This window comes from Liolophura sinensis, chromosome 3 (genome assembly GCF_032854445.1).
Source record: "Liolophura sinensis isolate JHLJ2023 chromosome 3, CUHK_Ljap_v2, whole genome shotgun sequence".
In the NCBI taxonomy this organism is placed as follows: domain Eukaryota; kingdom Metazoa; phylum Mollusca; class Polyplacophora; order Chitonida; family Chitonidae; genus Liolophura; species Liolophura sinensis.
In genome coordinates, this window is record NC_088297.1 from 17,241,024 (window position 1) to 17,291,713 (window position 50,690).

At 39.7% G+C, this 50,690-nt stretch overlaps 3 protein-coding genes across 3 annotated transcripts; 2 read left to right on the forward strand and 1 right to left on the reverse strand.

Moving 5' to 3' along the window:
- The first annotated feature begins 417 nt into the window (after positions 1–417).
- Positions 418–20,672, forward strand: LOC135463725 (insulin receptor substrate 1-like). The gene is made up of 12 exons (XM_064741137.1): positions 418–581; positions 7,930–8,145; positions 9,395–9,701; positions 10,775–10,914; positions 11,574–11,716; positions 12,044–12,160; positions 12,690–12,812; positions 13,478–13,606; positions 14,601–14,728; positions 15,283–15,435; positions 16,454–16,783; positions 16,984–20,672. The coding sequence occupies exons 2-12, from the start codon at positions 8,038–8,040 to the stop codon at positions 19,827–19,829; spliced, it is 4,524 nt and encodes a 1,507-aa protein (XP_064597207.1). The 5' UTR covers positions 418–581; positions 7,930–8,037; the 3' UTR covers positions 19,830–20,672.
- A 6,538-nt stretch (positions 20,673–27,210) lies between these two features.
- On the reverse strand, positions 27,211–41,975 carry LOC135463679 (2-aminomuconic semialdehyde dehydrogenase-like). Its single transcript, XM_064741059.1, has 10 exons — positions 41,570–41,975; positions 40,163–40,363; positions 37,500–37,711; positions 36,437–36,603; positions 35,528–35,598; positions 34,169–34,273; positions 32,602–32,773; positions 31,937–32,050; positions 31,477–31,572; positions 27,211–30,783 (listed from the first exon to the last, which is right to left on the reverse strand). Exons 1-10 carry the CDS (start codon positions 41,761–41,763, stop codon positions 30,637–30,639), a joined length of 1,479 nt encoding a protein of 492 aa, XP_064597129.1. The 5' UTR covers positions 41,764–41,975; the 3' UTR covers positions 27,211–30,636.
- A 274-nt stretch (positions 41,976–42,249) lies between these two features.
- On the forward strand, positions 42,250–49,859 carry LOC135464067 (ATPase inhibitor mai-2, mitochondrial-like). Its single transcript, XM_064741550.1, has 6 exons — positions 42,250–42,334; positions 44,021–44,066; positions 45,127–45,152; positions 47,014–47,077; positions 48,838–48,918; positions 49,593–49,859. The coding sequence occupies exons 1-6, from the start codon at positions 42,297–42,299 to the stop codon at positions 49,656–49,658; spliced, it is 321 nt and encodes a 106-aa protein (XP_064597620.1). The 5' UTR covers positions 42,250–42,296; the 3' UTR covers positions 49,659–49,859.
- Positions 49,860–50,690: the final 831 nt, after the last annotated feature.

The following is a 50,690-nucleotide window of genomic DNA, read 5'->3' on the forward strand; positions in this document are numbered from 1 at the left end:
TATTTAAATTTATATATTTTTGTAAGCACCGCCTCACTTGGTCGCCATGTCAAACACGTCAGTGAACATCGATGCCACATAAAATCACACCAGCGTGGACCAACCCTTGACACTTGACCTATGACCTGCTGAGCACGGCCGAACCCACCAGGCACGGGCCAAAGTTTCCCGAATCTCATGCTTTACGAATTTAACATGGGCGACTGTGTTCTCTGGCTTGTTGGGAACGAGTAACTTCTGGTTAGCTTTGTAGCTCTGATGTCAACCTAGCTTGTTAAAAAAAAGAGTTCAAAACACAACTCCAGACGAATGCACGCGGATGACCTTTGGCGAATTAGACCTCCGCGCATGCGCCTTAGTTGTTTACTACTTCGCAGACACGTCACGTGACTTGTCAGTAATGGCGACCCAGTGATATACATGGTCGCCGTGAGTTCAGATGCCCTTGATTCTCCAAGGGATTAAGACTGTACGCCTTAAGATGAGGTGAACAAGAAGCAGCCCTGGTAGAAACAGAAACAATTTTGTCCTATTTTCGAGCTAATGGATGGGCCGATATAATCACATAGCTGACTGAGAAGGTAATGTATTACGGAGGAAGATAGCCGGGTGCTTGTTGTGATTGTTAATTTTATTTCCACGTTTACGCCTTTTACAGAAATATGTTTGAGGTCTTGTCCAAATATTTACCACATATTTACGCCCCAGTCCCCCTCCTCCTAATTGGCTAATAACAGTTGTGGTTTAAACCTACACCAAGGGAAAACTGATGCATTATTAGTAGGGTCTGTGTAAATTTTTAAATATAGCAGACGTAAAAAAAAAATTTCGACTTGCAGTTGCACAGTTGCAAAACAACATGCAGGCCTGAAACATTTACACTGCTTTGAGTTTGACAGCTGAGGACACAAATAGATCTATGGGGAATAGCAAGGCTCGAATGTCACTGTGAGGGTGTGGTTTAGCTTTAAATTTGCTCAAATACTCTCCCAGAATTACGAATAAGCAAGACGGGCAGCTTATCTTGTTACCTTGTACAGGTGTTGTAGTTGCTGTTCAGTAGTCCGAATTTTCTGACTAGAACTTACACCGGAGATTGTCGTAAGCCTAATGGTATGCCCCAGTTCTTGTCAGAGGTAGCTTTATGTACATGTAGAATGTTTAAGAATTCCAAACACTGTTACTAACACAAAATTACCCACCTTATCTTCTTCTTTCTGCATGCGGAGATATTCAGTTTATAATACATTAAACGAAAACTGAATGTGGACATGTAAATTGATGCTCTCGGAAAACATCAAAATTAGGCCCATGTCATATCATAGGTTTACATTTACATTTACTAGAAACTACATTTTTATAAACATACATACATGTATGTTTTGATGCCTACATACCTACATGTATGTTTTGAATGTTCAGTACTAGCTGTACAGTAAAACCAACATCTGCAGGTACATCAAAGTTTACATGTAGAATCATTGAATGTTTATTTCGGCCATGAAGAATTGACGGTGGCCATAGGCAGGGCCTGTGTTGTTTTGATGACCATCGTGATGAGTTATTCCCCAAAACAGGTCATGGTCGAGTAATAATGGTGCTTGTATTTCAATCTATCGGTCACACAAGGTGCGCGTTCGACCCCTGTGTGGATGTGTGGATACCCCATTCTCTCTGTTCATCTCTGCTCAATTTGACAACAATAAGCTGTTGATGATGTTTGTGCGCAGGGGATCAGCCAGAAATGCGAAAGAGAGTGTCCAAACAACCTTTTTAAAGGCCGTTCTGTTATAGCAGGGTATCCAGATTTGATTTTCTCCCAACTTTCCGATGGTAAAAGTGCTGAAAACAGGGTGTCCAAATAGCACCAGTTTTCTGTTTCACCCTTCCACCTGGACGGGTGGACCGCTGACCCTCTGCTTGTGCAGTCATTTGTGCACTTGTTTACCATTAATGTGGCGTTTTTCTGAAAATCATACATGGGAAATTTTGTCATTGACTTGCCAAGGTTCAGAGATTTACATCAGGCACTCTGGTGGTATGTGGGAAGGTCTTCCAGCAACCTGCAGATGGTCGTGGGATTCCCCTGGGGTCCTCCTAGTTTCTTCCCACCACAATGCTGGCTGCCTTCGTATAAGTGAAATATTCTTGAGTACGACGTAAAACACCAGTCAGATAAATAAATAAATCACTCTGTTGTGCTCCACATCTTAGTACAGTGTAAATGAAAAATTCTTTCAAGAGAGTGGCCTGAAGCAACAATCATGCAGTTCGAAAGTAAATATTTAAGAAACTTGGATAGTCAGTGTTTTCATAAGACCAATTTAGTGGTCTGTCTTGCATACTGCATGTACGTGCCTTTCATATTAGACTGATGCAGTCTTATGCAATGTACATGTAGGCTATATACAAATATGACATGCAGATAAGTGTGTTATGGGTGAAGGTGTTTGTTTCATTGTCAGTTTTGTCACATAACGACATGACATTGCCTACTTTTTAACATGCCCTTATGGCTGCATGTATAGATGCTATTGATAATGGCTTAAATTAAGACCTTGCCGTCACACATTTCACAAATATAGATTACTTCACCTGACAATAACCATGTTCAGGCCCATTCAAATCATTGACCCGTGACAAACAATGCCGTTCTAACACCAGTGCAGGGTCAAATGCATGTGATACTTTATACAAATAACGTATGGCCCAAAAGTAGAGGAGAATGAGTTCAATAGATGTGTTTACTTTGATTAATTTGATAATGAAAGTACGTTATTCCATATTGTTCATCTAATCTCATTTGGTGGTAATTTGCATCGATTGATATTCAGTACGTGTATTTTGTCATGCATTTTCTCACTCTCACTCCAAATCTTGACGCCCACATTTATCCGTATTCTCGTCCAACCGCTTCACAGTACAAGTCCAGATCAATTTGTGTACCCAATACTTATATCTTACAATTTGTTGATAAACGGAAATTGAACACTATTTCATACTTCATGTGTAGTTTGTGTATGGAGATTCACAGTGTATGTCTTCAGTGTCATCACTGATCAGACATGTTTGTCATGCTTGTTTCCGGCGCTACAGTAATAATGACAGATCATGCAGAATATACACTATACATGCACATGTACTGTAAGCGTGTGTACATAGCTCCACAGGAACATGCATGTACATGTACATGTATGCTGATGATCCAATCCAATACATGCAAGACTAGGGACGTAAATACGTATAGTTCTGTTCAACTTCAAAATACAGTGCACATTAGACATGACTGGTAGTAAACTGTAATATCTTTACTAGAGGATAAATGTGACTGGAACTCGCAGCAAAAAAGCTTTAACTGAAATATTCTTGAGTACAACGTAAAACACCAGTCAGATAAATAAATAAATCACTCTGTTGTGCTCCACATCTTAGTACAGTGTAAATGAAAAATTAACTGGTAAGGTTGACCAGAGGCAGAATTTTGTTCATGTCTATGGCTACACGTGCAATGTAGTTTCAATAAAATTCATGTTGTTACTCAGCTGTGGCATGTAGTATTTTGATCATCAATTGATCTATCAAGAATTACAGGAAGTCTGGCATATGTGATGTAAGTACATTATGGTAAATGACCCAGAGTGCATTTTTAGAGGTAAGTAAATTTCATATCACTTGTGGCACTGAGTCTTTAATACATGTTCTAGTGGGCCAACCTCATACCATGCAAACAACCTTTAAAACACTTGTCTAAGATCAATAAAGCTCTCAGGAGCCAAAACGTTCATTATAAACTTACATGTTGCTTTGGACAAAATTTTGGGTCATTTACTGTATATTTAGTCCATTTGGCGTGGAAGTTTTTTGGAAACTGTTTTGACAAACAGGTGCCCGTGGAAAATCTGTCAGCACTTCTTTAAATTCTCATCAAAACAGACAAAATAAGTGAAAAACAGTTTTAAACTCTAGCACCACGGTATTGTTTGATTTGCTGACACTCCATGATATGTTGTTGATGTGTGCAACCATTTGTGACCACTGTCTTTAGTTCCTGGTGCCAGGTACCAGTTGAGATAGCACCAGTACTAAGCTTTTACTAGTTTAATGACCATCTCGACCATCTTTAGTCCATGTTAAATAGTGAATACATATCATTATGAACGAATGAACACTTTTACTTTGTTTTGGACAACGAATAGGCTTTAAACAGCCAACAGAGTTTTATGCATTGCCAGTGAAAGTTAAAGTAAAAAAATCAAGGTATGTAGAGTGACAAAATTAAAAAAGAAACATTACACAAAGGGAGAAGTTGTTTCAAATTTTTGTGGGAATTCACATCTGTGAGGGAGCACAGGTTTGAGTGTAAACAGTGGTGAATTATAATGCAGAATATGATGTACCGGTACAGGTTTTTGATGGTGATCAGTTACTGGCAACAAACTTTTGTTTTCCTTTTTGGATGACAACGCGTGGTAAACTATTTTTGTAAATGGTTTACCAACTACCAAAAAGTGCTAACCTGTACATAGGTAACCATAACCGAACCTTATTTTAAGCCCTGAAAAAGGAAGGGTTTTTTCTTCTTTGGTTTAGACCAGCATGTGTATATATGCATCACCTGGAATCAGTAAAACAGAAGACAGAAGAAGAAGCAGAAGAAGGTGAAATCAGTGCATGTATAAGAGTGCAAGAAGCGCTCATTAATTTACAGTAGGCTCACAAAGCTTTCCCCTGAAGTTTACCCACATCTGTAACACATGCTCAGAGGCTCATCGACCCCATCATATGGATGGCCTAGATGGCCAAGTGGTTAGCGTGCTAAGCGGAGCACAATAGACGAGGAGCATCACACCAATGCTGGAGCCCTCTTGAGGGTTCTGCCAGCAACATGCGCAAGTTTGTGGATTCCCCTGGTTTCAGATTTCCTCCCACCACAATGCTGGCTGCCGTCGTATAAGTTGAATATTCATGAGTACAACGTACATGGTAAGACACCAGTCAGATAAGTAAATAAATAAATAATTATTACACGCACATCAGGGCAAAAAACCAGGACATTTTGATACCCTTTAGAGGCACCCCGATTAGGGTATATCTTAAAAAAAAAAAAGGCTCAAAAGCTGGAAAATTTTGCATAAATATTACTTAAATGCTATTAAATATTACTTATACTCATATTTATTTATAATAAATACCGATGCGGTAATTTGGTACTGGTTTCGTAGTATTTGAAAATAGTTTAACCCAATTTATTCTGCTGACTGGGTGTCCAAATTAAGAAGCTGTATTTGATCCTACACATGTATATGTTGCTGACACAGCGTACAAGTAGCCTCCAGTCAGTCAGTAGTAATGTGGCCAAGGGGTTAGCGAGCCAGCGCAACACAATCACCCAGGAGCCTCTCACCAATGCTGTCACTTTGAGTTCAAGTCAAGCTCATGCTGGCTTCCTCCCTGGCCAGACGAGGAAAGGTTTGCCAGCAACCTGCAGATGTTCGTGGGTTTCCCACGGGCTCTGCTAAGTTTCCTCTCACTATAATGCTGGCTGCCATTGTGTTAGTGAACTGTTCTTGAGTACAGGGTGAAACACCAATCGAATAAATAAACAGTGGTAATGAGTCAGGCAAGCTGCACAGCACTGAACAAGTACCAGACATAAGACTGCAGGCAGTTGTCACCCAACAGTGGAAGTACTGAAATGTGTGGTATAGCAGGGGTAAGACTGGCAACATAGGCGTTAAAACACCCCTCAGTGAAATAAATAATAGAAATGGTTGTACTCATGTACATGCAGTTAGAGGTGAAAAGGTTTGGAATGGAACTTGTAATAGATTTCTTGGCACAAGCCTGCAAATATTAAAGCAGTATGAGCAGGACATTGTCAGGCATCAAATCATCCTTTGTGTAGTACGCATCACTTTACATGTAATTATCATACGTGTAGGAAATCTTGATTCAAAACACTGGTTGGATGTTGTGAGTTTTAAAATTTGTGTGTCATGCATCACAAAGTTATTTGCAGGCCTGCTGTCAGCCACCGTATATATATATATATATAAAAAACAGAAAAAGTCTGAATAGGAGAATCTTGGGACTATATATCTAGGAGAATAACTTGCTAGCTAAAGCTAGTGAAGGGTACGATGAATGAAAACGCTGGTGACTAATATAACCTCATACTTGTATTTAAACCATGAACGCGTTTCATCTCTTTTGAGACTTTTCAATATGGTACAGTTAATAGTCACAAGGAACGTATATATATATATATATATATATATATATATATACATACACATGCGTACAGTTATGTAGTTTTACAACTCTTAGTTGTTGCCTGGTGAATGTAGACCTAGAAAAAAGCTTACAGGGATTGAGATGTGTATACAGACAGAGCTTAATTAAACAAGACAAATAGTAATACCCTCACAATGAAATCTAGCTTAAGCTCGGGTGTTGATTTGTTGTGGATGGACCCTGGTTTTGTTGCACAGAGCATCTCCAGTTTCTTCTCTGTAATATTTTTGACATCTGTTACAAACTAGGATGGAAATCAATTCTTGGAGTTACAATTCATACCAGCATGTATGATAAAGGGCCTTTCAGCATTTGGGAACTGAAATTTGGGCTCCGCTATTATATGATTACAACATTTACATCCTGGCATTTGCTGATAGAAAAAGACTCAGTAGGGTTCAAACTGAATTTGGCCTTGGTTAATAGTTGTTTAAGATCTTAGCTTGTCTGTTTGCTTTTAGAAATTTTGTTCCCTCAAATGTAGTATGAAGTCATTTATTGGACTGTTAGAGAAGTTGGTTTGTTTGAATGGCAGCGAGGTCTACAAGATAGGGTGACGTTACATTCGTGTACATTAGATATCTGTTTTCAGCTTATTTTTATTTCTAAGAATTATCCAAATATACATTTTACTTGTCTAAAGACATATACATTGTCATTGTGGGAGTTACATGTACATGTATTTATTTATTTGACTGGTGTTTTACGTACTCAAGAATATTTCACTTATACGACAGCGGCAGCATTATAGGAGGAGGAAACCGGGCAGAGTCTGGGGGAAACCCACGACCATCCGCCAGAGTTAAATGTAGATATAAAGATTATAGGATGAGAGTCAGGTGGCTAAGAGTGTTTGTAAATGTATATATTTGTACTTGTATACATGTGTGTATATGTACAGATGTGCCCCAGTTCATCGGTAATCCAGACTTACGACATACATTTGACACCTGTGCCATGGTGTAATGCTTTGGTGTGTATGGCTAAGCTCTAGATTAACCATTGCATTCAAGGTGTGATGAAAACACAAACAATATAATGTGGGGATTGGGGTGCTGTTAATCATGCTGTTGAGGTTAGTGTTATGTATTAAGCTGCATGAGACTCTGGTTGAACTCGCTATTCTATGAGACACGATACACACACTCCCTTGCTCATATACACCAGGAGTATAATATGAATATAGGCTGGATCAGTGCAGATTTGCAAAAGCTACTGTATGCCATATCCTATAAAAACTTGATGTCAGCTTGTGCTGAGGTGCCTTGGTGAGGTTTGGATCCACTTTAAAAGACGTTGAGACTTTGACTGCTGGATCCACCAACAGACAGATTTTATAAGTTAGAACATTTTTTTTTTTTAAGAAATCTGAAAAGTAACAATGTAGAGTGAAGATGTGCATCACTTTACATTCCAGGAATTAGATCTTCAAGCCTCTACCATGTGACAACTTTACTTCTTGTTGAATGGGGTGCAGTGGTTGTATATGTGTATAACATGTATTGCTTATAATTAGGAGACAATTATACAGAATTTATTTTTTATTGTTTATTTTTTTCTTGTCATTTTGGCATGAACATATTTACTCCAGAGCTGAAGTTTTAATATCATGAATTCCACTTTCACTTTCAATAGATCTTGGCGTACTTGTTGTGACACGAAGACGATGATGTCACACCTCTGTCACACTGACAGCAGCGGTGTGAGAGAGTTTCGCTATAAAGAGTGATATCCATCGTCACAATGTCCCACGGGTCAAGCCACACGGGAGGGTTTGGCCATGCGCACCACCCTGGTAGCCAGAATATCCCAGCTGATGTCACCAAGATGGGCTACCTCAAAAAGTTAAAGGTAAGGCCAGCCTTAAAATAATGTTTGTTGGGCACATCCCAATCCTGTCAGAAACAAAGGCAAATTAGCAGTAGCAGCAAAATCCTCACTTGCCAAAAGTAGCTGGTTTATCCCAGTCACTCCAGTTCTTCCACAAAACTGAGGATGGTTGTGGGTTTCCCTTGGTCTCTTCTGGGTTTCCTCCCACCATAATGCTGGCCACATTGTATAATTGAAATATGCTTGAGTACAGTGTAACCACAAATGAAATAAATAAATAGACAAACAATCAATCAGTTAAATCAGATAGTCGTGGGTTTTCCCCAGGTTCTGCATGTATTCCTCCTGCCATAATGCTGGGCACAATTGTACGAGTGATTCTTGAGTACGGCGTAAAACACCAATGAAAGAGACGGGCCTCCGTGGCTCAGTTGGTTAGCGCTCTAGCGCAGCGTGATGACCCAGGAGTCTCTCACCAATGCGGTCGCTATGAGTTCAAGTCCAGCTCATGCTGGCCTTCTGTCCGGCCGTATGTGGGAAGGTCTGCCAGCAACCTGCAGATGGTCGTGGGTTTCCCCCGGGCTCTGCCCGGTTTCCACCCACCGTAATGCTGGCCGCCGTCGTATAAGTGAAATATTCTTGAGTATGGCGTAAAACACCAATGAAAGAAATAGATCAATAAGCAACAATCAATCAGTTAATGGTATGGTCGTGGGTTTCCCTCAGTCTCGTTTCTTCCCACCATAATGCTGGCCGCCATCGTGTATGTGAAATATTCTTGAGTACGGCGTAAAACACCAATCAAATACATGTGAATAAATAAACAATCATGAATCAGTTCAATACATACTATATACACACACACCTAATGAATCCTCCTAGTCATTTGAAAGATTGTTACGTATGACCTTAAACCCAAAGCACCAATCAGTGAATCAGTTGTGGGCAGGCTTAAACTTACTGGCTCAGTTAGTTAGCACGCTAGCGCAGCGTAATGACCCAGGAGTCTCTCAGCAATGTGATCGCTGTGGGTTCAAGTCCAGCTCATGCCGGCTTCCTCTCCGTCCGTATGTGGGAAGGTCTGCCAGCAACCTGCAGATGGTTGTGGGTTTCCCCCAGGCTCTGCACGATTTCCACCCAGCATAATGCTGACCACCGTCATATAAGTGAAATACTCTTGAGTACGGCGTAAAACACCAGTCAAATAAAATAAATAAAGTTACAGTGAAGTATATTTTTTTTTGTTTTGTTTTTTTTATCTATTTTACAGACCATGAAGAAAAAGTTTTTCATAGTTCGATCGGGTTCAAGATTCCATCCTCCGCGACTCGAGTACTTCGACAGCGAGAAGAAGTTCCTGGCAGGTTTGCAAGCGAAGCGAAGTATCGACTTGTCACAGTGTTTCAGCGTGAACAAGCGCACTGACAGCAAACACAAGTTCGGCATTATCATCTACACGAAGGATGACTCATTCACTGTGTTGGCGGAAAATGCAGATGAACGGGATGACTGGTTTAATGAAGTTCTGGAGGCTTTTCGAGAAGGCATTTGTGATATGGAAGTTATCAAGCATTACGGTAAGCATAAAATTTCTTTGAGATTGAGGAAGAGACTTGTGGCCAAGTTGATAAAGTGCTTATTCTTCAGTAACTAGGACATGCCAGGAAATTTTACATTTCTCTGCTCTCCCTGCTTATAAGGACTTCAAGAGGCTGACCTTGCGGTTTGTGCAGCCTCAGGTTGTCAGTAACTTGCCTTACATGTATGTTGATAGTTTGATGTGGGCACCCCAGTTTCATCCACCCATAAAACACAGGTGTATTTTATGGCCATTGTATGTTAAAGTGAAAAATATTTCAGTATGGCATGGAACAGGAGTCAAATAAATAAATAAATAAATAAAAATAACTGTGATAGGAATTAGTGGGTGGAGTGGTGAAGATGTTTGTGGTTGAGAGTAAGTTCCTGCTTGGATGAGGAATTTTTGGATTTTCCTGTGCCAAGTGTTAATGTATTCTTGGAGACATATGTACCGGTATTGAAGTTTGATGTACATATATATTTAATAAATAAAAGTGAAATATTTGTGAAGTAAAAGACTTCTACAAATCAAAGTAGGTATTACATATACTACTTGAAACGTTGCATAAATATGTTTTCGTTTATTTTTTTTAGATTTTTGTGAAAAGATTTAAAGACATTCAAACATTTGTAATCTAAGGGGGACCTCATGGACTATCAGAGTTTAGAAACTCTTAAGTAACAGGAACTTTTTCCAACTCTGATCACGACACTAAATATTGAAATACCTCTTTTTACCCGTGAGTAGAAGATTACTGAAATAATGCTCCCAAAAACTCCTTCTATCTGGTGAACATCAAGGAAAAAAGGTGGTGTGACGTCAGTGTTCCTAGATACCGTCAGTATCTCTCATAAAGCCCAACATGGTATTCAAATATTTGAATGCCTCACAACACTTCAAAAGAAACCTGAAAAAATTAAATGAATGGTCACGAATGGTTTTCTGTTGCCTGTGTGATGAACCTTACCTCATATTTTAGCTTTCTTTTACTTTAAGTACATTATTCATCAATCAATCAATCAAATAATAGTGTTTCTTCAATCAATCATCAATTCTGTGTTTTTTCAGACTGTGTGTGGTCAGTGAATGTCCAGAACAAAGGTCTGGGCAACTCGAGGAACCTCAGTGGTCACTACCGACTGTGTTTGTCGGACGAGGCGGTCAGCATGGTCAAACTAAATTCTGTAGTACCCGAAGTTGTCTTTCAGGTGAGCTCTCAGTAGTACAGTAAACATTCGTAACTGAAAAAATTAATTCAGTTAAATATCACTTAAGACAAGTAAACCATCTGATTGAAATGATTTATACTTTGTATAACTCTTAAAGAGTGGATGTTACACAGTGTTGATTACCATAAATATTGCTGCTGTGAGACGTGGAAATGATTACACACGAGGTGGAAAATATTCTATTTTGACAATCTGAAGATTTTGCGTATTTGAACATTTTTATGTTGAATGTTTCCACCTGTAGGCTTTCACAGATTAGTGTATTGTGTGACAATGTGTCATTGATGCATATCATAGGGGTTGTCAAGTTGATTAATCTTGTATTTTGATGTCATCCCACTGAGCTGAGATTATGATGTCATTAAACAAGATGTTTTAAATATCGATTTGTACAAATTGATAACTATTTGTGAAATAAAACCTTATCAATGAGGAAAATCAGAAGACTTTTCAGTTACTATTTGCACTTATTTATTACATGAGTGATAAATTATATTATAACTCCCTGTTGAAGTGTCTATCTGTGACCCCCAAATTCTGTGTGTTGGTCTTCATTTGCTCCAGGATGACACCATCATGACCAGAATAAAAGGAAAAATCACATACCAGTAACGCTTCTGGGTACTCTCTGATTTCAGTTACGTCTCATCCGGCGCTGCGGCCATTCTAATGGGGTGTTTTTCATGGAGGTTGGGCGATCATCCATCACCGGGGAGGGAGAGTTGTGGATGGCAGTAGAGGACACAGCCATGGCCCAGTCTATGCACGACGCCATTTTAACGTAAGAAATTATCTCCCTTTGGCTGCCTCATAAACGACATATCTGGGTTCAGTCCCAGGTGAGTTCATACCTATAAATCCGTTAGCACTTCAGTTTATTTTAAAATGTTGAATAAGGAACGGAATCCCAAGCTTGTATGGTACGATGTTTTGTAGTGTGAATTTTAAATGGAAAAAGTTTGACACTTCGCATATATATACACATTATATCATCTGTCTCTACATTACATCCTCATGCATCAGGTAACGCCTTCATTTTACATCATCGTTTCTGTGTCCGTCATTTCATGCTATAATGTGTCTGTCCGTTATACCATCTGTCTTCCAGCGCGATGAAATCCTCCAGCACAGTCTCAACTTTCTCTGAGCGATCCGGCAGTCGGCCAATAAGTGTTCCCCAACAGTCTCAAGATTCTTCTCGCCCCCGGGCGCCTAGCATGGCTAGGTAAGTGAATCTATTTATTTATTTATTTATATATTTATTTATATATTTATTTAATTGGTGTTTCACGCCTTACTGAAGAATATTTCACTTATACGACGGTGGTCAGCATTATGGCGGGTGGAAACCGGGCAGAGCCCGGGGGAAACCCACGACCATCCACAGGTTGCTGTCAGACCTTCCCACTTACGGTTGGAGAGGTAAGTGAATCTAGGCTGCTACATTACATATATTACCCAATTCTCAACCTTGTTGTATGGTGATACATTAGCTTATACGTGTATGTATATTTTCAGTAGTAGTATTGAGTAATGGTTGTGTGGGGCTTTGTTTGGAATAATTGCCGAATGTCTTTGTAAGGTTGTGTATGTCAGAACTGCGTTGTTCTGCCCAGTCCAATTTGTGCTTTAGAATTTTGCTAAAAGAAATGTGTGTATAATAAAGATCAAATTCGTAGATTTGTATCGCCTTTGTGAATCATTGGGAGAGAAATGCAAAGTTAGTACTAAGTGTTTTGTTGTTGTATATGCAGTCCTCGCCGGCCTCCCGTGGTCCCAGACAAGCCTCGGCCTATGAGTTTGTATACAAAGTCACCGTCCGTGTCAACATCCAGGTCACCCACCTTTAACAATCACTTTGGAAACATGCCTCTCAGGTGAACACAACAAACAAAACAATGAGCACTATTATACCTGCCGATTACAGAAAAGTTTAAAAGCAATTCAGAAAACAATATAGGGGACCTGTTTGTTTTAAATTTTTTTTCTTGAAATATTTTTATCATAAATGAATACGACTAATACAGTATTAATTATAAAGTCCCATTGAGCTGTCTCGGTAGAGAAGATGTTTAAAAATTTATTAACTTACCTATATGATGTAAAACAGTTATAATTTTGTTGTCTTTTGTCTCGGGTGCAAACAACAGCTTGATAGCTAATTTCAGTTATGTTTTTTGTTGTGAAGTACCACTGTAAATAAAGATTGATTATGATTCTGTGTTAAGTGATGGGCCTGATTAGGGTATATAATACATGTAATTTAATAGTTGTAAATCTATTTAGAAGATTTTGTAAAGAGAAGGTCATTCGGCTGCTTTGAATTATTTCTCAGGTTGCTGTTTAATACTCCATAAATATTGATCTTTTGTGTTCTTTTGTAATTTATTTGATTGTTGTTTAATATAATAAAAGACTTAGCATAGACAGGAAACCCACAGCAACAGTAACAACAGTGTAATAATTGATTAATGCCATAGTCAAAATTTTTTTTCTTCCAATGTTTTTTTAACAATGTATTGAATTTGGTGTCAAATTTCAGCCCTGAAGATTACACTGATGACGGTAGAATGAGGTCAAACAGCATGGAGTCCCGTGGGTCACGAAGCGGAGCAAGTAGCGCACAGTCTTTTGATGTTAGTGACGGAAGTCCCGTGGATCCTCATATACAGTAAGTCCTATTAGTAGTGCAAAGTTTGGTGATGTCAGTGACGGATGTCCTGTAGATCCCCATGCACAGTAAGTCCTACATGTACAAGCAGTGCAAAGGTTGGTGGTGTTAGTGACAGAAGTCCCATAGATCCCCATATAACCACCCTATATAAATAACATGGGAGCTTGGATCTTGACTGCATGAAACCATTCACTGCAGTTTACTGTAGGAATGGGCACCAGCCTTGCAACAATGTATTCTTTCTGTCTTTGTGCTCTGGGCAGACAATCAGAGCTGCTTTATCCCTTGGCTAGTCTTCAGTAATTGACCAATTGTAAATGATGCCTGGCAGCCTATGGTTCAAATCCAATACATTCCTTTCCATTTTTTTTGTGTGTGTGTGTTTTTGTATTGTTTTTTTTTTGTGCGTTTGTTTTCCCCATTATCATGAACTTTCTAGACATCAGGCTACCAGAAGTTGTTGGATAATATCTTTAATTTACAGTGGTTTTATATAGCTTACCCTAATGTACCCCCATGTTCCCTAATTCTTCAACCTTTTCAAACGCCTCTTTGATCAATGTTTTGAAACATTCTTAGATAACTATGGGGTGTAGAGAAATAATTTGCACAGTTTTATGAAGCTTACATCTTAAGTGGCACAAACAAATCATTTTTAGCATCATTGTGTACATATATTCCACTGGCAAAGTACTGTAGTAGCTGAAAAGATTGAAGATTTACAGTAGATGTCTCGTGGTGCTCATGCTCCATAGTAAATTAGTTCAAACTGCTGAAACGATAATCTTCATAGTCAACACATCAAGCTTTCTAGATACTTATAATTTGTACACCAGAACTGTTACTTTACTATTTGTTATACATCTAAAATTCATTTTTCACTGAAACATGGAAATGGTTTTTTTTTTTTTTGTCCTCACCAATAATTCAGCATTGAAGAAAACTGTTTTTTACTTCATTAACTCTTGTTTTTGTGTTTTCCCCTCATCAGCTTGCACATCAGTGGACGGGCGTTAACACCAGAGGCAACTCACCAGCCAATCACGGAGTACATACCGATGAGACCTGGGAACTCCACAAGCGCCTGTTCCTCAGCAGGCTCCTCACGCGAGAGACTGGGTGAGTTCTCTCCCTTGAAATGAGGGCAGTGCATGGATTAACGGTGTAATAAGGTGTTATGTGTAGGTTGTCTTTAAATTGTTCTGACTGCTTACAGTGGTCTAATGGATAAAGCATCGCCTTGAAGTCGGGAGACATGATCAAACCTGAACCAGGTCTTACCAAAGACTTTAAAGATAGCCTCACTTGGCGCTCAGCACTGAGAGGTGTCAGTTTGACTGGGTGGGGTGTCATGTCTGGTGTCTGGCATGGTACTCCAGTGGCGGCAGCACAGTGCCCAACCACAAGGACTATGTACGCATGCCTAATGATGACTCCTGATGATATGACTGAAAAATTGTTAAGTACTACATAAAACCACAAGCATATATACATAGATACAGTAAAACTTTTTTATTACAATTTTAAAAATGATAAGTTTAGCACATCAGTAATCTCCTATTTGTACTAAAATATATTAAGCCATCATCCATATTTGCTACATTTTAAGAATCTGAACATTTAACAAGTTTGTAAACACCCTTCTTCATAAATTGATGGTATTACTTTTCCAGATTCTGCAGGGTCTTCAGTTCCTGACTCAGGGACAGCACCAGAGTCCTACATGGAAATGTCCCCTCAAGACACACCTGTGAACCCCTCAACGACCTCCGGGTCAATATCCCAGCAGAAAGATACTTATATAGATATGTCTCCTTTAGCCAGTGGTAAGTTTTGACGTAGCAGCTAAGCCGATGTTTATTCTATCACAGCAGTGTTGTACTGATGTGGCAAGTACTGATTCAGAAACATGCCTTTTGTACTGGGTGCCCATTGTTATCCCCCATGGCTTAATGGTATTGGAGGGGCCTCCGTGGCTCAGTTGGTTAGTGCGCTAGCGCAGCGCAATGTCCCAAGAGTCTCTCACCAATGTGGTCGCTGTGAGTTCAAGTCCAGCTCTTGCTGGCTTCCTCTCCGGACGTACTTGGGAAGGTCTGCCAGCAACCTGCGAATGGTCGTGGGTTTCCCCCTGGCTCTGCCCGGTTTCCTCCCACCATAATGCTGACCGCCATCATATAAGTGAAATATTCTTGAGTATGGCGTAAAACACCAATCAAATAAATAAATTAATGGTATTGGTGGGCTCTGCCAGAAGACTGGAAGGCCTAATGGCCACTAATGTCATACATAAACTTAGAATACACTTCTCATTGGCTTACATAACACTATATATTGGTTAGATAGGTCTGGCGGGCTTCTTTCGAGTTGTAATCATATGTTCATGTATATTCGAACAGTGATCAGATAAATAACCCTGATGTATGTGTACTACTGTCTGTCGAACAATTAAAACAATTTTGCAACAGGTGTTTCCTTGCAAATAACGTCTCCTAGCGTTGTCAGATTTTAGTTATATAATATGCCGAATTTGTGCATAAAATATGCATATTTGACACTTTCTATGATCGAGCGTTGGTTTCCATGCAGTAACTATTTCATTTGTTGTCCCCTGCTCTCCCTTGTGCAGTAAGCCTTCTAGTCGCCTAGTGTTTGTGAGTACATGAAGGCTGCTGTCTGTCATACAGGTGAAAAGTTCTCAGCAATAAAATAAAAATAGATAAATGAGATATTGCCTTCCTCTAGCATAAATTGTGCATATTTAGCGTGGAATATAGTTACTCTGAAGTTGATAGTTTGACCCTAACATTGCCACAACTTGTACATTTCTTGTTCTCTGTCAATCAGATCCTGCAATACCAACTATACCAGTGGGAGACGACTCTTACGCCTTCATGGGTGGCTCTCAGAAAGGCACCAAGTCTGGGCCGAGCAGTGTGAAGTCTGGACCAGGCAGCTACAAGTCTGGCCCAGGCAGCCACAAATCTGGGCCGAGCAGCTACAAATCTGGGCCCAGTAGCTACAAGTCTGGGCCCAGTAGCTATAAGTCTGGGCCAGGCAGCCATAAATCGGGTCCGAGCAGCGTGAAATCGTTGTCTTCGATCGACGGCCGAGATGATGGATATATCGACATGGAACCAGGATCTGAGAACATGTCTCCCAATGTGGATCTTCGGAGTAAGTATTTATTTACTCAAGCGACACGTTTTGCTTGATTCTAATGGATTCATTCACCTTATAGAACGAATTAGGAGGGTTTTTGTTTTATGCGTTGCCATTAAAAGTATCATTTTAAAGCCTCTATGTGATTCTGAAAGTGCATTTTTACAGTACTCATGTTAACTTAAGGTCTGACTCATCACCATTGTGTTTTACAGGTCCGGGCTATTTTAGCATGACGTTGACGGGTCAGAGCCCCAAACTGGACACCATGGGGGAGATGAGGCCAGACAAGGTTTACAGCTACCTGTCTGATGACTCATTCAACGGGGACACGCCTCCTATCCGCACCTACTCCGTGGGCAGCAAAACAACGATGACCAAGCCCACTCTAACGTACCAGGCTTACCAGGAGACAAAAGCTCAGCAGGGCAAACTGGCAAATAGCAAGAGTTCCAGTGCCCCACACTTGATCCCCCAAAAAGGGCGCCCTCTTCAGAACGATGCACCTTCACCTGTGATCCCGTATGTGAACAGCCCGTGTAGCCCCATGAGCAAGTTGTACAAATCAGACGATTCTGACTCCTTTATGGAGCTTGATTTCTGTCGACCACGAACGGCTAGCGATAGCTACAGTTACAGGCGCCGGACAGGGAGTTTCGGCCAGACGCAAACACACAGCTCAAACCACGCCCACCCCAACTTTAGAGAGCGGTCCTCTAGCCATGGGCAAAGCTCCAAACACATCATGTTGAAGCGCATCTCGTCAGAGTCTGTGCGGACGACATCCCAGGAACTTCTGCGCAAAGCATCAATGGACTCGCTGCATCGTAGCTCAAGGGAGTCATTACGTAGTTCCCAGGAGTCTTTAAGGAAGGCCGTCCTGGAGAACCGGTCACGCAGCAGTCTCCAGACGGACTACATGGAAATGTCTCCGGACAGTTCGGCCTCTGTGTCTCATAGAAAACCGGGCTACCTGTCTTCCAAGAAACAATCCAAACTGGAGGAGGGGAAAAAGGAGTACTTCAATATGACGCTTGGCAGTCCGACTCAGTCGCTGATGCACTCAGTGCAGTCCACCACGCCCACATCCCCAGTCACTGTCAAGCTCACAGCGCCCGACACATACATGGAAATGGAACCTGGTCAGGTGACGAATCCTAAAGCCAGCAAGAATGAGCAGAATCAGAAAGCTGTTGACATGCTCTCGGCATCGGCCCAACCCAATCCAGCAGCAAACCCTTACGTAAATGTCTCGTACGAGAAAGATAATCATGGCAGCGATGGTGGTTATTCTTCAAAGCAGAAGCCTCATGTTCAAGCGCACGGGAAGCAGGCAGCCTTTGCGCACGTGCGACAGACCAGTAGCCCGGCGTCTCTTGGAACGCATCTGGGAAAAGGGCCCGGAGGAAATGCCGCCAATAAAAGTCTGTCTCCTGACGCAGCACTGTATGGCCACCAACACCCTTTGTCAAGGTCATCACATAAAGCCAAAGGACCCATTCCAAGGTCACCTCTGGCTGGAGACGAACCTGATTCGTATTTGGCCTTTGCGCCTGGCCAAATCCCAGACGAGAAGAAAAAACAGGAGCCCAAGAAACATACAACTCACTTTGGGCAGAAGCGCAATTCCAAACTTCAGCCCAAGTCTCCGGAAATTCTGCGAGAAGAGTCGGATTCTTCTTACATGTCTTTTTCTTCCGATGGATCACTGTCGGACAGCAAGAACAGCGACATCTGGCTTCCAAGAAACAAACATCGTATTAAGAGTAGTCATGGAAAGTCAGAAACTGTCCGAGAAGAATCTGACGGCTACATTTCGTTTTCGCCCGTCAATGTTCAAGGTGACGAAGAACCCAAAACACAGGCCATGAATTACAAGAAGTATCATCCCAAGTTTGATTACAGAAAAGATGCACAAAAGGCAAAGAAGTCGAGTGTTCCGAAGAATCAGGATTATATGTCATTTGCTCCCAGCATCGTTGTTGAATGCGAGCCCGTGAAGGAGGTCATTCAAAACAGTAGTGTCCCTGATCAGTCGAACTTTAAATCCGACGTGATTAGCTCGAACATTGCAGCCACCGGAACCATCCAGGCGCAGGCGTCTGGAACTGATGACGAGAAGGCTTATATGGAATTCTCCCCCGTAGGTGCTTCTAGTGATAAGGAAACCTCCAATAAAGCCAAGAAGAAACATTCTAGTGAGCATTCACAGCGCAGAACTAGGAAAGTCTCGAGCGGATCGCGCGTCCGAGGAGGTCAGAGTGAGGCTGTGGGTCAGGATGGTTCAGGGGAAGGAGGAATTAAACCTTTGTCGACTCAGAATGCTGAATATGCCAACATGACTTTTCCAGAGAATAGTAAGTCTTCAGGAAAGAACGCACCGGTGATGCGGCCTACTTTTGACCCAAGTAAAGTTCCCAAGTCAGACGGTGCAGCAAAATCGCCAAGGTATAACGGTCAGAAAAACGGCAAAGATTCAACAGGACGTGCATCTCAAGGGTCAATGTCTGTGTCTCCACGAGACAGGCTGCGCAAACCCAGCGGTGACAGCAACAAAGGGGGACTGCTGGAGGGGGGACCTGTCTCTCCAGGACTGAGTATAGCCTCACAGGGCAAGCTGCCGAAAAGGGGCAGCACCCCGAACATCCCTTCCTTTACGGACAAGTCAGGGGTGCCTGTCACTCAGACGGTAAGCAACATGCTTCCTGGGGACCGTCATAGTTATTCAGAGCCATCAACCTCTGACCTTTGCCCGACGGGTTCCCTGACGCCAGGCTCAGCCGCTAGCTCAAGGCAGTCCTCCAGAACTAGTCTGAACAGTATTGTGAGTAAAGAGACTCTGAATTATGCCTCCTTGGACTTGGGCTCTAGTGATAACATGACTGCGGTCGGGGAAGGGGGAATAACCTTTCTCAGTGCCTCCTCATCGGTGGCAACGCAAAGCCCCGCCGGCGGGAAAATCCGGCATGTTTCCGGGCTACAGGAGTCTCAAGACCCACCCCCGTTTTACGCTGAAATTGACTTCAAGAAAAGCGAAGAGTTGAAGAATGTAAAGCGGTGAAGTTGATTCTAGTAGGATGTTTATAAATGTTTCTAATAAACAGACTTCTTATTTATGTTTTGTGTGTATTTATGTACACAGGTGTAAACGTACTGTCTGTGTGTTTCTGTACTACAGTAGTATCTGTAGTAATACTGCGAAATAAGGATTGTGTATCTTTATAGTTGAAAGTTGAACCCTTCCAAGGCTGTTGATTATCACTGTTGTTGTTGTTGATATATATATCTCTGTATATTTAGAGACATGTTGAATCAGAAGATGTTGTGTAAAGTTGTTGAGTCACAGGTTATGTGGACGGGTAGTTCTGTCGAGCAGAACATGAAATTAAAAAGGTGAAAATGGTCTGTTGAAAATTCATCTTACCTTGAAGAAAATACAGCCCAGTCCTCTTGAAGAAGGTGGTACATTCTTCTGCCACCAGTGTGCGAAAATAAATGTATAGTCAGAGTATAAAGTCAAAGGTCATTGGAATACTCCATTTCTAAATGATAGGGATGTGACCTGTCACCTGTAAGTTTATTGCAGGATTTGATTGTTTTGTTTTTGTTCCCTTCCTGTTTTTGGTGTTTTTGTCTGTCAAAGACAAAAGCGTTAAAATTATTTCGTCCATTGTTTCACTAGAACGGGTTGATTTTGTTTTTGTTGTCTGTCCATGTCCCTCCCAGTCTTATTGTGGACGCATGTATGATAACATACCGTATAACTGTCAGTGTTTTTATTTGTATGATATAGCTCGGCATCCTATAAACCTACTATTAATGCAGGAAATTCTTTGTCCACAATAGTTAAATAAGAGCATTTTCAAACATTTTAGCTGGTCAAGTCGATAATGTATTTTTTATGATCGTTATTATGGGGTTGGTGGGGGGGGGAGGGGGGTGTTGTCCGCAAATAAATTTGAAGAGGGTTTTTGAGCCAGCCAACTTAAAACATCTCTGATGGTGTGTTACAGAGAATTTCTTAACCAGAAATAAAACTAGACTGATCTAGAACCTCTGTATTCAGGAAAAAAACATCATGAAGTGTGGTTAAAATTAAGCCTATTAGCAGGAGTATGATACAGTGGTGATGGTAGTGCTGATGTGATACCATGTTAGTGCTGATGTGATACCATGTTAGTTCAGATAAAATACCATATTAGTTCAGATAAAATAGCACATGAATGTAATGTAATACCATGTGAGTGCTGATGTAGCGCTGATGCGACACCCTGTGAGGCCTGATGTGATACCATGTTAATGCTGATGTGATACCATGTTAATGCTGATGTGATACCATGTTATTGCTGATGGGATACCATGTTATTGCTGATGGGATACCATGTTAATGCTGATGTGATACCATGTTAGCACTGATGTGATACCATGTTATTGCTGATGGGATACCATGTTAATGCTGATGGGATACCATGTTATTGCTGATGGGATACCATGTTATTGCTGATGGGATACCATGTTGTTACAAATATGGTGCCACATCAATGCTGATGTGGTGCCATGGTAGTGCTGATCTGATACCATGTTATTGTTGATGTGATACCATGTTAGCACTGATGTGATACCATGTTAATGCTGATGTGGTGCCATGTTAGTGTTGATATGATACCATGTTATTGCTGATGGGATACCATGTTAGCAATGGTGTGATATGATGTTAGTGCTGATGTGATACCATGTCAGTGTTGATATGGTATGACGTTAGTGCCAATGTGGTATCATGTGAGTTCTGTAATTCTTCAACCTTTTCAACCACCAAATTGCTTTTTTCAGCAGAATTTATGCATATAATTGCTATGAAAATGACGCCATAATTTGCTTGTGTCACTAGAGATGCCAGCTTCATAAAATAATGCAAATAATTTCTCTACTCCCATGGTTTTCGCAGAATGTTTCAAAAAATTGGTTGCAGAGGCAGTTAAAAAGGTTGAAGAAGAAAGGTAATTACATGAACATGATACAAGTTCTTATACTTTCTATATCCGTGTGAACACCACCAGTCACTCAGTGTTGTAATTTGAACCTTGGGATTGCATTCAACTCCATAGTCATGTTAGATATATTTATTATTTATGTATACGTACTTAAAGAAGTGCTAATGTTGCTGAGGTCAGAAAATACGAGCCATGTTACCATTGCGACTACTGAACGTCACGACATTTTACAGCAGGTTCTGGTTTTAGTGTGTTTTAAGCAAATGCACAGATAGGAAATCAATGAATCATCCCTGGCTTGAGCGACCTTGTGGTCACCCATCCTGTAGAAGATAAAGGAAGATACTTGTGATTTAGTATCTACATTTCCTGGTTAAGGTTGTAGTGTACGCCATAACAGTTGGGGTGTTATTGCTAAACAGAAATTATGCGAATTTTTTCAGATATTTACTCTTAATATTTTTATTGTGACATTTCATTATTATTTCATTAAGATGAAGTCCACTTTAACAAACCGGAAATTCGTAGTTGAGGCAGATATGGTAGCAGTTATTGAGGACGTGTCATTAGACTGCCACTAACCTGCCTGTAGCTTGCCAGTGGCTTGTCTGTGATGAGCTTATGTAATGGTAATGGGTAGGTTGTAGAGGATTTATAGCTAACCAGTGGGTACACACAACTTATACAATGTTAATCTCCAAGCATATGAAGGGTAGTGGATTGATATAGCTGTAGTTGCCTGCTAGGGTCAAGCTAGAGGAGAGCTAGTGGTGAGCTATAGGCAAGTTATTGGTGAGCCAGAGGTGAGTTGAACTGAATTTTGTTTCAGCCTAAAGTTTTGATGTGGCAGGTGACAAATATGTGTAAATGCTGGTAGCACCTTGGCTTAGGATGGAATATATTATTTTGGTGGGATTGGGGGCTAGGAAATGTATAATGAACTGATTTTATGTGGAATTGCCAGAAAAGGGGTTCAATGAGGTAGTCAGGTATACATGTATGTCTAATTTCTTTAATGAAATTCCTATTTTACTTGGAAATGGAATTTCACACTTTCAAAACAGCTGATTCTTTTGTCAGCTTGTACTTATATGACCAGCACCTTACTCCTGTCAGGGCTATGGAAATGATCACCACCTAGTTAAAGCACCTATTTATAATTGTAAAGGCTGGTGAATACTCTGTTGGTGATGACCTTCCATTAGAGAGTTGTAAAGGCCGATGAATGCATTGATGGCCTTCCACTAGAGAGGTGTGAAGGCCGATGAATACACTGTTGATGGCCTTCCGTTAGAGAGTTGTAAAGGCCAATGAATACCCCATTGATGACCTTCCAGTTGAAAGTTGTAAAGGCTAATGAATAAACTGTTGATGACCTTTCAGAAGAGAGTTGTAAAGGCTGATGTATGCACTGTTGATGGCCTTCCATTAGAGAGTTGTAATGGCCAATGTATACCCCATTGATGACTTTCCAGTTGAAAGTTGTAAAGGCTAATGAATACGATGCGAGTGACCAACAACTACTCGAATATGTAAAGGCTGTGCTATGAATACAGTGTTGGTGATAACCACCCATTTGATACGTGTCCAATGCAGTTGTATGTAAAGGCTAACGAATGCATTGCAAGCTACCAACACCTACTCGAAAATGTAAAGGCTGGGCTTTGAATACACAGTTGGTGATAACCATCTGGTTGATTAATGTCAAGGTTTTCAATACACTGTAACTTAATTAACGACACCCAGTTAATAAGCGTGAAGGCTTCAAATACACTGCACATGGTATAGTAACAGCTGTTGTACGTGCATGTGTACAACTGTGAAAAACTTACATGTGTTTTTTACTCAACTGTGTTGTAAACATTTGATACAAAATACGAGCTCCTGTAATTTTATGTGTTTGGGGTATTTTTAACTGTGTACAGATGCATAAGTGAGGGGCTGAAGTGAGTTTTATGAACGGCATTTTCACATCCTTTTAGTATTATGCGCAATAGCACTTTAATATACGAGACAAATTTTGACTTTACTTTTACTCTTGATAGGAAAAGTCTACAAGCTGTTTTTACTTTATGGTCTTTTATCATGACTACAATAATAAGGATGATGTAAAGTTGTTGAATTTTATGTTTCTTTTTTAATTTTTTTGGTGGAGGGGAGGGGGGGGGGAGATTTCCTAGTTTGTAATATGTGTTCAGAGGAGAAGAAACCCACTGGATGTTTCCTGAACATGCTAAAAGTTTTACCTCTTCTTGCTTTATCAGGATAAAAATGTATTTAATTATATTATTGTATGTAGACTTTTTTAACAAGCTATGTGAAGAAAAGGGGCACTTCATGGCTAACTGTACAGTCTTTCCATTATTTGAAATTTGAGTGCTTTGGTGTACTGTAGCATGCAGATTTAGTGCTGAAAATTGGGGAAGACTGTATGAAGTTTAAACTAGAGATCTGGCGTGTAAAGGTCAGCATAATATATTAACCATTTAAGCCAGAATCTGTTCTAATTTGGTGCCCTCAATGTCCCACACTTTAGTAACCACCATTAAAATGTGTTAGGTTACAGGTTCAAGTCCAAAAACTGCAGGTTTGGCTGTAATTTTAGAATGTTAGTCCGGTACCTGCCGGTGACATTATTTCCCCCCAAGTATTTCATTTTTTCCTTCAACTATAAAGCTTACCACTTTCACATAAGTATAAATCTCTTAATCCGCGTGGTGTGACATGAAGGTCTTCTGTTCAAAACCCAGTGTGGTTCCATCCAATGTTTAGCACAAGAATCTGCTGCATGGTAAATCATGTGACCTGTAAAAGACTAGTCATAGTGGCGTTTTCTCAACAAGTTTTCAAAGGTTTCATACCTACTTCCTTAGAATACTTGCAAAAAAAAAAAAGAGAAATGTGTTTGTTATGTAAGGTTTAATTTTATTATAAATGCATAACTTGCTGGTCACCAAACAATTAACAGTGAGGGTAGTGAATGCTTGTTGAGAACATGTGCATTGCTTTTAATATCCTTCATGTACTTGGTAAACCCTAAATGCAAGAAGATGTTTAAATACATGCGGTACTAAAAAAAGAGTAAAATTTCAAATAATGATCAAACTGTTAGATTTGCACGTTTTATATGACATTGTTATCTCTTGTTTTAACTTTTTCTTATTCTTAACTTGAACTAAAAGAACACGTAAATGATTATGTATGCATTTGAATGCGGTAACCTGCAATATTGTTCAGAAAGAGTAATGATATAAGCTGGATTGTATTCAAGAAGGACAGCTGTGTTCTCAATTATGGCAATTATTTTTTAAATGTGGATCAGACTGAGACTAGTTTATCAATTTTAATTTAATGACTTTTATGGCGTGTTTTAGTTGACTTCATTATTGCATATACTAACCAACAAAGCAGCTGTGGCTCAGTATTATGTGGTTCAGTTTGTGTTCATTTTCACTTTCAGTTACACGTACATCTGACAATTTACTTTCACTTTCATTTTTAAGGGCTCTTGCCAGACAACGGTTAGGCTTAACTTTTAAACATATCCCTGAAGGCCTGTGATGTATTGTGCTGAGTATTTGTAACATAATTAAGCAGTTCTTTTGTTTTGTTAGTAGCCACAGTCAAATCGGGCATGGAGTTGCTGTGCATACGCCTCCAAATCGGTGATTTACTCAGTAATTTAGTCTTAATGTTGTTAAATTAGACCTACATGTATTTGTCTATTGTCTACTCAGTGCTTGTTGTCACCAAAATGCTGTGATTCTTTTAAGAGTAGAAAAAAATTGTTTTGATTGTGTTAAAATAACTTTTTTTTTTCTGTCTTTTTTTTTTTTTCAGAAATATGTATAATTTTATTTTATTGCCTTTATGGGTTGACTCCCCCAAGAATGGTAGCTCTTGGGTGATTTGTCTGTTACATTATGGCTGTCCCCCAGTGGCTTAATTAAAGTCGGGATCTGAATGTTACTGAATATTGTAGAATGTTACGGTGTGTAAAGATTTCAACAATGTTGCCTATTTGAATAAAGATATATCCAATTGGTATCTACACTAGACGAATTGACCTGCATTCTTTGTTTCATCTCACAGCATTGGTGAATTTCAGTGTTTTGGTTTCATTTTACATGAATGACATGGCCTAGGACCTGGATTGATAAATGTGAGCACATAGTTAGAGGTTATTAGGCTTATCTAATTAGTCAAGGGGGCCTTCGTGGCTCAATCGGTTAGCGCACTAGCGCAACGTAACAACCCAGGAGTCTCTCACCAATGCGGTCGCTGTGAATTCAAGTCCAGCTCACACTGGCTTCCTCTCCGGTTGACGTGGAAGGTTTACCAGCAAGGTTTGCAGGTGGTCGTGGGTTTCCCCTCGGGCTGTGCCCGGTTTCCACCCACCATAATGCTGGTCGCCGTCATATAAGTGAAATATTCTTGAGTACGGCGTACAACACCAATGAAATAAATAAATAAATAATTAGTCAAGAAGTTGTCCATGGAACGTTAGTCCATTCATGTAGTCTTACATGATGTTCGTTCAAGATTCCTGCCTTCCAGCTGCGTTCTTAATACACTGAGTGTCGCATGGTATACTGCAGCCTTCCAGCTGCACACTTAATACTCCGAGTGTCGCATGGTATAATGCAGCCTTCCACCTGCACACTTAATACACCAAGTGTTGCACGGTATTCTTCAGCCTTTTACCTGCACACGTAACACACCATCTGAGTGTCGCATGGTATACTGCAGCCTTCCAGCTGCATACTTAACACATTGTCTGAGTGTCACATGGTATAATGCAGCCTTCCACCTGCATACTTAATACACCAAGTGTTGCACGGTATTCTTCAGCCTTTTACCTGCACACTTAACACACCATCTGAGTGTCGCATGGTATACTGCAGCCTTCCAGCTGCATACTTAACACATTGTCTGAGTGTCACATGGTTACTTCATCAGTTACATTTACATGTACTTGCCAAGGGAATGTGGACATGTTTGTTTCCTCCACCAATAAAGCTGATCACTTGAATTTCAGCATTATACAAAACCCAAACCAAAAACTATCATTCATGCTTACTAAATGATCGCAATACGCATTCGCCATTACAGAGGTTTCGCACCGTTACAAATGCTGTCACCAAAAATCATGATGTAACAGAAAGATTGAACATTTGTAACCAATGTGTGGGGCATCACGTTGACCAATTTGCAACAATACTGCTTGCGATTGGTCAATTGCGTGTTCTCGATTGACAGTTCTGAAAGGTCCATTGTAAAGAAATCATTCTCCTATCTTCTGCTTTGATCAGTGAAATGGAGTCTATACAAGTAATGATAAGCTAAGTCAGTGAATGAGGAGAATCTAAGATCAGATGTTGATATTGTGATTCAATTTACATCACTGTTCAAAATGGCAAATACAGCAAACAGAAAAACAACCAATGAATACAAAAATAAATTTTATTTTATACAAGACTAAAAAGTTCAAGTGTATATAATAAACAATACAAAAATCATGAATGCATGTGTATGTAATACTATGCAAACTGTAATGAACTGTGTAACAAACATACTGTAAATCTTCCAACCTTTTAAAACTACTAAAGCACTTTTTTCAGTGGAATTTATGCATACAATTATTCTGAAAATCAAGATGCTAAAAATGAATTGCTCGTGCCATTTAAGATACAAAACTGTGCGAATTATTTCACTACACTTCATAGCTCTCTAGGAATATTTCAAAATATTGTTTGCATACAGTAGGTGGTTGAGATTGTTGAAGAATTGGGTAATTAAACCACAATGGACCCACACTTCAAGACTGACTAGAATGTAGCTTACATAGCATTACAATGAGGAACTGCGGGTACTCTTAGACACATGGGATCTTTGAGGTGGGCAGTGTTAGGCAGTGGTCTCCACATTCTGTTAAACAGAAGGTGATCAGAACAGTCTAATTTCCCCAAATGAACACTACAACATTTGTGTAGCGCATTTTATAGTGACAAGGACATGTGGATGATCACATGATCTATTACAATTATAAAATGCTAACGCAACACCAATAGGGCTGCACGGAATTAACTCCCTTGAGGTCATTCTCCCATCTTAAAGGTGTGTTTTTAGGAGTAAACTGTGGTTAGGTGGGACCTCAAAAATTGGCTAGTGGTAAGTTTTGTAGTTAGAATGGTATAAGCTAGTTGAAGATCTAGCTTTTAGACAGAGTTTAATTTTGCAAGCTTCTTCAGAAAGCCCAGTATAAACATTAAAACATATGTTTTAATCCATTTGGAAGTAATTTTAAAATGTTGTCTGTAATTAAATAATAGACAACATAGGTGAAATCAAAAGCTGCAAAACATGGACTTCATTCAAGAACTCTCTGCAACTCACAAAGACTGATACCCGTTTTTTTTCACTTTTTGTTGCCTAGAAAATGTTTGACTGTCCTCCCCCAACTACATACGGCCTGCTTTCGTAGGCGAGGTCCCACATACTTCTCGTAGTTTCACGCCCTAAAAGCTAATCTCTCGTTCAGTTAATTCAGAGCAGGCCTATTTTTTTTTATGTTTCACGAGCGAGCCGACACTAAAATATCAAAGAATGAAATAAATATAAAACTGAAAAGCTATCTTTTCATTTTGTCCGAGCTTGAATGATGTTTTTTTTTAAATGTTCCTTTTTCAAGTCCGTCCTGACCTTGTTAAACATGTCATGAACAGGAATAATTACCAGGGATAGTCCTCACTTTCCACAAATTATTTTTTTTATCTTCCACCCGACACTCATAAAAGATATATTCTGCCTGTATAACAACAATTAAACTTGGTGTGGCCAAACAAAGTTTAAAAAAAAAAGACGATATATCATAAATGCATATCAACAAAAAGAAAAACATCAAATCAGATTGTCACCTTCACACCTAAACATAACACAATTTCCATTTTCCATTTTTTCCATGGATCAACATGCAAAATGTAACATTTAGCACTAGCACCAACAAAAATTTCCAGGCACAAATGATTTATTTATTTATTCATTTGATTGGTGTTTCATGCCGTACTCAAAAATATTCCACTTATACGACGGCGACCAGCATTACAGTGGGAGGAAACCGCAGAGCCTGGGGGAAACTCATGACCATCTGCAGGTGGCTGACAGACCTTCCAATGTACAGCCGGCCAGGCATAAATGACCCTAATGATAACTTTATACCAGCTTACATGTATGCATTGATTAGAACATGTACATGTACATACGTACTGTAAATTATCACCTTTGCAACCACTCAAACGCAGTTTTCACAGGAGTTTATGAAAACAATTATTACAAAATGATGCTAAAAACGACTAGTTTGTCTCAATGAAGATGCAAGCTTCTTAAAACTGTAAAGAGAAATTTTTTCTCAACACCCCAAAGTTCTCTTAGAATGTTTAAAAATACTGGTTGCAGAGGCTGTTGAAGATACTTGAAGAATTAAGCGTAGGTTTTCTTAAAATTCAAGGTATCATATATCTGGTTTGTGACCTTCAGTCCATGTCACCTCCTAAATGTATGTGGACATCAGGTAATGCGCTAAATAATAATAAACTAGCAATATGATTATTATTATTATTATTATTATATAATACTAGTATTATTTATTTTAGTGAATAAGGCTAATACGTGTATACCTTAATGAACAATATGAAAATCATAATCGGGCCTACAAGAAAGCCTACTAAAATTGCACAGGTTATTATAACTCTAACATGACATCTTGGTTACCATGGAAACAAAATTCTTACAATGCACTCAATCGTTTGTTCTATAACATATTAAGATAACCATACATAATGCACAGGACAAATTTTCCTGCACAATGGCGACTCAATGAATACGCAATGAATCAGAAGTATGTTGCCAGTTTTGCCACCAAAAGAATATTATTGCAACGGGAGGAATGAACAAGAGATAATGGACTTCACACAGCTTAGGACCAATTTACCTACTCTACGCAGGAAAAGTTACCTCCCTTGCCAAGCTCTGGAAGGTTACTGGACTGTAAGCTCATTACAAAAGACAGCATGGCAAAGATTTCAGAACAGGTCATGGCACTGACCATTCTTGTGTAAAATATCTGAAAGAAAACTAGGTGGTCTGTCTTACTGTCTTTACACCTGTCTGCCAGTCAACTTGTCTATATCTGTTAGATTATACATGCGTCTGTTCATCTGTCTATCTGTCTCTGTGTGACGGCCTATATGTCCATGTCTGATTGTGTCTGTATGTCTGTCCGTTGGTCTGTTAGATTGTGTCTGCATGCACCTGTCTATTTCAGTGTCTGTTCTCTGTCTGTCGCTATGTCTGTTAGATTGTGTCTGTATGTGTCTGTTCATTTGTGTTTCTTCTGTGTGATGTTCTATAGGTCTGATTGTGTCTGCATGTCTGTTTATTTCAGTGTCTGTTCCCTGTCTGTCCATCAGTATGTCTGTTGGATTGTGTCTGTTTGTTTGTGTGTCTTCTGTGTGATATTCCATTTGCCTGATTGTGTCTAGGTGTCTGTCTATTTCGGTGTCTGTTCTCTGTCTGTCCCTCTGTCCGTTAGATTGTGTCTGTATGTGTCTGCCTGTTTGTCTGTCTTCTGTGTGAAGTTCCATGTCTGTTTGTCTGTCTTCTGTGTGAAGTTCTATATGTCTGTTTGTCTGTCTTCTGTGTGAAGTTCTATATGCCTGATTGTGTCTGCATATCTGTTGTCTGTTCTCTGACTGTCAGTAAATGAGAATCAGATCGCCTGTTTGTTTACGGAGAATATGCAGAACATTTGAAGATCTGACCCCTTAATCACGTGAGATTTCACTGACAGGTCTGACATATACAGTATGCTGGATGATGCTAAAGCTTTAGGCAAATTGTTTTCACTTCGGTGTAAAACTCCAGTGACTCCTTAGCACCTTCTCGTCCTAACCCTGAAGATTTTGTTCCTCCAAATGGCATGTTCAGGTCTCGTACCAGCCAGCAATTTGCCCACACTGTCCCCACCTAGAAACGAAAAGACACATGCATTATCACACACAAATTATCACAGGTGTTTTACCACACAAATTATCACAGATACATTCATATCACACATGAACTATCATAGGTACATGTACATTATTGCACTTGTATTATCACACAGATTGTTACACAATGACAATATTCTATTCTCAGCAGTAGTTTTTCAAACAACATCACACATTTACCACTGTACTTGCACATACGCCAACCCTAATTCTACTAGCTGAGATAATCCAGCTCAATTTATTTATTTATTTGATTATTTGCTTGACTGGTGTTTTACGCCTTACTCAAAAATATTTCACTTATACAACAGCGGCCAGCATTATGGTGGGAGGAAACCTGAGAGAGCCCAGGAGAAACCCATGACCATCTGCAGGTTGCTGACAGACCTTCCCACGGTCGAAGAGGAAGTCAGCATGAGCTGGACTTGAACTCACAGCAACCGCATTGGTGAGAGAATCCTAGACTCTTAACCAACTAGCCACGGAGGCCCCATAATCAAGCTCAAGGGTCATGTTTCAAAACATGTACAACAGTCTGGCATTAGTGAGTAAATCACAAGGTTTCAATTCACATTTTTGTCTACTGATTTGTCGTCTTTTACACTCACACAAATTAACTGTGATAAATATTAGACAAACAAAATTCTGGTATTGTTATATACATGTATACCTGTAGTTTCTGAGACACGTGATGTAAACAGCGACTGTCCTTCGTCCACACTGTGGCACACAAACCGTACTTCACGTCATTGGCTCGTCGAATGACCTAGTCAAGTAAAAACACAATGTCACTCCAGATTTCTACTCTGAAACAATAATGTGGGACATATGAGATTGCCAGTTCAAAACTCGGACTGGTCTCAGCCAATTTTCAGATCTAAAATCTCAGCTATAACAAATACCAATTAAACCATTACCTGAGCCACATTTAGGACATTTGGACTGCTGTTTTTAGCCAATATAATGTAACTGTAACAGGAATACACAGTTTCTCTTTTCTCACATTATTATTCCATCTAATAAACAACATACCCATTTCTTTACTTTTCCAAGAGTACTGGCATAGAATTGCAATTTTTAGCTTTCAGCACAACTAATATCTATCCCAGAAATAAGAATGATCAGTATACCTCTTCCTCCGTCTGAAAAGGGACAATACAAGTGACTGGCCCAAATATTTCCTCTTTCATCAAACGAGAATCATCTTTCACATCAGTTATGACTGTTGGCCTCATAAAATAGCCCTGTCAAACAATGAAGATAAACAAGCTTCCACCACAGCTCACTTTGTGTATTTATTTATTTATTTAATTGTTGTTTAACACTATATTCAAGAATACGATGACTGTCAGTTTTATGGGTGGAGAAAACCGGAATGCACGGGGTAAACCACCAGCCACAGCTTACCTACAACCACAGATATGCACACTGTACTGAGGGAAAACAAGTGGTCTTAAACAAGTGTTAGACTGCGTAACCTGCCACACCTGATCACCAGGGACTGTTTATTATCAAGGCCTCTCAAACAGATTTATGAATGAATGAAGCACCACCTTTTGTCACGTACCTGACGCAGTCTCATGACGGTTTGAACCAATGAGCCAAAACTGAAATAACTATGACAATATCCAGGTACTACAGGTATTGTGTGAGCGTGAAAGTTACATTTGTGAATCTATCGCATTAATCTCATTCACACCTGATATTTTCACCCTATGACCTGGAGGTCAAATCTCGTATACTAACAGTCAGTTGAACCAGAAAATAGATGTAGCAGAATATCTCCAAATCTCACATGTCGATTCCTCTCCTCCAGTTCTAATTCTTCTACACCGTCTCCACACAAAATGGTGGCTCCTTCCGCTCTGGCTACCTCCACATAACCTTTGACCTTAGCCAGGTGATCTTTGCTGATTAGGGCACCCATCCATGACTCAGCTTTCCTGGGATCCCCCACTTTGATGGCCCTGCAGATCATATCACACAGTCAATGAACGAATGCTCTGAGCCATCCAGGTAAGGTGGATTTAATACACAAAACACTGGATACATGTTGAGCAATTTCTGCAGCTGGAACTCACCAATGGGCTTCATCAGAGAACATCAAGAATGCGGTAACAATTTACAGACACGGGTATGTATATGTACATGCATACCTGCAACCAGTTCGTAAATTTCATAACAAAAGCTGCAAATCTGTAAAATGTGGTGTATTATTGTAGTTCCTTTGGAAAAGAGTTCCAAGAGTTCAACATATCATGCACTTTTCATAATTTCGGCCTACTTATTTATTTGCCTGGTGGTTAATACCATACTCCACAATTGTTCACATGTGCATGATGTCATTCAGTTTTACGGGTTGGAAGAACCTGAGTAAACTGACCATCAGTCTTTGCCAGGTACTTTTATACAAACCTCTTAACTTTAATAAAGCCCTAGAAAAACAAGTATAAGCTGGATTTGAACCTAGAAGATTGACAGCTGCAACTCCATACAATGTTTCAGCCAACAAGAGTTTGCAAAGGGTCCAAAAGTAGACGGCAGCTGTAATATGAAAACTATTGCTAGATGTCATTTACTTCTGCAGTGAAATCCACAGTTAAATTGGGTCCCAGAGATATTTGGAGCATGAAAACTTGCAGTACACCAAAGATAAAACTACACAGATACTGATAGTCACCTCTTATTTTGGAGGGGGCCTCCGTGGCTCAGTCGGTTAGCGCGCTAGCGCAGCGTAATGACCCAGGAGCCTCTCACCAATGCGGTCGCTGTGAGTTCAAGTCCAGCTCATGCTGGCTTCCTCTCCGGCCGTAAGTGGGAAGGTCTGCCAGCAACCTGCGGATGGTCGTGGGTTTCCCCCGGGCTCTGCCCGGTTTCCACCCACCATAATGCTGGCCGCCGTCGTATAAGTGAAATATTCTTGAGTACGGCGTAAAACACCAATCAAAAAAAAAAAAAAATCTTATTTTGGAAATTAAGAAAGCCATATTCGATCACCTGTAAGCATTTCTTCATAGGCAGTATAGCGCAGCGCAATGACCCAGGAGCCTCTCACCAGTGCGGTCACTGTGAGTTCAAGTCCAGCTCATGCTGGCTTCCTCTCTGGCCGTAGGTGGGAAAGTCTATTAGCAACCTGCGGATGGTCGTGGGTTTCCACTGGGCTGTGCTCGGTTCCCTCCCACCATAATGCTTGTCGCCATGGTATAAGTGAAATATTCTTGAGTATGGCGTTAAACACCAATAAAATAAATAAATTATAGGCAGTAAAACTTCAAGCAGCAATGCACAGCCTTTTTAAATTTAAGCTCTGGAAAGTCCTTTAAAAGGTTTCAAAGTTGATCGACTAGTCTTGAATTCCACACCTAGCAGCTGTCACAAACTTTTCAACGAATGTCTTGTAAATCTCCTGCTGGACAAATATACGACTTGTACAGAGGCAAACTTCCCCCTGGTTGATGAAAGATGACCTGAAACACATAAATATTAGATCATCATTCAAAGGGAAACAAATTCATTCTGAATATAGGAACAAAGGTACTCTGGTTTCATGAAATGCCACTGACAGGCTTCTATCGATATCAAAGAAAATGGTGAGACGGAAGTTTAAAAGCAGCAATGTTAATATACTAGGGCTGGGTGGGGTGTCACATCTGGTGTCAGTTAACTGTGGATGGGTGGGGTGTCAGTATGCTGTGGGTGGGTGGGGTGTCAGTATACTGTGGCTGGCTGGAGTGTCAGTATGCAGTGGCTGGGTGGGGCATCAGTATACTGTGTCTTGTTGGGGTGTCAGTATACTGTGGTTGGGTGCGTGTCAGATTACTGTGGATGGGTGAGAGTATTCGTGCAGAGTTGCTGGTTGGAGTGTTAGCATACTGTGTATAGTTGAGGTGTCAGTACGCTGTGGTTGGGTGGGGTTTCCTTATACAGTGGCTGAGTGGGTTTTCTTATACAGTGTCTCGGTGGGGTGTCCATATACAGTGGCTAGGTGAGATATCAGTATACTGTGGCTAAGTGAGATGTCGGTATACTGTGGATGGGTCTGGTGTCAGTGTTATGTGGAATGTCACTACATTGTGGGTGTGGATTCAGTACACTGTGTGGGTGGGGCTTCAGTATACTGTGTGAGGGTGGGGTATCAGTACACTGTGTGTGAGTGGGGTGACAGTATACTGTGTGTGGGTGGAATGTCACTACACTGTGGGTGTGGATTCAGTACACTGTGTGGGTGGGGCTTCAGTATACTGTGTGAGGGTGGGGTATCAGTACACTGTGTGTGAGTGGGGTGACAGTATACTGTGTGTGGGTGGAATGTCACTACACTGTGGGTGTGGATTCAGTACACTGTGTGGGTGGGGCTTCAGTATACTGTGTGAGGGTGGGGTATCAGTACACTGTGTATGAGTGGGGTGACAGTATACTGTGTGTGGGTGGAATGTCACTACACTGTGGGTGTGGATTCAGTACACTGTGTGGGTGGGGCTTCAGTATACTGTATGTGAGTGCGATGTCAGTATCCTCTGTGCGAATGGGGAGTCAGCACACTGTGCATTGGTGGGGTGTCAATATAACCTTGCTAATCAAAGGGAGGTAACACGTCAACATATGTTTATGCAATTGGCTGCAATCGGCTGAAGTATACATATCTTGCATGTTATGGTCACGGGAGTATTTTGCCTGAAGAGGAGGAATTATCTCAGCAGTATGTGCCCCCTAAAACTCACTTGATTGTAGTAGGAATGCACTGATCCAAATCTGCATCTTTGAAAATAACCGCTGCGTTTTTACCTCCTAACTGAAAAGTCAAAATTATAATCTGATTCAGACAAAAATCCTATTCACCATAATAAAGCACATTTACATAGGGAGTCATAATTAACAGTGCTGGATATACACATGTACAGCTAAATGATGCCCACTTCATCAACTTTTTTTTTCTTTCAAAAAAACCTAATTTATCAAGTACCAAGGCTTCTGACAACAGTTCTGCGACCGCTAACCCTTCAGAATAGCAAAGCTATTAACATACTGCTGACATGGCGTACCTTAAGCCATAATCATTCCTTCAGAACCCAGGAGGTTTATCAGGTATCTGGCACGAAGTGGCCAAAAGTTTCCTCAATGCTATCACCAGAATCATTCACCCCAATGCTTGGCAACTATCAGATATTAAGGAGAAATGCTCTGGATTAATTCTGAGAATGCCCATCTAATCCCATACCGATGCATCCCTGTACATGGAGGCAGCTAAAATGTACTTTGAGAGGGCAACCCTCTGTCATAGATTAATGTGGGAATTCCCATGTTATACACAAGGTGACTGTTTTGTATTTCTATCCTATCTTGAAATGGTTAAGAACTGTTTAAAAAATTCTTGGATATGGATGCCAATCCAGACCACAACCAAAAATATTTTTGTTAAAGAGGTAATTATTAGGGCTATTCTAAAATAATAGCAAAAAATTTGAATGTATTGGTGACGACCTATTTTTTCGCTTTAACCCCTTAAAGTAGCTGACACACACACATTTGCTAAAAAACATAACCTACTTGGCAGAGGTAAACTTAATGTGGTCAGAATTCCCAAATATAAGCCAGATTTCTCTTCCAGCAAGGTACTAGTCAAATCTCACCTCTAGTGACATTTTCTTGCAGAACGGGGCAGCTGCCAGTCGTAGTTTCTCTGCAGTGACAGTCCCGCCCGTAAAGGAGATGAGGGGCACATCCGGGTGTTTGACCAGAGCTTCCCCAGCGCTCTGGCCACGCCCAAACACGATGTTCACCACACCTGAAGGCACACCTGAAAATATGACAACAATTTCATCACAAAGCTCTTACAAACTTATAGGCCCATTAGTCTGGTTCCCTGACATATTCTGCATACCTTGAATGTGACCTCATGTACATTACAAAGCTATCTGCCCTACGATTGGCCACTTATATATAGTAACACATTGGCAGCGGGGGAAGACTATCAACACAGTATGTTGTATGAAAGGGCTATTGCAAAGTATTAACACCTGAATTTAACGTGACAATGTACAGCACCCCTGTGGCGTCACAAAGAACTTTTGGGGAAATTTTTTTTTTTGATACCCAAGCATAATGGTAAATGTAATCAAAACAGATGTTTAACATTTCATAGAACAATAGCATCACACCTACATACCCTAATTCTTTTAATTTTTGAGACAGAGATTAGTTGTGTTGAAAGCAGAATATTACATTTGTTTACCAGCCTTTTGGAAGAGTACTGATATACATATGTTGTTCATTAGATGGTCTAACCATGAAACTTAATATTTTGGCTACAATTACATATATATTGGCTAAAATGAGCAGAACAGGTGCCCCAAAAATTAGAAGAAATAGGGTACACAACTGTATACAAGGTATACTAGTCTTGCTAAACTAACAGTGTAACACTCAAACTTAAGGAAAGTTGGCCAAGTCTAAAATCTGTAAAAATCTGGTAAAAATATAAAGAAAAATACTTTCAAAATATAATCAGATGAGGACATGAAATAGAAGGTACAAAAGTGTGACTAATTTCTGTGGCCATGCAACAATTATTCATGATGTTGTAAGAACAAAAATGTTTCATTGCAAATTTGAAATTGTGTCTCAGAACACAGTTTTTTCAAAGGTAGAAAAGGTGAGCAAAACAGACTGAGCACTTTCGCCTTGCAAAGTTACCTGCATCTTTGAAGACCTTGCATAATGCCCAGGCTGACACAGAGGTCATCTCGCTGGGCTTCACCACGACGGTGTTGCCGGCTGCTATCGCTGGAGCAACCTTGAAGGTGAGGAGATAGAGGGGGAGGTTCCACGGGGTGATGAGGCCAGCCACACCCACTGGGTAACGCATGGTGTAATTGAGGGCTCCTACCGGCTCCAGAATACTAGAGCTGTTAACATTATCCGATGCAGCGAATTAAGCAGTTTGTCAAGACATTCAAGACAAAAAACACTAATCAGATATTTATTTATTTATCTGACTGGTGTTTTACACCATACTTAAGAATATTTCAGTTGTATAGACATCGGCCAGTGTTATTCTGGGAGGAAACAGGGCATAGCCTGGGGGAAACCCACGATCATCAGTAGGTTGCTGACAGAACTTTCCAAGTACATTTATAGGTCAGCATGGGCTCCAGAGAAATATGTTTGCAGTCACACCTGTTCCTTACATGTACCTTTTATGTCTGTCAATTTATCACAAGCACAATGTTCACTGGTTATTTCCAAGGTCGTAAGGGCCCTAAGATTCTCGAAGTAACACACAAAGTGACCCGCTGTACTGACGCCCTCAACATATTTCACAGGGGCAGGTAACTGTAGCAGATATATAAAACGGAGCATGATTTGATGTTGGTTTGGGATCTGGTAAAATTTTGCAAACCCTATAATCACAGGAATGTCAGATAATTTTGGAGATCTGATGGATGTAGGTTTTGTGTAGAAAGCCAGCATCTTACAGGCAATGCCCAGTGGAAGCATTTGTAATGCTGCCTAAAGAGACACCAATTTTCTGTTTCACTAAAATCCAATAACGGGATAAAAATAACACTGAAAATACACAATTTTATTTTGTCCTACCTTGATGTTTTTATGATTTTCCTGTTTTTCAAGGCTTTCTGATCAAGTAAATATATCTTCAATAAGAAAAATTGCCGAGATACACTACATTTTCCACAAGATTTCAAGTTTTATTTTTATAGTACCTTCCTCAGATACTGAAAAAAGACTTATTCTGACCTTTAAACAACAATTAAACTTGGTGTGGCCAATGGATGTGCAAGAAAAAAATCTGATACTGAATACTGTAACAAAATCTGTCACAAAATCTGATACTGAATACTGTCACAAATCTGATATTGAATACTGTCACAAAATCTGATACTGTATACTGTCACAAAATCTGATACTGAACACTGTCACAAAATCTGATACTGTACACTGTCACAAATCTGATAGTGAGTACTGTCACAAAATCTGATACTGTATACTGTCACAAAATCTGATACAGAATACTGTCACAAAGTCTGATATTGAATACTGTCACAAAATTTGATACTGAATACTGTCACAAAATCTGATACTGTATACTGTCACAAAATCTGATACAGAATACTGTCACAAAATCTAATACTGTATACTGTCACAAAATCTTATACTGAATACTGTCACAAAATCTGATACTGTATACTGTCACAAAATCTGACACAGAATACTGTCACAAAATCTGATACAGAATACTGTCACAAAGTCTGATATTGAATACTGTCACAAAATTTGATACTGAATACTGTCACAAAATCTGATACTGTATACTGTCACAAAATCTGATACAGAATACTGTCACAAAATCTAATACTGTATACTGTCACAAAATCTTATACTGAATACTGTCACAAAATCTAATACTGTATACTGTCACAAAATCTGACACAGAATACTGTCACAAAATCTGATACTGTATACTGTCACAAAATCTTATACTGAATACTGTCACAAAATCTGATACTGAATACTGTCACAAAATCTGATACTGAATACTGTCACAAAATCTGATACTGTATACTGTCACAAAATCTGATACTGTATACTGTCACAAAATCTAATACTGTATACTGTCACAAAATCTTATACTGAATACTGTCACAAAATCTGATACTGTATACTGTCACAAAATCTGACACAGAATACTGTCACAAAATCTGATACTGAATACTGTCACAAAATCTGATTCTGAATACTGTATCTCCTTGGGTTCAATATAATATTGACAAGTTTGGACTAACACATGTACATATACTTTATTTATTTATTTATTTATTTATTTATTTATTTGATTGATTTGTGATTTACGCCGTACTCAAGAACATTTCACTTATACGATGGCGGCCAGCAGTATGGTGGGAGAAAACTGGGCAGAACCAGGAGGAAACCCATGACCATCTGCAGGTTGCTAGCAGACCTTCCCACATACGGCTGGAGAGGAAGCCAGCATGAGCTGGATTTGAACTCAAAGCAACTGCATTGGTGAGAGGCTCCTGGGTCATTCCGTTGCCCTAGCGCACTTACCAATTGAGCCACTAGAGGTCCCTACATGTACTTTAAATCTTCAACTTTGCAAGGTGTTTATTCAAGTAAATTCGGAAGGCATTACTCTGTGTTGACTGACAAAATCATAGCTTTTGTGAAGCCCTGAAAATGGCCCATTCAACCAAAGTCGTTTTGTCTCCAAAATCAAATTAAATATGGGCATAAATTGCACTCAAAGTTGCCTTTTTCATTTGTGAAAAGGTCAAGCAATTAGGGTATTTATACACAGAGACAGAGTTTCCTTCGATTACCTATTGAGTTCATGAAGCATGGACGTTGCGAAAAACCTCATGTTGAGGATGGCCCGTGGGATGTCAACAGCTCTAGCCAACCAGACGGGCTTACCCTGGTCACGTGACTCCAGCTCCGCAAACTCATCCAGCTTGGACTCGAGGATGTCGGCGACCTTCATCATTATAGCTGATCTTTGCTTGAGAGGCGTTCCTGACCATCTTTGGACGAAAAAAATATGGAGTCGTTTGTCTTTCTATTTACATGTATAAATTTGCGTAGTTTAACACTGTACTGAAGAATTTTTGATTTATAATAGTCAATTATTTGATTGATTGGTGTTTTACGTCGTACTCAACAATATTTCACTAATATGACAGCGGCCAGTAAACCCTGTTATGGTAGGAGGAAACTGGGCAGAGCCTGGGCAAAACCCACGATCATCCGCAGGTTGCTGCAGACCTTCCCACGTATGTCATTAACTCATTTATAATACAACTGAGTGTAGCAATGGTGGAGGACACCGAAGTGTCTCAAGTATTTATTTATTTATTTGATTGATGCTTTAAGCCATACTCAAGAATATCCCACTCATAAGGTAGCCAGCATTATGGTGGAGGGAAACCAGGTGGAGGGAAACCAGGCGGAGGCCTCTAGAAACTTCTCAATTTCACAAATGTTAATTTCCTTGATTTTCTCTACGGTACCTCTTCTCCAAATATTTTATATATTTATATGATTGGTGTTTTTTGCGGCTCTGAGGAATATTTCACTTATACAACAGCGACCAGCATTATGGAGGGGAAATCCATGACAATCTGAAGGTTGCTGGTAGACCTTCCCACGTACGGGCGGAGAGGAAGCCAACATGAGCTTGACATGAGCTCCATCATAATAGTTGCCTAAAATTTTTAATAGGTCACCTGAAACAGTAGGCCTACGTAGGACATTTTTTTTAACCTTTAACGATAAAAGATCGAGTTCTAACTTCCCTTCTAAATTAACAAGTTATTTGGGCAATGTTTCATGGTATATAACCTCATTTTTTTGTAACAATTTCTGGTAAAAAACGAAATCATGAGTTCCTGAAGTTGTAAATTGCAAGGCGTGCATGCGGTGAAGGGAATCTGGTCTGATTGACCTTAATTGTCCACCCAACATGGTACACAATTTTTTTTATTCTTGTTTCTTGTTGGGTTTTTTTTTTTTTGTAGGAATTTACGATATTCCCTAAGAAAACTGCAGCACCACCAGCCCTCTTAAGCTAAAGACCATCTCACACTTCTCTGCCTTAGCAACCCCCTGACGACTAGAGAGGAGCATGGGGAGTGGAGGAGGGTTACAGCAACTTCATGACTTCTGACCCAGGCTAAACTTGACCTACATTTAACACGTCACAGCTCTTGGGGTAACCATTTAAATAATACCCTGGAAATGCATCCTTCGCCGCACGGATAGCATCGTCCACTTCACCACTGCCACTGTCAGGTATCTTTGCCCACACTTCTCCCGTTGACGGATCGAAACTGTCCAGCAGACGATCGCATTTGACAAACTCCCCACCGATAAAGTTTTCCACGACGACTTCTGTCATGCTGAGATATGATAAAGTTTCAAACATTCAATCAGTCGAAGTTGCCTTAAACTGGGGAATGTCATTGTCTAGGTCCCATATGATTCTAGTAAAACCATCATTTAAATTCTTAGCCTCATTCTCGAACTCACACACGTTCGGCAGTTTGGGTAGAGCTCTGTTTTAATTGTTTACAAAGCCGCAACAAAAAAGAAAGCAGGCCTAGAGTGTATGTTCTGTCGACTGCATTAAAACTATATCCAGAGGAGAAAACTGAAAAAAAACAACAAAAATTATATCCCAGTGATGTCTTGGGGAGAAAATTAAATTTCATTTTCTTTCCGTTTGATTTTCGTGTTTAAGTTCTTGGAAGTCCTTATGAATATTTTTTTCTTTTTTGCAATGCGGTGATGAAAATATTTTTAAAGGGAAAATTAATCTGAATTTAGATCTTTTGTGCAGATTGCAAATGCACACGTCCGCGCAAAGATGATTATTCAGATCCTGGACATGTAATCCAAAGTTATCTCCCCTGTATTTCCGCTTGCTGAAAAATCTGCGCATCACATCACGACAGAAGCATGGCACTTAGGTTGAGAGGAGTTTCTGCAGTTTTCAGGTAAAATATTCTCTGACAAACACTACGCATTAAGTCAAGTCATGCTACCACTTGAAGTGTAAATGCATGATGACTTGTATGTCGTCGTGCATGATTGCAAAAGCGTATTTTTGTTGGCTGTCCTGAAGGCTTGGCTAGAAAATTGCAACAACAACAACGATGATAGCTTGTGATGTAGTCCAAGGTCAAGATTGAATTCGGAGTTTTGGAAAGAAGATGTTCAAACATTTAAGAGCATTATAACATGTTTCATTTTATTCCAGATGGAAGGCAACGAATAATAGTAGAATGGTCCTGGTTTAGTTGACGGTTGTTTTTATAAATGTAGAATAGGCCCAAACGCAAATACAAAATTGTTGTATTTCATCAGATCATAGAAACTACTAGTAAATTGCAGATTAGACCTTGTACATTTAGTATACACTCGGGCAGATCCGGCTAATCATTGCAAGAAAGCATAACAACTTAAAGCAAAAGTCACTTAAAATCCGAGTACACTGACCAGTACAGGTAGGTTGAGAAATATTTGGATAAACCTTAGACCACTCCATGCAATATGACTTTACATCAGCTTAAGTCATATCGGCATGTTATTAGTCCAGTTTGATGACCACATACCTCTCAACAACAACAGCATACACACAGGATATCTTCCCATAACACAGTAAATTTACTACTAAGGTAAAACCCAAAAGCGGAGTTATCAATCATATTCACCCTTTTCTTCAGTCAGAGAGATCCGCAGCTGTTTTGACATGCAAATTGTTCCTTGTTGTATGGGTATTCTCCTACCATTTTCCAGGAGCATCAGTTTATGTACATGTATGGCAACATTCAGTTTTCCTCTTAGTATTTATAAATTTATCTGCTGAGGAAAAGTGAGAATAAAGCTTTTCAGATAATCAGAACAGCCTGGAAACAGCTTGTAAATGTTTAGTTGATGTGATGTTCCATTTACCTGTTGGCATGCTGGTGTCTGAACTGGTACAGCTAATTTATGCTCTCTGCCATGTTGTGGGTAAGAGAAGCATGGTGTGTTAAGGTAAAAATAGCAGATTTGACTGTTTCAAAACATCAGCTTGAAACAGCGGTGGTTTGCTATGACGCCAGAAAAGACTGACTGGGATCCATGCCTTGGCTATTTTGCTTTACCCAGCTACCAGATTTATGATGTTTTGTGCGATATCCTCGTTGCATGCTCTTGTTGTTAAGAGGTATATGATTTTTTAAAAGAAATAATGTAAGACAGCAATGTGACTCTTTGTGAAGTCAGACCTATAAAAGACGAAGTCATATAGTATACGAGTAACTACGCTATAATTATGGCTGCTCAATCTCTGTTCTGAGACCTTTGCAGTTCTCAGAATTGGTGAAAAACAGACTGCAATGCAATCCGAATAAGCACTTCACTTGCCTCAGGTTCATTAAATTTTCGTCATTTCGTCTCCCATTCCAATTGCCACATACAATTTTATAATGGTAATCCCATAAAGTGTCAGTTTCTCTCAACTAACCAGATCGATGGATAAAAGTACCAAACAAAACATTCATTTCTCATAAATTAGCAGTTCGGAAACTGTGTAAGGAGTTCAGTGGAAGTCGAAGTATATTTCTGATGGTAATCCACTTATGTGCATTAATGTTTTACGCAAACAAACTTATGTATTTGTGTGATGTTGATTGCAGTCAAGTGCGATTCATGTCAGGCCAGTGGGGAGAAGGTGCAGGCAAGGTAAGTCACTGGTTTAATAGTTGCCCTCTTATTATTTTTCTGGTCCCAGACTTTGGAGCCTCTCACCAATGTGGCAGCTGTCAATTACAGTGCTGTTCATACATGGTTTCCTCCCACCATAATGCTGGCCACAGTTGTATAAGGGAAAGGGAGTATGGCCTAAAACACCAATCAAATAAACAAGTGGGGTCCTTCTCTAGGCAATGTTTAGATGCTTGTGATGCAGTCTGAGTTTGTGTGAGTTTCTAGTGTGGTTGAGCATTTCTAATTTTAGCTTATATTGCTGTTCGTTTTTGTACTTTTAATAACATTGTTCATTTTCTTGTGTGCTTTATGTGGTGGAAGTTTAAATGTGAATCATTTTGTGATGGTTTGGATCGTGTGTGAGTTTGAAATGCAGTTCATCCTTGAGTGGTTATGGATGTGTACGTTTCTAATGCGGATCATCCTTGAGTGGTTATGGATGTGTACGTTTCTAATGCGGATCATCCTTGAGTGGTTATGGATGTGTACGTTTCTAATGCGGATCATCCTTGAGTGGTTATGGATGTGTACGTTTCTAATGCGGATCATCTTTGAGTGGTTATGGATGTGTACGTTTCTAATGCGGATCATCCTTGAGTGGTTATGGATGTGTACGTTTCTAATTCAGATCATCCTTGAGTGGTTATGGATGTGTACGTTTCTAATGCGGATCATCTTTCAGTGGTTATGGATGTGTACGTTTCTAATGCGGATCATCTTTCAGTGGTTATGGATGTGTACGTTTCTAATGCGGATCATCCTTGAGTGGTTATGGATGTGTACGTTTCTAATGCGGATCGTCCTTGAGTGGGTATGGATGTGTACGATTCTAATGCGGATCATCCTTGAGTGGTTATGGATGTGTACGTTTCTAATGCTGATCATCCTTGAGTGGTTATGGATGTGTACGTTTCTAATGCGGATCATCCTTGAGCAGTTATGGATGTGTACGTTTCTAATGCGGTTCATCTTTGCGCGGTCGTTACCGTGAGTGACTTTCTAATGTAGTTCTCTTTTCATATGGTTATGTTTTCAGGGAGGTGGTTCTGGAGGCTCCATTAGGTAAGACAACATGTTGTACATGTTACAACATGTAGGACAGGGATTCATAGAAGTCCAAATTTTTACAGCCAGAAACACAAAATTGAGCTCTTTTCTGGCCCAGATTGAGTTTATTTATATTTTAAAATAAAGCCGACTATAACTTGGTATTGAGTTTAATTCTGCTTTAGCGACCGGTAATTTTGTGAATGTGAAAGTATGTCATATACCGGTATAAATGTATATATGGAGAGAGAAAGTTTAATTTCATTTGAGGTTCATTTCTGATCACAATTTTATTGTTGGTAGATACACATACTATTACACATTTAAAATACAGTGTCCTGATCCGAGATATACATTGTATAATAAAACAGTTATAAACCATGGTGATGCATGTTCAGTTGTTGGTTGTTATGTTAAAGGAAAGAAAGGGAACTAACCAACATTATATCAAAAGTAAATATGTGCAAGATAGGGTAAGATAAAGCTTATCCTGCTCAGAGGTATATTATGAAATAATCCATGCATGTTCAGTTGTTGGCTTTTATAAATATTGAAAGATAAAAAGGAACTAACAAATATTACATACAAAATAAACACATAGGACCTATATAGGCCTACAAACAACAAAGACAAGGCTTATCCTGGTCAGAAGTATATACTGTGAAGTATTTTTGTTTTCGCAGATTTACTTCAAAAATGAATTTGCAGGAATAATTTTTCGCGTAATTAACGAAGGGAATACTGGAAAAAAAAATTAAAACTGTTTAATTTCCTGAGTTATGATATGTCAAAAATTACTCAAGCACATCAAACAGGTATTATCAAGGGTGGCTTTGTTTCCTGGGGTGTGGCTAATCCTCATTATCGAGATCAGAGATGAAAGCAATGGGGGATGGATTATCAGTGTAAGAAAATGACATTCGCACCTACTATGAGCAGTATTCTAAAAGTGTCACTTGTTTTCACATGGGCCTTTAACTGTTGAGTGAGTACTTTTAATCAACTGGCTAAGTGACCTGTGACCTTTTGAGCAGCTGAACGTAAAATATAAATTCACCCTTATCAGAGCCTGTCATTCATGCTTGATTAACGCAGTCAAGCAACATGATTAGTTTTGGATTGTTTTTGGTTTTAATCGTCGTCTGTAGCCGGTCAGAAACTAATTTGTAAGAAGCTCCCTCACTGGTCCACGGGAGACACTCCGGCCAGTGGGATAGCGTGTATCAAAGCGATATTCATTGGAAGCCAGCATGTGTTGTATCTACTTTTCTTTCACTTTCCTGGCATACCAAAGATTGATTAAACAAAATATGGATGATCTTCCACTCGGTTTTATACCCACTAAGCTGTATGACCAGAGTTTGCTTATATTTAAAGACTGATGTTAATTTAATTACATTCAATACATGCATAACTACTTCGGCTTGTCTCAGCTACAGCTGATGGCGATCAAAGTCATCTGTTCATCGTCTCGCGTATAGTTTCGAATGCAATTCAGTTTACATCCAAAAATTTGAGTATTTGTACCAGAAAACACAGAGTTGAGTGTTTTTAATCCTAATATTCAGTTTTTAGCTGAATTTTCCCACGAAATACCGGGGTCTAAAATCAAAGTGCATAAATCTCTGTAGAAAAAATGTAAATAAGTAATGTAAAATATTTCTCGATGCAGTTCTCTGATGCCTTTCATTTGAGGCAGATTTTGATTTTTGCTTTTTGTACTTTATGTGATCAGACTAAATACAACACTTTACCATCATTATTAACCTAACAGTCACATCAGACCGTCAGTATCCAGTGTAAATAAACTCAGATTTTGTTATCCTTGAGATGAGGACTCTGTCTGACAGTGTAGGGTCTGTTGTCATGATTCCAGGGAAGCTGGAGGCTCTTTTGGGAAGATGGAGGCTGCCAGAGAGGAGGAGTACTTCAGGAAACTGGTACGTGGTTAACATGTCTCATCCGCAACATCAGACAAGGTGGCACGTATGAACCGCATAATCAGACAAGGTGACATGTCTGAACCACAACATCAGACAAGGTGACATGCCTGAACTGCAACATCAGACAAGGTTTCATGTCTGAACTGAAACATCAGACAAGGTGACATGTCTGAACAGCAACATTGGACAAGGTGACATGACTGAACTGCAACATCAGACAAGGTGACACGTCTGAACCGCAACATCAGACAAGGTGACACAGTGCGTCATCTGTCAGTAGCACAATGTGGCACACTTTTAACACATCTGAACAACAGCATAAACGTTCACTAACAGACAAAGTGGTATGTCAGCATGTCTGAACCATGTCGTATATCAGTAACACAGGGTGGCCCATCTGAGCCACTTCATCAGTGAGTAACACAAGGTGACCTGCCTCAACCACTTCATCAGTGAGTAACACAGGATGTCCCATCTGAACCACTTCATATGTCCACAAACAAACTGGCTCATCTGAACCATTGACTGATTGTGGCCTGTCAGAACCACTTCATCAGTCAGTAACACAGTTGGCACATGTGAACAACTTCATCAGTCAGTAACACAAGGTGACCTGCCTAAATAACTTTATCAGTTAGTTACACAAGGGGACCTGCCTGAACCACTTCATCAGTCAAAAACACAGTTGGCCTATCTGAACGACTTCATCAGTCAGTAACACAAGGTGACCTGCCTGAACCACTTCATCAGTCATTAACACAAGATGACCTGTCTGAACAACTTCATCAGTCAGTGACATAAGGTGACCTGTCTGAACAGCTTCATCAGACAATAACACAGTTGGCCTATCTGAACAACTTCATCAGTTGGTAACACAAGGTGACCTGCCTGAACAACTTCATCTGTCAGTAACACAAGGTGACCTGCCTGAACCACTTCATCAGTCATTAACACAAGATGACCTGCCTGAACAACTTCATCAGTCAGTGACACAGTTGGCCTGTCGGAACAACTTTATCAGTCAGTAACGCAACCCAACTGAACCACTTGCTCAGTCAATAACACAGTTGGCCTTTCTGAACCACTTGCTCAGTCAATATCACAGTTGGCCTGTCTGAACAACTTCATCCATCAGTAACACAAAGTGGCCTTTCTGAACAACTTAATTAACCAGTCACACAGTTGACCTGTCTGAACATTTTCATTAGTCAGTATCGCAAAATGTACTTTATGTTAAGGCCTAAATGAAGAAATAAATCCAAGTCTCTTGGCAAATAATTGAATACGAGACGTGTCAAATTAACATCAAATGTTAATTGAGGGGTCTAATGGCTCAGTGGTTATCATGCAAGTGCAGTACAATGACCAAGGAGCCTCTCACCAAAGCTGTTGCTATGAGATCAAGTCTGACTCATGCTTGATTCCCCTCCAGTCATAGGAGGGAAGGTTTTGCAGCAGCCAGTTTACACTGTTCACATTATTTTTTAAAGCGGCCATCGTGGTAGTGAAAAATTCATTAGTATGGCATTAAGCAACAAGCATAGAAATAAATCTCATCGTCGTACAAGTGAAATATTCTTGAGTACGGCGTACCAGTCAAATCAGTAAATATAAATAAATGAAATGCTTATATAAAAAAAAAATAAGTTTTTGTTTTTTAAGTCAGAGCTGTTAACAATGTATCCTGTGAATGTTGAATCAAATTATAATTTAAATTATCTGGCAAGGGATAATGTTTTTTTTTCTTCATTTCACAGCAAAGCAAGCAGTTGGAAAAATTAAAAGACAGTATACATGATGAAATAGATTTCCATACCAAGCAGATCAAGATGCATCAGGTAGTGTGATCATTCTATAATTGTACATCAGAGGTTTGGGTGGAGGTTGAGGGGTGGGGGGCATTAATTGCCTTGCTAAGGGGTTAAGATACTTGTCTTTCAATCCCTTAAACACAAATAGTGTTGGGGTTCAGTCCTAACCTCAGAAAGGAAATCTTAAAGATTTCTTGGGACCTAGATGAAAATAAGCCATTGATAATGTGAGCGTGGCTATTCAGGTTGTCTTACACGAAGTTTGTTGAGGATCACATGCCTTCCAACAATTTGGCATATGCATGTGTACGCACGTCACACGTAGGAAAGTTTGTCAGTTTCGTGTACATGGAAAGTATTGTGGTTTGTGGTCTAATTAGTGTGGGTGCTCCAGTTCCCTATACCCATTAAACTCACTTAATTAAAAAAAAACAATAAGTAAGAAAAAAGGAAAAACACTAGACCAAGTCTATATTATGTATTGAGAGAGTGTCCCACCCAAAGCTTAAAAACCGTACACTTTTGTTACATTGTTAAACAAATATCGCAGTTCGAAAGAAGCAGATTTTTTATGTATATTACCCTTATCCACACCTGATCCAAAATACCTAAGGTTAAAGTATTTTTTGTTTTGTATTTTAAGTACATGAATTCCTGTTGCAAAACGTTTTTCTGCCCTAATGCTTCTTGTGCAATTTCAGGATGCCATTAGCCGTCATAAGAGGAAGATCGGGAAACTGGAGGACCAAGAAAACGACTCGGACTGATAATAGTGCTGTTAGGATTATCTGGTGTGGAAATTATTATTATCGCAAAGAGTGCTTATATTATCATGCTGTTATCACAGAACCTCCCGTAGCAAAGTCTGATGTTCAGATATTTCTGAAAACAAAAAACGATAATATGTTAGATTAGGGAATGGTCTCATATCCAGTTATCCTAATTAAAACATAAGTTTGTGTTATTGATGAACTTGTTTGTTTTTTTTTTTTTTTGTTTTTTCTTTTACACATTGTACTTTCAAACCATTATCAATAAACCAGATTTGTGTAAATGTAACCATGCTTTATTTGGGTTGAATTTTAAGTTTTGTTCATATAGCAGGTTTTATAGGCGCCTGTCCATTGGATACATTCATTTCCATGTAGAAAGGCCATACGGTTTCCTGATCCTAAGATGTTCTCTCCAGGTGTAACTGAAATATTGTCAACGTGACATTAATAGTCAGTCTTTCATTTATTTGGGTTGATGTAAACAAATTGACCCAGGTTCAAATCCGAATCCAGTTGCAGGTAAGATTTTCAAATTGACAAAATTCAATTCTCTGGGAAATTGGTATAAATGTACCATAGGTTGCCGTCCGCAGTACAGCTACTTTACGTAACGCCATGTCCGGTGTCTTTGGCGTAATATTCAAGTGAGGCAGCATTGGTTATTATAACTGCCTGCTGTAAGTAGATACCCTTCTACAATGAGCAGAATATTTTTGAAGGTAATTTTAACCTCGTATTAAGCAACATCCACCACTGTTACCATGGTGACGTGATATCGCATATAAGGGTGTTGTTATGGTTATAACAATAAAGGAAAACAGTTTTTGGTAATACGGGTTGGCATTTCAAGGGTTCCGCGAGTTCACGCAGATATGGACAAGGCAGTGTGAGGGCCAAAGCTGTGTCGTCTGTTGTTCATTCGTGTCTTTTTTTTTTCATGACGTTTTGTGGGTAAACCAGTGACGTATGACACGTGCATTACAGGGAGTGAGTGAGTGCTTGGGGTTTAACGTCGTACTCAACAAT

Bases quoted from the DNA above. Each gene is read 5' to 3' on its own strand.
- LOC135463725 (XM_064741137.1), top strand. From the start codon at position 8,038: ATGTCCCACGGGTCAAGCCACACGGGAGGGTTTGGCCATGCGCACCAC. The intron at 9,702-10,774 runs GTAAGCATAAAA...GTGTTTTTTCAG, and splicing joins GGAAGTTATCAAGCATTACG to ACTGTGTGTGGTCAGTGAAT. The intron at 14,729-15,282 runs GTGAGTTCTCTC...TTACTTTTCCAG, and splicing joins CTCCTCACGCGAGAGACTGG to ATTCTGCAGGGTCTTCAGTT.
- LOC135463679 (XM_064741059.1), bottom strand. From the start codon at position 41,763: ATGTTTGAAACTTTATCATATCTCAGCATGACAGAAGTCGTCGTGGAA. The intron at 35,599-36,436 runs GTGAGATTTGAC...TTGACTTTTCAG, and splicing joins GCAAGAAAATGTCACTAGAG to TTAGGAGGTAAAAACGCAGC. The intron at 34,274-35,527 runs GTGAGTTTTAGG...TATGTGTTTCAG, and splicing joins TGCATTCCTACTACAATCAA to GTCATCTTTCATCAACCAGG.
- LOC135464067 (XM_064741550.1), top strand. From the start codon at position 42,297: ATGGCACTTAGGTTGAGAGGAGTTTCTGCAGTTTTCAG. The intron at 42,335-44,020 runs GTAAAATATTCT...TGTTGATTGCAG, and splicing joins GGAGTTTCTGCAGTTTTCAG to TCAAGTGCGATTCATGTCAG. The intron at 48,919-49,592 runs GTAGTGTGATCA...GTGCAATTTCAG, and splicing joins AGCAGATCAAGATGCATCAG to GATGCCATTAGCCGTCATAA.